This window comes from Solanum verrucosum, unplaced genomic scaffold (assembly GCF_900185275.1).
Source record: "Solanum verrucosum unplaced genomic scaffold, falcon-dt-bn FXZP01000554.1, whole genome shotgun sequence".
Classification (NCBI taxonomy): domain Eukaryota; kingdom Viridiplantae; phylum Streptophyta; class Magnoliopsida; order Solanales; family Solanaceae; genus Solanum; species Solanum verrucosum.
Genome location: NW_026020229.1, coordinates 23,259 through 95,347, shown reverse-complemented (window position 1 = coordinate 95,347; position 72,089 = coordinate 23,259). Strand labels below are relative to the sequence as shown.

The following is a 72,089-nucleotide window of genomic DNA, read 5'->3' as shown; positions in this document are numbered from 1 at the left end:
TTGAAATTCATCTTGAAAGGGCCTCTTGGGAAAGGAATCCCAAGAGTGATAAGCGACCATACCTTATTGACAAATTAACCACGAAAATCCAAGTTGAAACCTTGGAGAGTTGGTCTCCTTCTTGAAGCTCCAATCTTCTTCAATGGAGTTCTTGAGGGGAGAGAGAGAGTAGAGAGAAGGAGGAACTTTAGGTTTTGATCTTTGGGGTTTTGTATTTGAGTGATAAAAGTGAGGTAAATTGACTTAAAAATCATTATATGCATGTCCCCTAAAGTACCCTAAATACCCTCACTTAGGTGGACTCTTTAATGAAGTAAGAATCAATTTCTGCGTCGCAGAACAAGTCCGCGACGCGGAGCTGTTCCCTGAAGATATTTTCAATTAAATTTTGAGACAGTAGAGTCCGCGACACGACCGCGTCATGAATTAACTTTTTGCTCCTTGGGGGAGTTAGTCCGCGACGCAGAGCTATTCCCTCCAAGTGCAATTTGCAAGCTGCCTTTGCAGCTTGCTTGGCCAAGGTTTGGGTCCTCCTCGGGTCCCTTAGGGTGGCCCCGGGGAGTCGTATTCGAACGTTTTGACCCGAAAAACATATATTTACCTAATTTAAACCTTTTTACAAGATTATACCATCATACGACACTCCCAAACCTGCCCAAAATCTAAGGACACACTAGAACACATTCTTCTCTAGTTTCTGGACGTCGTGGTTGTTTCTTGACGTTTAGACTTTTACTCTTCCAAACCAAGTCAATTGCATTAATTTAGGTTTAGAAACATCATTTTTACTATTTTTAAGTCATTATTCAAAAGGTGAGGCTCTAACTTAAGTCATAGAATTTCCGGGGTGTTACATATACTTAAGAAATACTAGCTTATTTATAAAAAATCTAAATTAAAAGAAAAAATATATCTTTTGTAAAATTTTCTCTTTTTTTTGTGTAGTTTTCAAATCTTTTAAAATAAACCTACTAAAATAAGATAAAAATTAAAATATTTAATTAAAATCTAAAATAAATATTTAAGCTCTAAAAATGGTGTAAAACCTCAGATTCAGTCAAAAATTACGTGTTTGCAGTAATAAAACAGGATATGATGTTGCTTCAGGTTACCGTGGAAATGATCTTGGATAAGATGGTATGGATGACACGTATTAGGGTAGAAAGTTAGTAGGTGGTGTTTTGTATTATTGTACTTAGTTATTATTGTTTTACATAGTCTCACATAGTTTGTTGTTTAGTAAGTGTAAACTATCACATTATTGTTTTGTTGTTTTTGGCTTCTTTTTAGTAGACTTTGCATTGTTACCTTATTATTTGTTATATTTTTTTTATTGTCTTCTTTTTTGTACATGAACTTATTGTACTTGAGCTGAGGATCTTTCAAAAACAGTCTCTCTACCTCCCCGAGGTAATAATAAGATATGCGTACATTCTATCATTTCCAAATTTTACTTAGACTTTCTTTAGATATATTGTAATTGTTGTTGTTTTCCAGAGCAATGGACATCCACAATTAGTTTTATAACATCAAACAAAGTTATTCATCATTTTTTAAAACCCGGATGCTCTCATGTTTCTCCCCCTTCCATAAACAGTTGACTATTCTTTAAAGGCACATGATCATTTAGATTTGACAGGTTGTTCATATATTTGAAAGAAAATAAAATAATGCGTTATCTATCTTTTTTCAATTACATCTAACTAGGCATAATCTTAATTTAATTGTTATTTTTATATGATACTTTATTTCATTTTATTCTTGATATTAATAAGATTAGTTAAAAGTGTTGTTATTGAAAAACGTACAAATTTCGGTGGGACAAGTCACACAAAAAATATTTTAAAGGGATTAAGATGTACATCATAATTTTGTTAATTTCAAATTCTCCAATGTCTCTTTCTCTAAAATGTTGACTATTCTATCAAAATCACATTGATAAATTTGATTTAACTATTGGCCACATGTAAATTTTTGACTAGTAGTGGCAATAAAATTATTGATGCTTTGATTTCCACAAACCCCTATATAATCAATCCATCATAAAGTTGTTCTTGGTGCATCACAAACTTTTGACTAAGCCAAATTAAAGAGAAACAAAAAAAAGAAAAAAATGGAACCAATGATGAAACAAGGAAAACATTTTGTTTTGGTACATGGTGCATGCCATGGAGGTTGGAGTTGGCACAAATTAAAACCGTTGCTGGAGGGTGCAGGCCATAAGGTCACTGCCCTTGACTTAGCAGCCTCTGGGATTGATTTGAGAAAAATACAACAACTTCACACACTTCATGATTACACTTTGCCATTGATGGAGTTGATGGAATCTCTTCCACAAGAGGAGAAAGTCATACTAGTTGGACATAGTCTTGGTGGTATGAATTTGGGACTTGCTATGGAAAAATACCCTAAAAAGATTTATGTTGCTGTTTTCCTTGCTGCCTTCATGCCTGATTCTATTCACATGTCGTCCTATGTCTTGAATCAGGTGAGTATAATATGTATACTTTGTCATATTAAGATCATTTTTGTGATTCTTATTCACTTACTTGTTAATTTAGAATTCTTTTTATACATATATATAGTGGTCTTGCTTGTTTTTCTAAGTCTAATAATTTTTTTTGCATAATTTATTAACCCTAAATTTTTTTGTAATTCTTTTGTATTATTCAATTTGTTTGGCATTTTAAGACTTTTTTTTTTGCTTTATCTGGTCATCACCTAATACTACTCCCAGAAAATCTATGTGAGTGTTACATAATTCCATTTTTTTTTTACTTATTATTATTTCATTATATACAAAAAAAAAAAATGTAAGAACTGTTTGTACATGTCCTAAGTGTTCTCTCATATCTCTCTAAAAAATTGAAGATTTAATTGTGATATATCAAGATATATTAATAATATTTGAATTATACAATGATTATTACTAAATTAAAGGACTATAAGTTATTTTGAACATGAAAAAGATTCATGGCATAATCAACATAAGAACTACAAATGAAACTAGATTACGAGCTAAGAGTGTAACATATTAATATGATTTAAAATAAGTCAAATATATTTATGTGACTATAAATTATTTTATTAAGAGCAAAATATATACTATAAATAAATTGATACTAAATATAAAAAGATGTCAGTATTTTAAAATTAACTTGAAAAATAAAAGTGACATACATCGAAATGGGGAGAATATTTATAAAAACTAGGATCAATATAGAATCAATTGGTACACTTTTAATTCCAAATAACAGTTCCAATAAAACTACATTCAAAATTACTTGTAGAACACATTTTAGATTATATTTTAAGTAGACTTCATAAAATCACATTAAAAAAATCAGATTTCTATAGTAGCTTTTGGAGAGTGGTTTTAATAGTATAATTTTTCATATTTACAATTTATTTAATGAACTCATATGAGTTATATAAATATAATTTCTCATTTATTCGTTGCTTTTATTACATATAAAAAATAGAATTATGAGATTCACTATATCTATATGTCAAAAATATATTTATTAATTATACTACAGTTCAATGAAGAATTTCAACATGTAAACTTTCAAAGTTAGTTAATTATGGTCTCCTAGATAGGAATCAAACGAAGGAAGCCTAGGTTGTAACCGGCGTTTTGATTCAATGTGCGTGTATATATATATTAAGGTCAAGAATTGAATCCTCACCAATAAAGTGAAAGTTCGGATAGCCAATCAGCTAACCAACTAAGCTACTATGTTTTCTTATTTTTTTTATTCAAAACATAGAACTAACTCCCCATCACTTTTACTTGACCCATGTTAATTTGACATAACTCTTAATTTTTTTTATCAGAAGTCTTTTTTATTAAATTAATTTTTATGAATAATGTGTTGGCATTCTAAATCTGAATACCATTATCTTATGTAGTTATTTAATGCTAAGTATATCATATAAAAATAGTAATAAAATTCTCTTTATAATTGCTATATGAACATATATATATATATATATATATATATATATATTTATTATTTTTAATATAGAGGTCAAATAAAATGAAATGGAGGAAGTAGTATTTATTTTTGGTTGAAAGACATTTTCAAAACTTATAAAAACCCAAATATAAATTTCATGATTAACTACTTCTTCTGTTTTAAATTATTTATTATTATTATTTCTTTCGTACGCCTTTTAGAAAAAAATAGTTAGGATATTTGTTTTTACTATTTTACTTTATTTATGTCTGAAACATAATTTCTCTTGATTAATTATTATTCTATTGTATGTTATCTCTTCATAATTGATATGTTTGTAATTTATAAAAATTATTATTATTAAAAGTCAAATCACAAAATTAAATTTCATACACTTTTAAAACTAATAAATAATTTGAGATATCAATATTTAGAAATGACAATAATAATTTGAGACGGAGGAAAGTAACATAAAGTAACAATTATGTGCTGTTGAGTAAATAAGAGGCAAGTAGCGAATGAGGAAGTCAGAATTGTTGGGATAAGATGTACACCAAACTCATTTACTTAATTCTCTCCAATTACATTTCACTTTTTTCTCTATGAATTATTAATTTTCTTTTGTTTGGTATGTATGTATATGATTTTGCTAATCTTACCATAATAACGATGGATGAACAAATGAATTTAATTTAAAATATATGTTGAGGAAGTCATATATTATTATTAATAGTAAAACAATACATAATTTTAGTATATATATTTGCTCGTTGTGAATATATTGTTTTACTTATAAATTCAATTTTAATGTGATTTTATCAAGTACTATGAACGGACGCCAGCAGAAAATTGGTTAGACACTCAATTTTTACCATATGGTACACTTGAAGAGCCACTCACATCCATGTTTTTTGGCCCCAAATTTTTGGCTCACAAGCTCTACCAGTTATGCTCTCCTGAGGTAACCTTTACTCTTTAACTATATACCTTATTCAATTTATTTATTTTTGAGTTAAGGGTCAAAAATATATTTAAATTATATATCCATCGTATTAAGTTTCATTTATGAACTATTGAGAGTGTGAGTTTATTACTTGAACTATTACCCAATGGTTAGTGAAACATGCACACCTACACGTTGAGTAGACCAAATGTTTGTTTAGAAATGCTTCTAGGCACGTTTGTCCATAAAATCTTCATCCACATGACATATATAACAGCTCTATTTGCTGACACATTATATTTTTAATTGATTTCTTTAAATTCCTAAACACCCCCCCCCCCCTTCTGGTTGGATATATCGATGTCACAATAGAAACGAGACCATGGCTAAGAAGGTAGATGTCATGATTGGAATAAATTAATTTCTCCGGTAATAGTTTTAACCTTTTATCTTAACTTTTAACCTAATATTACTTTTATTTAGATTTTGCCTAGGTGGAACTTTTTTTTCACTTGGAATGCCAGGTGATAGAATTTTTAAAGAAAAGAGAGAATCTATACACGCTATAAGAAATTAGTGGATGTGTATTCTACTAACTATTGGATGATAGTTCAGAAAGGAAATTCACACTCGATTAAGTAATGTGTTTTTGACCCATACCATAACTCTATTTCTTTTTTTCTTTTTGGAAATAAAAGCAACCTTACATGATTTGAATGATGCAATTAATTTGGTAGGATGTTGCATTAGCATCATCATTGGTGAGACCAAGCTCTTTGTTTCTGGAAGATTTATCAAAGGAAAAGTATTTGAGTGATGAAGGATATGGATCAGTGAAGAGAGTTTATATAGTATGCACTGAGGACAAAGGCATACCACAAGAATTTCAACAATGGCAAATTGACAACATTGGTGTTACAGAAGCAATGGAGATTGAAGGTGCTGATCATATGGCAATGCTATGTATGCCTAAACAACTTTGTGGCACTCTCTTGGAGATTGCCCATAAATACAATTAATCTTAACTCATTACTTATTTTGGTGTTTACATAATTGATTTCAATAATTACTTGTTCTTGCTTTCAACTGAAAAAATATGTTGTGTTTCTATGTACGTATTGAAGAGTGTGGTGAGATAACTAAAGAATAATGACATTTTTTTGGTCTACTATACCAAAAGTATTTCGTGTTTAATACTTCTACTCTGTTTAATTAAACTATAATTACAGAATTATCATAAATATAATATTTCATATATATTTACTTCATTAACCCCATCCCCCCACCCCTCGTGTTGGAGTATGAGGATCCAGAATGTCCAACAAAGCTCGGAGATATATGATCGGCGAGCAACTCATCTCAGACATAGCAATAATCCGCTTCAATATGTTTGGCTCGTTCATGAAATACCAAATTCTTTGTTACACATTAATCAGACTCTCATGTTCCACACGCCCAGAATGTTCAAAATACCTTCCAACCATTTTAGTTCAGAAACGACATAGCCATTGACCAGTATTATGTTTCCGTCGAAGATTGAGAGATCACGAGTTTCTCTTTGGTCATCCATATCATCGGTGAATCACCAAGTGTAATAAGCCATCCGGTAAGAGATCTCTAAGTCAATGTATCGCAGTGTATTGGTAGGATCAAACTATCAGTTCCAAACTATGAATGTAAACAGACAACCACAACATAGTAAACACAGGCAACACATAGCAACAATCACAAATAAATAGACTCTCAGTCACAATATCATGAATCAACCAATATCTGGAACATGTCTCACATGATCACAATTACAAGAATCTTGTTCTCTCATGGAACCTTAATTACACACACTTGGTCCTCTCATGGAATCCACACACAAACTGTTAGTGTACCGGTGTGGTACCCAAGCCAATCGGCGTTAATTATCATACCATTCATGGTATTCAAGTCAACCATTGGTATTCATGTATTGGCATGATACCCGAGAAAACCAACAATATATCACAAACAACATGCACAATCACAATCGCAATAAACAATAACACTTGAAATCACAAGTACAGTAAACAGGCTCATTGCATGAGATTATCAACATGATGTGGTTTCATATTAACCCTATGTTTTCCCCAACATGCACGAGTGTTACTACAAAGCAATAGACATGCATGCATACATGCATAAATTAGAAAGCATACAAGCCTCTTGAAAATTCTACAGAATCCGAATTTTCCCCTTATTCAATACTGGCTTGTTCTTGGTCTAAAACAATATATAAACGCAATAATCAATCACAAATGGCCTAACAATACTCGTATTATAACCAAAACCTAACCTCGGACCAATTCATGATCATTCTACACAATCCAGGACTTGTCCACCATTAAAACAAGTCAGGTCCCTCCCCCTAGGGTAATATCCTAGATTTTAAGGCTTAAAAATCAAATTACAAGATAGGGGAGTACTGAACTTACCTTTACCAACAAATTTGGTGGAAAATTGAGTTAAAATTGTCATAATTCACTCCTCTCAATCTCAAGAACAATTATGCAGAAAATAGGAGGTTTTGAGATTTTTTCTGCATAAAATTTTGATTTATCCTCATATAGCGGCTCGATCCTCTATAGTGACCACACTATAGCAGTTGTCTCCCTGTTATAGCGCTTGCACACGCCCGTTATAGCGGCCCACTGCCTACTATAGTGGATTGCATCAGAGGCTCAAAAATTCATGAAAAGTCCCCTTTTTATAGCATACCTTCTCCATGATGTCTCAAACTAATACCTTCACGCCAAGATTGATTTCAAGAATTTTACTCATCCGAATTCAATTATGTAAAGTCCTATGATCCTTAATTATTTATTTATTGAATGATCTGAATCTATCTATCTATTGAGATTGTTTGAAGGAGCAGCAGGGATTGATGGGCCTTTTTTTTCAGCTGAACTAAGTTATTAACTAGTGGTGGAATACTAAGTGTGCAGATAAACTAAAATCATTGTTTAAGGCTACCCCATCACTCGTTATTTGACTGATTTGAAAAAGAAAAAAAATGTCCTTAAATATGGAGATCGTATGTCCAGACATGCTATGGTCATGAAAATATATAGAAACATTTATATGTTCACTAATTTTAGGCACCCTTGGCTTTCAGAATAGTTCTATTTTCTTTTTCCTACATATAATTACCTATCCTGCAAGAATTCTCGAGTAAGAAAATCTGAAATAGAGTTTGAGTGATATACTCTATATCAAAATAAAAAATAGACAAAACAGATTTTCATCTAACGAATATATGTTTAGAAACAAGGATTTGAACATCTTTTTGCAAAGCATATTTTGCATCTTTACAATTAATGCTAGTAAAAAATTTTGATTGAAATTTTGAAATGCATAAAACTATTGCCAAAATTTTCTTTTTTATATTAGGATAATTTTGGTGGGCCTTATTCCAATGCTTGGATGCAAATGCAATGATATGCTATTTTTATTTTTCTTTTTCTTTGTTTTATGATATCACCATAATCAATGTATGATGCATTTCTTTCAACTATTTTGAATGTAGAGGAATCAAGAAGGGACATGCAAAGAAGATCTTTTTAACTTTCAGTTTTATCTCTTTAACGAAATTGGTGTGGATGTTGGTCCACGGAGGAGGAGGTTTCTTCAGCCTATCATGAAAAGACATCAGTAAATTTCTAAGGCCTGAAATAAAGTCTGTTATGTAATTGGCACACCCCAAGATAATCTTTGGAGATGGGTTTTGTCAAGAATTTGATCAAGAAATTTATAAGCAATTGGATGGATTGTTGGATAGGAATAATAGTGCCTTGTTAGATATTATGCCCAACGAATTGTATATTAATTTGAAAAAAACTATACTTAATTTTGGACAAAACTAAGCCATTATATTTGATGATATTAAAGAAAACTCTCATATGTTTGAAATGTTGGTCAATGCTAGTAGAAAATACTAGAACATCTTCTATGTAAACTCTAATTAATTTTGAAAAAGGATTAAAAATATCATTCATTATTTTTTAAAATTTTGGGGGAGCATTTTCTAGTCCAAAAGGCATAACATACCAGTCATATTGTCCAAAACGTACTGTAAAAGTTATTTTAACGATCTCTCGGATCAATTTGAATTTGCCAAAAACCAGACTTGAGGTCAAATTTTGAGAAAATTGTAACATAAAGCCGATGGAGAAGATCTTTATTGTTCAGAATAGGGTACGTAATCCAACGAAGAGCAGAGTTTAAAGGTTTATAATTGATAACTAATCAAGGAACTCCCCGTTAAATTTCATAGCTTTTGTTTAAATAGAAGACAACACAATTCCAAGGGGATTTGTTTGGAGAGATGATTTGTTTTTTGAGAAGGTCATTTATTTCTTCTTGAAAGTGGATTGTGAGCTCATGATTCATTTGGATAGGACGAGCTATTGTGGGGATAGTTTTCTCATCAAAGGTCAGAAATATATATATATATATAGGGGTACAAAATTGAATTTAAAATCGAACCAAATCGCAAATCAAAAAAAAAATTCAACTAATGGTTTGGTTTGACTTGGTTTGGTATTGGAAAAAAAAACCCGACTATATTTGGGTTGGTTTGGTTTTAGCTAAAAACAACCAACCCGAGACCAAACCAACCCGACATTATATATGTAATTTTAAAATTTATTTTATACATAAAAATATTTGTTTTGATATAATTTTAAAATATTTCTTATACTATTTCATAGTTTTTATCTTTTAATATATTATTTCAAGTTTAAATCTTAGAATTCGGAATGGTCCAATAAAGATTATAGTTCATAAATGTTGATAATTATAATAAAACTTAAATCAAAATAAAATTAATACTAATGCAAAAAGAAAATCAATTCAACCTTAAGAATGACAGTAATATTGAATATTTATTCTTTAGTTTTACATTGGTTTAGACAAATAAAATACATAATCTAATTTTCATTTTTCTTAAATATTTAGTAATGTAACTAATACTTATTAAACTTATTTTAGCATGATTTAGTACTTTTAAATTATGATCATTTTCATTATGACTTTGCAATATTTATTTTATATGATGATTTCATTATTATTTTTTATTGAATATTTTAGTGTGATCAGTACCCATCTTATATTTTGTGTTATTTTCTTAAGAAATACCTTAGATAATTGTATTTTGGTTGGACTAAAGAAATATTTGGAGCACAAGTTAATTATATGTTTGTATGCAAACTTTACCGAAAAAATCTAAAAAAATCTGAGGTTTATTAGTTTGGTTTGATTTATAAATTTAAAAATTCAACACAATGGTTTGGTTTGGTATTTGAAAAACCCGAACCAACCTGAGGTTGAAAAACCCAAAATAAATCCGAATTTTATTAGTTTGGTTTGGTTTATAAATTTAAATTTTTACACAAATGGTTTGGTTTGATATTTGAAAAACCCGAACCAATCCGGTCATGTACACCCCTATATATATATATATATATATATATATATATATATATATATATATATATATATATATATATATATATAAATATAATGATGGTATCATTCAGCTTTTGTACAACTTGTCCTAAATGCCTAGTTGTTCCTTAATGATATCATAATAGTAAGACATATACTATTATGATTCATTGAGGATTCAAAAAGTTTCACATAAGGAATGATGATTGATTTGTGAAATTGTGATGGTAGGCGATCACCAGTGGATATGAAGTAATTTCAGACTTCTTCTTCAATTCAATGTAGACTTTCACGCTCATATATTAGATATTTTCACTGGTGGAAATTCATATGCAATTGCATATTTGATCTCGATATTTTCAAAAATAATAATTTGATTTGAAATTAGAGTGACTAGAATTTTGTAATTGAAAGTAGATTCTATTATTGTTGCCTCAACATCAGATGTTATGTTACTCTAAATTTCAACTTCCATGATTTGTAGGAGAATCACAATTTTCTCCATTGATAGAATGTTGTGGAATTAAGTGTTGATTTGAATTGAAGAAGAAGAAAAATTGGGGAAGAAGAAGACTTGGAGAAGAAGGAGAATTGGAAAAGGACAACTGGAGAAAAAGAAGAATTGAGGAAGAAGGAGAATTGGGAATAGGAAAATTTGGGAAGGGATTCTAATTGTAGAGAAGATCCCTTTCCTTTTCTTTTTTATCACCCGAGAAGATCCCTTTCCCAATAGATAGTTTTGGGGTACTAATTGTAGAAGAATTTTCGCAAGTAGCCACTATAATAACTTAATTATGCTCCATAGTTATAGTTTGTATATTTACGGGTTGTAGCTACAGTTTAAATTGTCTCGTTTGTATAATTCGCGGGTACATTTGTATAATTGAGTTATTTTTGTATAAACACGAAATAAGAATTTATACAAACACAAATATCTGAACTTTAAACAATTATACAAATTATATTATACAAAATTATATTATTCAAGAGTTATACAAATTATATCATACAAATTCCGAATTTTACAAACATGCAAATTATACAAACATGAAAATTCAGCCCACATAATTATCACTAAATGTTGGTCGCAAGTGGTAATTTACTAAAACTATAGCTATGATGACTAATTAACTAGTATGTGTTTGTTTAACCATGTAATTTCCCCTAAATTGTAAAGGGGTATTTACCTATAATTATTTTTGGCCTATTTACATAATAATATACCCTTATTCATGAATTATAACATATCTTTTACTTTTACACAAATTAGCCTTATTTTTCTTACCAAAAATAGCTAAATACATATTTAATACTCTCTCTTCTTCTCTTTTTTTTAGCGTCTCTCTCCCCCTCCTTTCTTCCTTTTTTTTCTGTCTCCCTCTCTTTCTCTTTCTCTTTCTCTTTCTCTTTCTCTCTCTCTCTTTTTCTTTGTCTTTCCCTTTCTCTCTCCCTTTTTTTTTAATAAAAAAAATCCATTATTTTAATTTAAGACTTGATTTTGAATTGGTATTATTATAAATAATTTTAAAAAATTGAAATTTATATCTTAATATTTAAGGTTGTTTTGTGAAGACTAAAATTTATTTTTGAAGATAGTAAAATATGAAGATTATTTTTGCCGTCATTAATAAAATAAATAAATATAAATTATACTTGTAATACATTTTGAATTCAATACATTATACATATTATAGGCATTTTTCATGCACATGGTGAATATATAATTAATATACTTGTAATACAATACTAATACATTTTAACATTGTTAACAAGAGAAAAAAAGATAAAATAATTATAATACATGTTGAATTCAATATATAATGCATATTATAGGCATGTTTCAATGCACGTATAACTAAAACATTTTAATATAATAACATATTTTAGTACTGTTAATAAGAGAAAAAATAAACAACAATTATAGTACATTTTGAATTCAACATATTATACATATTATAGGCATGTTTTAATGCATGTGGTGAATATATAAATGAAATATTTTAAATAAAAATATTATAAGTATTACATGTGAATTTCAAACATTCCAATACTATTTAAATTAGTTTACGTTGTTAGAAATGTATTATATTTGTTTAGGAATAATAACTATCAAATTTATAGTAATGTATGATATCGAATTCAAATTGTATTATAAATATCATTTATATTTTATACAATTTTAATACAGATTTTCAGAACTTCACCTTCTTTTTTTTTTGTAATCACCATCACCAGACCACCGATTGTTTATATTTAAAATAGTTTTGACACAACTTTAATACAATTTTTAAAACTTCAACTAATATACAATTTTAATACAACTTTAATATATGTTTATATCAAATGGTTATTAAAGCTAAAATATGTCATATATGGTAATAAAAATAAAGCAACATTTAAAAGGGTAATTAAGCAAATATAGTATATTATTTATGTAAAAAAAACCCATCATTTTATTTTTATGGGACATGGACTTAATTTTCCCATTTGTAATAGCTTAAAATTTGTAAAAATTATGCAAAGTGTAAGACACAAATTACCTCATATCCCTACTCTTTCACAAATTACAAAAATTCCATCTTTTTAGTAACTTTCGGATACATCAATTATGTCGTGTGATACATTATATTTGATGCAGGATTATCAGTTTGTTGCATGATGTAAGGGATTAGAAACTGAAAATTTAATTTCATCCCCCCAAATACGCTAACATTAAACAGTCCCCCAAAATACGCCTTAATTTATTTATTTCAAACATTCAGTTTCAGTTCATATGAAACACTAAAATAATTAGAAAATAAAATTTTTGAATTGTTTATCCCTATTCGTCCAAAAAAATCTTTAGAAACGTGGTTCATAATTTTATTTGAAGGTGATTTTGTGAAGATTCGTAATGAATATTTTGATCTTGTTAAGGCATTCAGGAATATGGGAGAGTGAGGTTAGATACAAGCAATACAAAAGTGATGGGATAGTGGTTGGAGAAAATATTTCATATGTGAATCTTATTTCAGCCATTGCAATTGAATTGAATATTGATGAATTGAAAAAAAATGTTGAGATCTGATATATTGTAGAAGGTAATTCATCTCCGATGATAATTAGGAATGATATGGGAGTGAAATTGTACGTAGAAATAAAGAAGCAGGAGGTTGGATTCAATATGTATCCACTATGCGTTGATACGTCTGATAAAAGTGAAGAAGAGGCACAAGGTTTCGATTCAAACAGTGGTGCAATCGTGTGTATTGAAGGTGGAAAAAGGAACGCTAATGCTCTAAGCATTGTTGAATCGAAAATTGGTGTTCCTATTACATACCAGAGATGGAGATAGCAAATTATATATCAGATACAAATATCACAAAGGTGGAGAGGAAACAATTGTACAAGGATAAAGCAACTTTTGTGGTTGTAATGACAAAATACAAAATAAAGAATAGCTTCAATTTTAGAGTTAAACGGTCTGATACGAAAAGGAATGTGAATAGATCTGTTATATTTATTTCATTTTAAAAATTTGTTTGTACTAAAATGTTGTTCATAATACAATGTTGTTTACACACTTTACATAATATAATGTTGCATCATGTTCAATAAGTGTTGAATTATTTTCCGTGATGAGTTTATGTATTTGTGTGAATTAATTACAAAGGATCATGTATCATTGAAGAGGGATTGATAATTGTGACACAACTGTTTGTTTTGTATCATTTTGTTGATTTGTGTGTGAAAGCTGTAAAACTCAGTGGACATTGATATGAATGATAAAGTACGATTGTTTGACATTAAGGTATATAAGGTGTTTATGTAAATGATACATACCTTTACAAACATTGTTTTAAGCTATAATAATGTATCATGTCTTTTTTTTTTATTGAAAGTCTACATCAGAAGCTAACAACTAATTAATGTATATCGTATAATTGCAGCTATGTTTTAGTGTGTTATTCTGAGGATTGTTGTTGGAAATTAGAGGCGTTTGTTAGGAAAAATACAGATATATTCAAAGTAAGATACTTTAACAGTGAACAAACATGTTCATTGAGGGATAGGGTATTAAGTAAGGTACAAGCTACTGTTGGGTTTATTGGTGGTGTGACAGCTTCAAAACTGGTAAATCACAAAAGAAAACATACTCCAAATGATATAATTGATGATATTAGGGAGATGCATGGTGTTGAGATTTCTTACCAACAAGCATGGTGTGCTAAAGAACGTGCACTAGAGTTGATAAGGGGTAATCCTGCAGATGCATATAGACATATGCCAAGATACATATATATGTTGGAAACTGTAAATTCATATATACGAATGCAAAAATAAAAAAAATAAAAAAATTATGTATCTACTCATTGCATTAAGGCCATTGATGAGAGGGTTTGAGTTCTGTAAGCCTGTTGTTGTTGTTGATGGTTCACATCTTAGTGGAGCTTACAAAGGGACGTTTGTATTCGCAAGTACACTGGATGGGGCAGGTATGTCATGTTGTTGATTAATTTAATTTTTTTAAATAGTAATTATAAAATTATGCCACAATTATGTATCAAGTATCGTAATATTGTGTGTTGCCTGTGTCAAGGTTGCATATTACCGTTAGCTTATGAAATTGTAGACACGAAAAATGATTGTTCATGGACATGGTTCTTCACACAGTTCAAAAATGCATTTGGTGAGAAAGAAAAAATGTGTGTTGTTTCTAAGAAATGAAAGCATAATGAAGAGTGTAAGTATAGTTTATCCAAATGTTCCTCATTTTGCATTCATATGACACATGTGGAAAAATGTTTGTACATACTTCAAGAGAAGTAGAAACACACTAAGTGATCTGTTTTATTCGATGGCCAAGGCTTATCGAAAAAAGGATTTTGAAAAATTGATGGCTAAAGTGGAAAAAGTAAATGTCAGAGTTAAGAAGTATCTTGAAGAGGCTGGGTATGAAAGGTGGTCTAGATCTCATGCAACCGTGAACAGGGGAAGAATGATGACTTCTAACATTGCGGAATGTATTAATGGTTGCCTTGTTGAGGCACGACAACTACCTGTTTTGAACTTTTTGGAAGAAGCTAGAATTCTATTTGGTTCTTGGAACTGCAGAAATAGAGAATAGCATCTTATACAAAGGAAACATTAGGGAGGAAATTTGAAGAGATATTGATTATAAACGCGTCAAAATGTGTGAAAATGAAGGTACTTATACATATATCAATTATTATGTATCTTGCTTAAATTTTCTTTAGATTGTTGTGTATCATGTTATGTATCAATAACTTGTAAATTATTGCAGGTTGTTGCATCTTCTGAATTTATTTTTTCAGTTTATGAAGGTGGGATAAGATGCATTGTTTGCCTTGAGAGAAAGAATTGTTTTTGTGGTAGATTGCGCACGCAATGGCTATTTTCAAGAAGAAGAATATTAAAGATGTACACCCCTACTGCTCTGATTACTATAAACCTGATGCATTAGCAAACACATATGCAGTTCCAATGGAACCAATGCCAGACAAAAGTGATTGGAAGAATTTGTCTTGCCACCAAGATACAAAAAAATTCCTGGTAGACCAAGGAAAAAAATGAAGAAAAATGCAGATGAAAAGCTAACTGCAAACACGAATTGTTGTGGACAATGTGGACAAGAAGGTCACAATAGAAGAGCATGCACTTTCTTCCCAAAAGTTTCTTGATGATTATTTTTCCGGTGTACTTTGATATTTCATGTTTAATAATTCTCAAGTGTAGCATTTGTTTCTACTGTTACATACAGATTCTGATGCAATAAGTTGAATTGAAACGTTTATCAATGGGTTCTATAATTTTTGTTTGTTAAACTCTGTCAAAGTTAATTTTGTATATATATATATATATATATATATATATATATATATATATATATATATATATATAAATTATGAATCTGATACATAAATTTTTGAAACTTTTGCATCGAAAATTCAATTAGTATCAATTGCTGAGATTTGTACCCAAAGGTATAAGAAATAACATGTAAAATTTACTAAATATGCTGAAATTGTGAAATTATATTTAATTGTATCAAGTTTAGCAATATTGTATCATATGTTTAGATACTTAATAAATTTTCTTATTATGATACATAATTATTGTGTGTAATATATATAAATTTCTTCTTGATAAATCATATTACTTAATAATATAGTATCAAGTGCTATGATTTGTACAAAATGTTGTACGAATCGTCATGTAATAAGATATTTAATTTTTTTAAAATTAACTGGCATGCATCACGTGTAAAATATAGTATCACGATTTGTGATACAAACAAGTTTGTTATTTTGTAAGCATTTTGTATCATGTACATAATAATTATTTTAAAAAATTCTAATGATATGTCATAATTTTCAGTCACAAAATTATCAGATACATTAATGTCATATTTTTCAGTCTCAAAATTTCATTAATGTAATTATTATCATACTTATCAAATACAATAATGTCATTATTATCACACTTATCGGATACATAATTTTCTGAAGTCCTAACTAAACTGAACAAAAAATTAAAAGAAAAAACAATTTTAAACCTCAAAACTCTTCCAAATTTAAAACTATATTATTAAAAGGGTAGTAAATACTCCAAAACACTAATTAATATATCTTAAAAAACAAATAAGTATCAACATGTGCTTGTGAACAGGAACATAGAAAACTAACTAGCCTACATTAACAAGTTCATTTTCTGCTGCTGGATTTAAGACGCTCTTCAGCCTTGGAGGGTCATCATTGTCACTAACATATCCCGCCTTGGCCTTGTCGAGACCATACTTCCATAACAGCGTTGCATATCTTTTGCGAAGATAGTCACTTTCAAAACTATCATATGACATGTTGATTTCGTCACTCAAGAATTTAGCAAATGCAGCTACGAACATTCCGCAATCACTAAAAAAATAAGAAGATTAATTATAAGAATGAATTAGATACAAAAATTAGAGAAAGCATGATACAATACTGACAGACTATCGCTTTCTTGTTGCATGATGTCTTGAGCAAACTCCACATCAAATGAATGTTATGGACCCAAAAGTTCTCCGATTTTCTTCTCTTTATATGTGTCCAATGCTGCCCAATCAGTTCTCTCGGTCTTTTCAAAGAACCCATTATCATGAAGGTAGGTTGGAAGGATTTGAGACAACTTCTTTATGTTTCCAGAATGAACTTTTTTCCTTGGTCCCGAATTTGAGTCATACACCCTTATTAGCCTTTTTCTTAGAACCACCACAGCCAACCCCCAATGAAATTCTTCATCACAGTTTACTGGAATGTAAACCTCATCTACTAAATGCCATGGTAAAGCAGTAGGGATCGAAAATTCATTAATGACGTTAATGATAGATCTTTCATGAACAAATACGGCATCACCACGAGCAATGTGTTCCTGTGTACTAATAATATCATCTGCAGGACTATTATAATACCTTGTGTGTGCATTGTTGATATGAGACTTAAACAAGTAATTGACTATAGTGTATCTGTACTGATCCATGCTTCTTTGTTTAGACTTGTTGCGTAGATAGTAAAAGATTACATCTATATGCTGCAAAATATAGAAGACAACATAATACATAAAATCAGCACAATATGATAAAAAGTATATGATACATGGAAAAAAAATACTAAAACTAATTTGAGATTGTAACTGATACATATCCAATGAGTATCATATACATAATTATAAGAAGTCTAATTTAATTTATCAAAATAATGTATATGATACCTCATCAGTCCAACATTTTTTCGGCTGTGACATAGTATAAAACCAGTTCTTATCCAGAGAAAATGCGACAACAAAATTAATATGATCAACACCAAACAGAGCAGATTTTACTTTATATTTGTCCTCAAATGGTTTCTTATACATGGAAAGAATGTTTATAATCAAAAGAAGAAGAAATTTATACAACACAAAAGTAGCAAGATATATTATAAAAACTTACTTATTCGCGTGTGATTTTAGGAGTCCCTTTTCAATCCACTGGGAGAACTCATCCATCAAACCTGACGACATTTGATAAAGAATGCTACATCCTTCAAATGGATGGAGTTGGCGAACATCGTCATCTATTTTTGTCTTGCCTTTATCGCTGGATCCAAAAGAAGTCAAATACGGAGACCGTACAATTCTTGAAGGCATCCTATTGTGTGGAGCTGGAGTCTTTGTATCAGGATTATGTGCAGATTCCTTTATTGGAAGTTAGGTAGGTAGTTGACTGTCAGATAACCAATCAGCACTGCCAGTTAGTTCGAGTTGACTAATCAAACTCAGTGGTTTGACATTAATTGGCTGGTTTGGAAATGCGCGCATATAAGTGCATCTACGACAACTTCAGTACCAGATGAAATTGAAGACGATGTGGTACAATCCTACATAATATTAGGTAATTATAAGAAAAAGGTTAAAATAAGAATAGACAACTTATCACATTTTTCAATAAACAGTTAAGAACCTTACAGATGTATCAACAAGAAATAGATTTGAAGCGTGCTTTACTAGGTTTTGTTGAAGTGTATCAACACTATGTTCATCCCCACTCAAAACCTTTGTGTCTGATTGGGGGGCTACATCTACTGCGTTATCCTAATAAATATGATATTGATTATATTATGATACATACAAAATAATAAATGTATAATGATCCAGAAAATTTATACTTACAACTTTTTTATTAAGAACAACTTCTTCAATCAAAACATGACTATGGTGTGTTGTGTATAACCTCTGTGGCATCCTCCATAACTTGTTCCTTAAATGATGTATCATCACTCTAAACATGTTTGAGGTTAAACAATAATACACTTAAAGTATCTTCAAATGTTAGAATGATAATAAACATGATTCAATAATATTTTTTTAATAAAAAGTCATTATTAATCTACCATGTACAGTTATTGATACACAATAACATCAAATTGTTTATTTATAATTTTAATGATTATATAAAGTATCAAGTATGTAAATAATACACTAGTAAGAAACTTAACTGATTTTACCAATGTGTCAAATTCTAATTTGTGTGACATTAACGTATTAGATACATTACTTTGCAACACAATTGGTATAAATAGCATATATAAGATATATAACATATCTTAGATAAAGTATATACAATAACAATAAAATATATTATTCAGAAACTATGGCAATGATACACTAATAGGATACCTAATTGAAATTACTAGTGTGTCATATTCACTATTCCAAATGGTAGATTGATATTAATGAATATAATGTGTTTATGTATCAGATGCATACATTTGCAACATTGATTTCAGTAACCTATTCTTCAACATCATCAGCAGATCCATCAATATCTTGATCATGAATTGAAAAATCCATGTGTATTGGTGAAATAGACTGTTGAAAGGACTGGTGAGAAGTGGATTGTGGATCAACTTTATCTTTCTCTACAGAATCATCCACCTTATATGGCATATAAATGCCATCAATATCCTTTAGGAATTAAAGAATCAGTATAACACAAAATGAAAAGGCAAACAAAAAAGGAAAAATAATACCTTTTCACTTTTGTTATCTTTCGCGCCAACAACTTTCATCAACTCAGAATGATTTTGTTTTATTAACTCCTCAAGATAGCCAATTTGTTGGTCAACCTATATTCAAATTACACATGTTTCAAGGAATTAAGAGTAAATAACCAAATGTATAAAACATATGATTGTAATACTTACATAACCCTTCAAGTATTGCTTCAGTCCCTCCTATTGTGAATTGTCGAAAATAACTTTCCGAATATCTGAATTATCAGGAACACCATATATATTGCCAGCTTCTGACGTTGGTAAATCCGGAGTTTGAAATGACTGATTTGGTTGCTCATCTGGTTGTGTGGCTTTGGGAACATTAGTTTTATGTGGATGTACAACCTTTTGTAACATCCGACAATTTAAAAATGAATATGAAGAAGCTTGAAATTTGGAAATAGTCTTTTTTTTGAAAAAATTTAAAATCTGGAAATTTGGCAGTCCAGAATCTGGAAAATTTGGCTAAGTTCAAAAATTTGGAAATTTGGCTAAGTGTGGAAATCAGTGAGTTTTTGGCCAACTTTGAGCAGTCATAACTCCTAGCTCAGGATGAGTTAGGAGTAGTTCCAGTTATGGTTTCGAAGCTTGTGGAACGATCTTTCCAACGCCACTGAGTTTGCTCAATTCCGAGTTCGTATGAGCGAGTTATGATCTTTGAAAGTGGGGCAGTTGGCAGGGATTCCGTTCCGGAAATTTAAGGGCGTTTTGGTCTTTTCACAAATAATTTCTTTTGAGCTTATATTGTTGTATTAGGCTGATATTTGGATCATTTTGTCCCATTTTGAAAGAGAAAGAGTTAGGGTTCAAGAGAAGAAGAAGAGAAGAAGGAGAAGAAGAAGAGAAGAAAGAGGAGATCAACAAGATTTGTCAAGATCATTGTGATTTTCGTCGGGGGTGATCCCTATCAAGGTATGTGAGTCTTTAGTGTGGGTTTATCCTTTCCCCCCACATACCAAGCTCGTTTTTATGATTTGAGAAGAGATTGGATTTGTTGTTGAAGTTGTTGAAGTTGTTAGTTGTTGTTGATGTTGTTAGTTGTGTTGTTGAAGTTATTGTTGGTTGTGGGACAGGATTGGGCTGTGTATTTGAGTTGTGACCTATTGTATATTGAGGGATTTTATGATCCTTAGTGTTGGTTGGTTCATACCCCCACACACCAACTCGTTTTTAATTCCAAGAGAAGATTTATTGGTTGTTGAAGTTGTAGTGGTGTTGTGTTGAAGTTCTTGCTGATTTAGTACAGATTTCTAGCTGTGATTTTTGAGTTGAATCTATTGTATAATAAGGGTCTTTATGGTTCTAAGTGTTGCTGCTGAAACCTTGAGGTTGAGAGGGTTTAGAATTGGAAAGAAACAAGGGGAAAAAGTCGGATTTTTGGGGAAAAAGGGGCTGGGCTGTTGCACCTCTCCTAGTGCCAAGGACACCAATCCTTCCCTTTCATTCACCATTTCTTTTTTTATACATGTTCCTAGGTATTATACCTATGTTTCCTAGTTGTTTCCAACACTCCAAGGTACTTCCAAAAGTCAAGTAAAACTACAAGTCAAGTGAAGTTAGTTTCCAAGTCAAGTGAAGTTAGTTTCCAAGTCAAGTGAAGTCAAGCTTAGAAGTAAGTAAGTCAAAGCAAGTCTTTAAGGTTTTCCAAGAGTCTTCATTGAGCGTTTTAACTTCATTCTAAGGCTCAAGTTCCAAGTTAAGTATTGAGTTTCAAGTCAAGTCAAAAGTTAAGAGTTTCATGTTAAGTTAAGAGTTTCACATCAAGCCAAGAGTTCAAGTAAAGTAAAGAGTTTAAAGTTGAGTTCTTTTCTCAAAGTTATTAGGGAACTATGTATTCCCAAAGAAGTTTTAAAGAAATGTTTTTACATTTAAACAAGGTTGGAAACTGAGATTTCCAAAAAGCCTTCGGGCTAGTTTTTGAGTAATTATCTCATATCAGCAGGAAGAAATATGTTTTAAAAACATAAGAGCCAGTACATTTTTGGGAGTAGTATCGAGCACCGAATTGGGGGAGCGTTCAAAGAACCCACAGCCCCCATAGAACCATGTTAGCCACCATGGGTAGAAAAGGATCATACTTTTTAGATGAATCCTTTTCAGATTAGACTAGTGGATCCATTAGGCAGTTCAGGTCTTATACCTTTGGCCGGGTATAAGATGCTCTGGCAGTGTGAGGTCGATCGCTGTATCATCACTATAGCTCTTATGTGATGGTTGTCGGTTAGAGAAACTCCCACAGCAGTTATTGTATTTTTCATACACAGAGATTATTGTATTTTTTATATACATCAGTTCATTGTATTTTTATACACATTTCAGGCTTATTGTATCCTTGTATACACACAGAGTTCATAGCATGTTTTAAGCAATCTTTCTTTATATCGCACTTGTTTTAAATTGCCTTATATTGAAAGAAGTCAGTCAGGTTGAGTTAAGTTGAGCCAGGTAAGCTATTCAGTTTCTTCCAGTTTTCCTTCTAGCCTTTGTTGCTTAGTTTTCCAGCTTGCATACTCGTACATTCCATGTACTGATGCCAGTTGGCCTGCATCGTTTGATGATGCAGATTCAGGTACCCCGGATCAGCATCCTGCACGTCGTTGATCTAGCTGAGCACTCCAGAGTCAGTGGTGAGCCTCTTTGCATTCCGGAGGACTCAATTATTTTATGTTCTTAGTTTTTGTTTTATTAGGATGTTGCGGGGTCTGTCCCAACATCCATCTCAGTATTTTAGAGGCTTCATAGACAGACAGTCAGTCAGTTAGTTTTGAGTCTCTCATCTATATATATATGTAAATATTCTATTTTGAGATTCGAGTTGCCTTTATGGCCATATTTTATAAGTTAAGTTGTTTTGTAATATTGCATTGCATTGAGTTATTCTGTTGAGGTTTCCGCTGAGTTAAGAAAGCCAGGCCAAGGGTTCGCTTGGGGCTAGAAATGGTCTCCGGGTGCCGGTCCCGCCCAGGGTGTAGGCTCGGGGCGTGACACCTTTCTTCTCTTCGGTGGTGGGGTAGATCCTGTGCTAGAGACTCGTATTGATCTCCTTAACAATTGATCTGGAGGTCTGGATGAAAAGTCTTCAAATCCGGGAACCTCTTGTGGTTGCCCAACCTCAGGATTAACATTTGACGGGGCAGGTTCAGTTGGAGATACGTGACTGATATGACGTAAATCAAGTGATGTGATTTCCTCAGCAGTTGGCTGAATATTAGCACAATTATTCTGTAAAAACAAAATGTTGAATCATGATTAGAAGCAACAAAAAATGTATCGAGAACTATAAAAAAAGAAAGTAAAAAGTTGTTGTTTATTAATTACCTCCGTAAAAATGCTTTCCATAAACATCTCAAATTTGGGCTTTTCAGCCACAACTTTCCAATTGCATATCCTTGGAATAACATTTCGTTCTTTAACAGCTATGTCATTATCTAGCACAGACGCACATTCATATACCCATATGTTAAGTGTGTATGGCATACCATTTAAGCGATACATTTGTTTCTCAGATTTGAACTCTTGTCTAAGTGAATTCATTAACCTTGTGAAGGCCCGTTGTCACCACGGAAACTGCTGATAACTGTCGTCTTCAACCATTAAGAAATCTTCAATTGGAATTGTTGCAGTACCAAGTTGAGATAATACAAAAGTATGAATGAAGTACATAATAGCCATCTGAAGGGCATCATCGATGTTATCCCAACCACCCATTATGAATCGATCTACCAGCCGTTGTTTGTTTACATTATAATTAGGCCCAGGAAATCTTTACTATTTCCTATACATTTCAAACCAATAATAATCGCAAATTCTTTTATACTAAAATTCAAGATATTTCCTTTAGCATGGCGAATATGAAGTTCTCCGGCTGGATTGTCCTGCTCCACCTCTAAAAGAAGTAAACTCTTGGTGATCTGACCTTGATAATTGCATTTAGGAATATTCACATATGGACCAAATATAATATCCTTGAATAATTGGATACCCTCATCCCCTATTGACAACACTAAGTCTCTTATGAAATTTGTATGGTAAGTAGAGCCAAACTTAAGGGAGTGTTTTGGAATCTGTTTAACTACATAATTAATATTCTGCAATTCAAAAAAATGATGTTGATACTTAATAGAAACAATAAGCTATAAGATGATACATAAAAATGTAAAATTATACTTAATACATAATTGTAACTACAGATTATAAATCAGTCAAATTGATACTTAATATGAACAATAAGCCAAATGATGGAACATTATGTTGTTCAGCAACATACATGTAATCCTCTAATATGAACTTTAAACTTTCATACACTTTTGACAACAAAAAAATGACCAATAATGCTTTATCTGGTAAAATGAATAAATGATACACAAAACCAACATTTGATACATTAATAATAAATATCAACAGTTCTATCTTATTATTTAAATTTTAACTTTTTGATACATGAGTCGTAATAAATAAACAAAATGTACCAAAAATTAGGATTTTGTGTCTCAAATGAAGATTTTAATCAATATACATAATAAATTTTAATTAACAATAATGTATCTACTATTACACAAAACTCATAACATGTGAATACAGAAAATTACAAAAAAAGAAAAATAAAATAAAATACATACCGTTGGTAGTGCAGATTTGGATATGGCAGGGGCAACCTTTCTACCCCTTTTCTTTGGTGTTTTTGCATGTGCCTCCATTTTAGCTTTTGACTTCTTGGAACTTTGCTTAGCCATTGTTAGAGGATCATGCAAGCTCTTAGACTTGTTTTCTGCCCAGTTAGGATCTTCATAATCAAAGATTCGATTAGAGTTTGGTGTGACTATTTGGGTAATCCCAATACTAAAAGACGGATGATCCATGAAGGATTAGAAAATATAAAAAAAATGAAAAAAAAAGTTGAAGATGAAGAGACTACCTATTTCAAACTCGGAAATTGGTTGAATGGAGACAAAATTAGTTTGAAATTCAAAATTGGAGTGATGAATCTGTTGAGAATATGGCAGAGATAATTTTGGAGTGGAAGTCGTGAGTTGTGGGTTCTTGAACAATAAAATTTGTGGAGAAATTAGAGGAGTAAATTTAGGGGTGGGAAACTAAGGGTTTGGACTTCTTCAAAATAATGTATCCGGTAGTTTAGTTTTGTGGGGAAAATAGGGATTTTTGTATTTTTTTTTTAAATAGTAGGGAAATATTGTGAATATGTTAACTAAGTGTCTGTATTCTAGTAATTTTTCCTTAAAATTTCTCTTTATTAAATGGGCTTTATGTCCGGTTAGTTAAAAAAAAAAAAAGCCATACTAGTTGACATCACTTTGGAGTAAGAAATAAAATCTCAAATAGACCTTAGTCTATTTGCATAACCATACTTTGTTGTAATTATTATTATTTTGTCAATAAACAACCATTTCTTGATTTGTACATATTATCCATGTATAGTAATCACATTAATTTTCTTTATATTGTTCCAATTTCATGGTATGTCCCTAACACTGAATATTAGGGAAACGACTTGTTTGAATAAGTCCCCTACCCCACCTTTGACACTTTCCACTCCACACAAGTCTTTTTTTTCTTGTATATAAAAACTCTTTCTCTTAGTCTCTCTCACCCCATTTATATGAAATTTCTCTTTCCTTTACTAAACTAAAACACTCTTAATTTTCACAAAATTCAATTCCATGGCCTCAACTTCACCTCCCTTGAAAGATGAACTAGACATTGTGATACCCACAATTAGAAATTTAGATATTTTAGAAATGTGGAGGCCCTTTTTTCAACCATATCATCTTATTATTGTACAAGATGGTGATCCGTCAAAGACCATCATGGTCCCTGAGGCATTGATTATGAGCTCTATAATCGCAATGACATAAACAAGATTTTGGGTCCTAAGGCATCTTGCATTTCTTTCAAGGACTCTGCTTGTCGTTGCTTTGGTTACATGATTTCCAAGAAGAAGTATATTTACACTATTGATGATGATTGCTTTGTGAGTACCCCATCCCTTCTTTTCTATTGTATCTATCTTTTTTAGCATACATGCATAATACATAAACATGTTTTTTTTAACTTGGCTTCAATTGGCATCTCTGTCATTTAACTTTGGGTGTGCCAAATAGACACTTGTATAAAATTGAACAAATAGACCCTTACATGGCAATTGTGTGTCCTATGTGGCGCCCACGTGTATAATGTCACTTAGGACGTGTGTGTCTACTTATTCAATTTCATACAAGTTTAAGCGTATACTTGCACACACCCAAAGTTGAAGGGCATAGATTTAGCCCTTTTTATGACTATGGTGTTTGGACCAACTTTCACGCACCTCGACTAATTCCACGGGATACATGCCACCTCCCACCAGCAACAAATACCAGGTAACTCTGTCTACCATGACTAGGACAGATGAGACGAATCAACTAGTGTTTTTGTCTCTGCTGGGATTTGAACTTGATATGTCAAACCACTTCATTGACCGGACCGGCTACTACACGACATCCTTGGGTGCGGGGTTCGGAGTACATAGGAGGATCAAATACTTGTTCATGAGTATTATAACAATAACTTGATTTATGAATATAGGTTGCAAAGGATCCGAGTGGAAAAGATATAAACGCATTGGAACAACACATAAAGAACCTTTTGTGCCCATCAACTCCCTTTTTCTTCAACACATTGTATGAACCATTCAGAGATGGAGCTGATTTTGTGCGTGGATACCCTTTCGGCCTTCGTGAAGGTGTGCCAACAGCAGCTTCCCATGGCCTATGGCTCAATATCCCTGATTATGATGCACCTACTCAGCTTGTTAAACCTCTTGAGAGGAACACTAGGTTTGTTACGAATTTTGTTTGTCCAGAAAGAAACATTCTCTTTTAAAACGAATTGAAAAAGGAAGTGTATAGAACTCAGAAATTGAACAGGTATGTTGATACGGTATTGACAATCCCAAAGGGTACCCTTTTCCCAATGTGTGGAATGAATCTTGCATTCGATCGTGATCTTATTGGACCAGCTACGTACTTTGGACTCATGGGAGATGGACAGCCTATTGGACGTTATGATGATATGTGGGCTGGTTGGTGCTGCAAGGTTTGTAGTTGTAATTGTATTTTTTATAGTTGGAAGCTGGAGTTGAATGATTGATTGCTAATTAAAGAATTTATATTACAGGTAATATGTGATCATTTGGGATTAGGAATCAAGACTGGATTACCCTACATCTATCACAGCAAAGCCAGCAATCCATTTGTTAACTTGAAGAAGGAATACAAAGGAATTTTCTGGCAAGAAGAGATCATTCCATTTTTCCAGACATTAACTCTTTCAAAGGAGTTTACTTCTGTGCAAAAATGCTATATTGAACTTTCTAGGCTTGTCAAAGAAAAACTTGGCACAATAGACCCCTATTTTCTGAAGCTTTCAGAGGCAATGGTCACTTGGATTGAAGCTTGGGATGAACTCAACCCTCCTACTAAACATTCTTCCAAATGAAAATCACACAACTAATTCTGCAATTTATATTCTTTAAATATCAAAAATCAATAAGGGGATGATACTCCTATATATATTGTTTTCTACTAGACTACTATTGGCCATATAGCTTTCTAGCTGTCTTAAACTTGTAATGAGAATGAGGCATATGCTTTTGCTTTGTTATAAAAGTTGAATGTTACAACAAGGAATTTGCTGCTTCATCCTCCCTATTATTCAATTGTCGTTGGGTGACTAGCAGATCATGAAAACAACCTCTTGCGTAAATACACGGTAAGATCTCTTAGTGAAATGTACTGCCCTTTTATAACAAGATCTCTTACACACTTCACTTCATTATTATCTACTCTATTTCCAGTCTTCATTACCCACCCACCTCTACCTACTCGAAATCCTCTTTCGTTTTGCTAGCAGAATGTTGATATTAGCGATCAAAATGCCAGAAGAAATTAACTAAATCTATACCCTGTAGAACTACTTGTAGCAGAAATTACATAGAGAAACCACAGAGAACAGTACAACGATAACTAAGTTATCAAGGTTTAACAAATGAAACAAGAATATTTGTTTCAATTTATCTACATTGGGAGAAGGAAGGTGTAAGAAGTTTATTTCAATTTTATCAACATTGAAAATCTTGAGCTGTAATTGCAGACTTCAAATCCCACTAATGACTAACCAAACAAGATGCAGTAAGAGAAACTTCAGTCCGTAATCTTCCTTCTCTCTTTTGTCAGAAACAACACTTAGTGAACCTTAACAACTGAAAAATGGATCAAGTCATAACAACTATTGCCAGTACGACACTAGGTTAGGCTATTTTACATGGTAGTACTTTTTCTTGAGAAAACGAATGGAGAGGAAGAACAAAATTTTACACAGAAATTGGTAACTAGGACTAATATAAAAAAATAAACAAAAGCTAATAAAGGGGAATAGAAAGAAGAGATAGTCAGTCTACCTCCTTTAAGATTCAAAAAACTGACACAGATAAAATATCTACCTCCCAATTCCTACAAGCATTTTCAGAATCCTCTCTGCAAGGAAATGCAGAAGAAGAAACAGATTATGAGAAGATAAAAATTGGCTCCAGGGTAGTTTTGATAAGACATAAGGCCAAAACATAATTTATGAATCAGCATCTTCAGTCTTCTTACGCTTGCCTACAGGCCAGTGTTGTGAAAGGCGATCGCCTCGTCACCAATGGCGAGAGGCGAGATGACCCTTCATTGCCTATTTGCTTTGTGAAAAGGCAACACCATGGCGACAATGGCCAGAAAGGCTTCACCTTTTGTATTTTCTTAACAAAAAGGCGACCAATTCAGGGTTATAAAAGTTAAAAGGTAATTTTAGGGTTCTCTTTGCAAATTTGCACAGTTGCACTCTTAGACTGCGACTCCAACCAGTCAACTCAACTAGACTTCTCCGGCAACCAGACAGACTTTTCAGCGACTCCAGAGACTAACCAATACACATTTCTTCTTTTCTTCTTCATACTTCTTTTTCCTTCTTCTTCTTCAGACTTTAGAGTACTTCTACCTCTGTTTTTTTCCTCACTGTTTTGACTTTTGTTCTGTTTTTTTTCTCATTCAAGTTCTAAACTTTTAGTATGTACCATCTATTTTCAGTTTTTGAATTGAAATATTTGCTAATATGTTATTGCTATTGAGATTTTGATTATTTATATATGCAATTAAATACATTAATTTTTTGGTATTAATTGGCGCCGCACTTCAAAAAGGTGAGCGCTTTGTGGCAAGGCAGACCCTTGTTGCCTTTCGCCGTCTAAACACGGCTGCAGAGTTATCACTATCCTCAGGGTTGCTAAATATATTTACTTCTTTGGTACCCAAAAGAGACACATGCTTACCAGTAATCTGGCGACCTGCCCTGAGTTTTGGGCCCCAATGCCTTTCGGGATTAGGAAGGAAACGAGCAACCTTCTTGTCCTTTCCCTTGTTAGGGGATTCAACAGCCCGAGCAAAATTAGCCTGAAATGAAAATGATGCTGAGATGCAACTTCCAGAAACGAGACTGGTAAGCATATTACAATAGAAATCAGCTGTGTCGTCCCCAAGAATCAAAATATAATGTTCTTGAATTAAAGAACAAGTGAGCTACAACACAAGTTGACACATGTAAATTGGTGTACGTATATCCATGGAGGTTGCTAAGTTGCTCACAGCACAGGCACAGGTTGTTATTCACCTGAAAATCCTCCTTTTGGCCACACTTAAGGGGTAAATGATGGCGAGATTGTCATCAAAGAAAATCAAAATTTGAATCATGGTAACTTCGTAACAAGTATGGAAAATTGAGGTAGCAATTCTCGTAATGCTGCACTCAGATGATGGCCTGACATTGAATTCTGGGGAAGCAAAAGTCTCAGGAGATTTGAGCAAGAGTCAAGAAATTGGAATGTCTCAATCCATTAACCAGCCATTGCTGCAAATGTTGGAGCTTAAGAATATACAAAGCTAGACATTATCTATACTCCTAGCTAGCTTTAGAATAGTAAGGTCAAAGCTCACCTGCAGAACAGGTTCCTTGGAAAGAATCACAGTTCCAGGATGGTGAGATGGTTGAGCTTTCACAGGATGATTTTTGACCTGCACAAAGAATTTTAGTACTTGTTTCATTCACACAGAATACAAAAACTATTCACATGAAAACAAGCAAATGATTATTCATAATTATGAGATTAGGCTCTACAACAGAAACAACCTGACAGAAGTCAATTTTTTGTACAGAAACTTCAAGTTGCAATGAAATGTTACGAGTTACTTTTCCTTTATTCTTCATGGCTACTTTTTCTTTAGGGTTTTTCCTTTCTTTTCTTCTTTCATTTTCAAGGCCAACAAAACAAGAGCTGACAGAACAAGGAACAGTTACCCAGCAACGCATGATATCCCAAATGGTATGCATAGGAGCATCTGTTTTCAATCCCAAAGGATTCACATGAGTCCCTGATGTACGATATCCTGCATTGATTACAGCAGAGCGAAACATAACTGCTGAGGGAGAAGTGCATTTCAGTGTTGCAGAGATATTGTGCAAACTAAGAAATAGAGGAATATCAGGTAATTCCTGCAAATAAGTACACTTCATCAGTTACACATCCAATAAGAAGTCCAGCAGATCAGAAGTTCCCCACCCCAGCTTTCCTTAAAGTTTTGTGCAATGAGCATGACAGCAAAAGATTGATGGCCTAGTGGTTTCAAAAATGGGGGAAAAAAAGGGAGTGGGGGTTCATGATTGATTATCAAGATGTTAAACACAGTGAACTAAAAACAATTTACCAAAGGTTTACAAGAAGCTCTTTCATCAGCTTTAAGTTAAACAGCTTATGAAAACAGAAATAGAAATGTTATGAACAGAAATGAAATGAGAAAATCAACTATTAACCACACCTCTGAAACTGCTGTCAACATAGCACAGATTCGATCATACGCTGGATACTGTTCCTTCATAGATTTCACATCAGCAAGTATGGCAGCTACCCATTCTTGATCATGGATGGGTGCAGACCATATGGGTCCACCCATATTGAATTTTTTACCACAATCACTGCAATCTTGAGAAATAGCAGGGCCAAATCCAGGGTGGTATCTGAGGGTGTTACTCTAAAAAAGCAGAAAAGATTCAATAAAGATGTGGCTATCCACTTAAATGCGCGTTGAAACAATGTTTAGTGAGGATTAATTGTTACCAAATTCTACCAATGGAACCCATGATCTAAAGGAAAAAGGAGATGCCTTCTACACTGCACACATACAACAGCTACAGGTTTCCTACATCTTTCTTGCAATAAATAGATGAACTATCATTCTGACAACCAATCATTTCTTATCGTCCACAATAGACCAAGAAACCTAGAAGATAGCAGAATTAGAACATTTCCAACTAGAGAAGTTGCAGATTATACTGCCTACATAGGTTTTTCCATTTTCCAATATCATTGTCATTAACTTTGAATTTCCCATTTTAATCTTAATGAGATGATCTATAGTCACACAAATCTCTTTGGTTTATTTTAGACCACAAGTATCAATAGTCTTTTTTTCATTCTTAGCAAACACCTTCACATAAATTGGAACAGACAAGTTAAGAATGAAGAATATTATGAACATCTTTTGGAACTTCTTTACACTAAATTACCTACATATCTAGGCCATTCGGAGAGAATGAGCAGCTCAGTCCAGCAGAACCAGTTGTACAATGAAGAACAGAGATTTGGATAGGACACAAACCTTTGAGATAGTCCTCCCGACTGGCTGAAGATGGAAAGAATCGCACCCGTTACACTGATACACATATGAGAGCTTCAGAGGAGTATTCCTCATAGCACTTGCTGAACTATAGACAAATATTGAAATCTTTAACTTGACTATCAGAAGAGTACAACAATAACCTAAGCAAGACTGGGCTAACAGTTTAAGTCTAAAATAGAAACACTTACCTATAGATACGAACAAAAACACGGACATAGAAGTCCATATGAACAGATAATACTGGAACAATATATCTTTTGTACCGATTTGCATGGCTCTGGAATAAAAATAGAAACAACAATGAATATAAAAATTAAATGTGATGAATTGACAATTATGAAGGCCAAAAATTGCTGTTCAGTTTTAGAATATACGGAAAAGGGCCAAAAATACCTCTGGACTATCGGAAAAGGTTTAGATATATCCCTCATACATCTATTTGGCTAAAAATACCCCTCTATTCGAAAAGGTTTGTACTGATTTGCATGGTTCTGAAATAAAAAACAGAAATAACAATGGATATAAAAATTAAAGGAGTATTTTTAGCCAAATAAATGAATGGTATATTTAAACCTTTTCGGATAGTCCAGGGATATTTTTTTCCCTTTTCCGTAGAATATAGGAAATTAAAAATGAGAGTACTCCTAATTTAGTACATGAAATTTTCAAGTGTCAGGTCTTCCCTCTCTCTCTGTTAGAGTAACTTCAACATCCTACGGTACGTTATCTTGAACACTATACATAATGATAGAAATCACAGAGAGACACCAGATATCATGACATCCAACTTCATAACAGACACAAAATTTCCACAAAGCACGTACCTCAATGCAGGCAAGAAGGATCCGCAAAGCCATTTCATGGCAATATTTCCCTCTCAATGGATACGAGCCATATCTAGTTGCGCATGACATCAAGTAAGACATGTTCCATGATGAATAAAATTAGATAATTCCAGAAGCAAGAGAATATGAATTTACTTGGAATAGCATACTTCTCCATTTCCCCCGCATAACACTGCCAAATCAGTAGCAGTACACATCAATATCCCCCCATCTACAACTGATTGAACAGCAGAATCCAAGAACACAGATGGCGATCCATAAGGATCAAGATCAACCTGCAACAACAGTAAGCAGAAATATAAGAATGGTAGTTCATTTCTGAAGATAAATTAGACAAGCTAACTAAGAAACTTGAAACTAACTATACTGCATTAATTTTCCATGTTTATCAGTACCCAACAAAGGTTTTACTTGTTATAGGCCATTACTAGATGCACCTCTGCAAAAGGTCATTTCCATTGAAGAATGTTAAAATATGATAGTTAAGGGTATAATCCTACCACATCAAATTCTTTGGGATGGGTAAGCATATAAACTCGAGCATCAGCAAGGTGGGATTCCAGCTTTGAGCATGCCACAGAACCATTGAATCTTATGTTTCTCCTGCAAGATTCAACAGAGACTGCACAGAGAAGAAATACTCTAATGACAAACATGACAAAGTCAAATGGTGATAGAACAACCTTTATGTCTGTTCAAAATTTTAACTCTTGAGATTTTAGTTTGATACACATATCATCTTGCGGACAAGTCTAAAAGGATCTATCATTTAATGACTACATAAGATGCTTTCAATACTTCTAAATTCACAAATAGTGATCTTCTCATAAATATTAAAACTTTACAGGATCCACTTTGTTGTATCCACCAAGATTAGCTTTTCTAGGATTTAGAACTAAATGAGGAAATTTAAGCATGTTTCTGAAAACATAATACACATGTATTCCAGTCAGACGCTCACAATTAAGCTAGACATTGTGAAACTATTCATTGAAACATTTTTATTTCTGTATCACAATCTCTTCAATCCTATGCTACAATTGCTTCTCGCTTTTCCTCTTATTTTCTCTCCTTTGGTTAAGGAATGTGGGCAGGGCACAATGAGATTTTCTAATTCTAATTGCACCACATAAACGGAGTTGGAATCACCTTTGTCATTGTCAAGGGCCACAACTTGACCAATTCCTTCTACTTCACGTGCATATCTTAAAGCCCTCAATCCAGAAGCTGAAAGAGCCTGTTAAATAAATTGAAAGACAAATGTTGATCAATCAGTGCAAACTTCTACAGTGTATGTCTTCCAGAAGACATATTCAATAACCAGAAAGACTAACAATCAACATGAAATGACAAAGAAACCTCAAGAACTCGTGCTGGCTTTAGTTCTAGGTCTTTTCGCCTTAGGTTTCTGGTTTGCACATCTGAAATACTACATTGTTCATCTTGGGACATCTCTTCCAAGAGTTTACACCCATCACTGGACATTCCATTATGCTGGGAAGAATCAGCTGGAGGTTCCATTTCAGAAACTGATTCATCTGGTACCTTAGGGCAAGCCTTAGCTTGTCTGGCCAACATTGCTTTGTGCTCTAGCTTGCGTTGTGATATAAAGGTCCTCAAAACAGCAATAGACATATCTCTGTTGTTCACCTGGTGTTGATAAATTTTAACTGTCAGATCATGGTAACCCAAAGTGAAAAAGATGAGCTCCATTGTGGTGGCTACAACAACCCTTGAAGGTTATAGCACAAATCTTCCTTAAAATGTAATAGCATATCAAGAAGATACAAAAACAGAAAAGCAATTACACACATAGTTTTTTATTACTATATAAATACCGCAACTTACGCAAAAAAATCATTTAATGCCCAAGGAGATGGTTGAGTGACATAGGTATAGGAGAAGTAACCACCTGATATCTCAAGTTCAAATACCTGGTGCACACTCAACGTGAGTCCATCTGCTCCAACCATAACAAGACAGGTTTTCCCTACATCTGAGCTTGTATATTGGCAAGCTGACTGGTGGATTCGTGAAGGTGCCCACAAAAGTGCCATACCACCATCATTAGAAAGTATCTAAAAAACACTATAAAAACTCAACCAAGGTGTTCTTGCTTCTGACCACAAAAACAACACTTACCAGTTTGTGTCCTAACAAAATGATTGTAAGATTTGCCATCTCCATGTCTATTTCTCCCAATTTCTTACTCTCTCACACATGTTACACCAGAAGATCAGTGATTCAATGTCATAGATGTTCCATACATTATATCCCTCACTTGAGAGTTGAGACTTCCCAATATACAAAAAGTTGCTCATATGAGAGTGCTTTCAAACTTTGTCCTCATCCCTCTCCCTCCGAGTTTATTTGTAACACCTCATAACTCAAAGCTAAGGTGCGACTAATTCGGCGTTGATAAATCTAATTGAACTCTGGCGAATAAGGTAGTATCTAAGCCAAAAGACCAAGAAATACAGTGTACTATTGTGTTGGACCAAGACATAAGGCTCAAAATGATTCAAGATTCCAAAGTGCAACATTGACAAAAAGAGATTGACAAAAAGAAATAATGTTTTCATCTGCCAAGAGAAGCTACGGACTAGCACCACATCATATAGTCATGATAATACGTTTACTAAGCTTGTTGGAAGTGATTTAAGGTCTAAAGAGAGATCTAGCACTAACTCGAGTTGAAAGTCACACTACGAACAATTGTTCTGAATGAGTTCACACAAAGTCCAACTTCAAATAAGTATATCTCCCAAGATATAAAGAGTCAAGTGTTGACTTATCTATCAAATTAAAGTTTTTTGAGACTAGTTTCAATGAAACAAACTGCTCGTCAATCTGACCTCAGTACAAAAGGTTATGCGCATTTGACTATAGACCTATGCAGCACCCAAATGCATGCGATGGAGCATGCAATGCACTGACAAATGCATGTGGTGCATTGAAGATTTAAGTTAGTCAGAGTTTGTTTTATAAGCTATAACATTGGGAATTCATTTTTTTTTAATTTATTTTGATGACAAGGGAAATCCGCAGCCGCTACCCTTTGGGTGCGCACAAGGTAAAACCCCCGCTCCTATGCAATAGCTCGCAAACCACATAGGAGAGGTAACCCGCACTAGGCAAGCCTGGTGCGACGAGCTCGACCCAGAAGGCAAACCCCTTGCTTTCGCTGGCAAGGGGTTTCGAACTTGAGACCTCCAACATGGAAGTCCCAAACTCAAACCACTGGGCCACCCCGAAGGGTAACATTGGGAATTCATTTGGGGTGTTCTTGGAAGATCTTAGCAGATGTTTCTCCCAAATTCTCTCCTCCTTCCACTCTCCAAAGCCGAAGGAAAGTAATTGAACTTGGAAGTTAGCTCAATCTTCCATTCTAGCCAGGAAATTCACACAATCCATTCTTGGACTCTATGAACAAGCTCTCTCCTGGGAGAATTCAAGTAAAGAAGTTGTTATCTTCATCAACCAAGGTATTGTTCTTCTCATACTCTCGTATATGAACTGTATTGGCGTTTTAAAGTATGTTTTACGGTAAGGAGTTGCAGGACGGTGATCAGAAGCCGTAAGCCCAAGTTTTGCTATTTGTTTGAGATGGTTAGGGGTTGTTTTATGTGCTGTAAGGTGCGGGAGGTACTTGGTTGGCCTCATAAAGTTTTGTTGTGTTGTTGTGAGCTAGGTGTAAAGATATGGCACCTGGCCTAACTCAAAAAGCTAGCTCATGAGGGGAGGATTGCCCAAGCCACTCAAAACAAGGCCACAATCTCACAGCTATGGAACCCTCAGGGTTGGAATCTCATATTCAGGAGAGCTTTCAATGATTGGGAAATCGAGAGGGTCATTAATCTGTTTCAGATCCTCAATGCTTTCCCAGGCACCTCCAGTGAACCTGATAAGCCTATTTGGAGATGGCAAAGCAAAGGTGTGTTTACAGTAAAGTCATGTTACTACAGATACAATATTGGCCAAACACAGATCAGAAACTGGCCATGGAAGTTAATATGGAAGATAAAAATACCATTGAAGATCTCATGTTTTGCTTGGTTAGTGTGCAAAAGGGCCTGCTTAACACATGAAGTGCTTCAAAAGAAAGGCAAACAATTATGCTCAAGATGCTTTATGTGTGATCAAGATGCAGAAGTTAATAGTCACTTATTCCTTCATTGCAAAGTAGCTACAAGCTTGTGGAACATGTTTCTTGGTCTTCTTGGTGTATGCTGGGCAATTCCAAAGTCCACTAAGGACTTGTTCTACAGCTGGAAGGAGATAGGAAGAAGAGAGTCAAATGAAGATTGGAGGGAGTTAATCCCAGCCTGCATCTGGTGGTCCCTATGGAAAGAAAGGAACGGAAGATGCTTTGTGGATATGAGAAACAACATCCAGAAAATTAGAATGAATTGTCTTAGTCTTTTGTACTTTTGGTGTAAACAAGATATGATGGGGGATATAGAACTTTTTGCTGACTTTATAGGTAATTTGTAATCTCCCATAGGGTAGTTTGATATGCTCTGATGAGATTGTAAGTGACCTATGCTCATCATTTATTTGATGATGAGCCTTTTGTGAATACACAGCTACCTTTATCTCAAAAAAAAAACAAAGTCCATATAAGGAGACCACCAGTTCATTCCCCAACCAATGTGAGAATTTTACCCACTTTAACACCCCCTTTCACACCCAGGCCCAATTGGAGCGTGGACCGGGAGCCCAAACAGGGATGAATCTGTAAAGATATGGCACCTAGGCGTAACTCAACCCCAAAAACTAGCTCATGAGGGGAGGATTGCCCAAGTCCATTTAAGGAGACCATCAATCCATTCCTCAACCAATGTGGGACTTTTACCCACTCTAACACTAGGAAAGAAGAAGAGTGGTAAAACACTATTGTGAAGGGACTTTGGAGCTTTACGCTCGTCAAGTGTTCATCAAAATGCCTAAATGGCTTAAGCATATGTTTAGTTGTTAACATAAGTTCCTTATCATTATTGTTATAGATTAAAGCCGCGAGAAGTGTTTTGATCGTCTTAATACGCGATGGATTGGAATCGAGCTATGTAATGCTAAATCCTTTTTCCACTGTTATGGCATGACCTCTCAATTAAATGTTTCTCTTATATGAGTTTGTGAGGTCCTAAATGATGAACAACATGAGTGACCATGCTATATGCTTCATGCTTACACACACCATTCCGGTATTGTCGCTCCTATTGAGTCAAGCTTTTATGATCACTCTATATGGTCTATAATTTCTCTATTCGAGACATTCATTCTCCTCTATTATGAGATGTTTAAGTTCCTCTACTTAAGAGGTTAATGTTCCTCTATTATGAGATGTCTTAGTCCTTCTACTTGAGAGGTTCACGTTCCTCTATTATGAGATGCTTAAGTTCCTCCATTTGAGACGTTCACGTTCCTCTATTACGAGATGTCTAAGTTCCTCTATTTGAGATGTTCATGTTCCTCTGCTATGAGATGTATAAGTTCCTCTAATTGAGATAATAGTGTTCAACTATGTGAGATGTAGATATTCCTCTAAATGAGATGTCAGTATTACTCTGCATGAGATGTATAATGACTCTGAACGAGATGATAGTACTCCTCTACATGTGATGTATATATTTCTCTAAATGACATGTCAGTATTCCTCTACACATGAAATGTATAATTCTTTTGAATGGGATATCAATTTTCCTTTACGTGGATGTATATATTCCTCTAAATGCGATGCCAGAATTCCTCTACAGGAGATGTATAATTCTTGTAAATGAGATGTCAGTATTCATATAAGTCAGATGTATATTCTTGTAAATGAGATGTTAGTATTCCTCTACATGAGATGTTTATGTCTCTCTACGTAGATGTCCATAATTCCTCTATTTGAAATGTCCATGGTTCCTCTAAATGAGATGTCCATAGTCCCTCTGAATGAGAAGTCCACGGTTCTTCTACTTGAGATGTTTGTGTCATGAATGTCAAGTGAATCACTTACAATGTATGATAAACATAACAAAAGAATGTAATTTTATTGATTGACAAGCATGCCTAATTTTAAGAGCGCCTTCCATAATGTGAAAGGTGAAGTCTAAGTGTGGTTATGCATTAGATTGTCTTCTAGGCCCCCATTGATTAGCTAATTGATGAAATAATGATGCCTCTCTTAAATGTCTTATGTGGTTTATACTTTCATGCCATGATGCTATGTACAAAGAAGATTATGACTGAAACAACTTAAAAATCTGATAAGATACAAATGAGTATGGGCCATGAGTGCCATCTGAATTTCAACTTTGTATGCATATGATATTTGCCTATAAATGGTAGCAAAGACAGACCCCTAGAGTGACCATAGTGTATTTGATATCGTGTCAAGTCACGAGGCTCCAGAGTGGCCACAGTATATTTGATGTTGTGTAAAGTCACGAGGCCCCCATAGTTCCACAACATATTTAATGTCGTGCAAAGTCATGAGGCCCCAGAGTGGCCATAGTGTACATAATATCGTGTGAAGTCACGTGGCCCCAGAAAGGCCACAATATGTTTGATATTGTGCATTGCACAAAGCCCCCAGTGTGGCTATAGTATATTTGAATACTACACCTAGAGACTAAAGAAACAGTTAAAGTATAAAGATCCAAAATAAGTTAATGTATACATACCCAAGAAGAACTAAGTATAAAGACCCAGAATATGTTACAGTATAGAGATCTATAAGATGTTCCTCACACCTAGATGCTACAGGATGCTATATTTTATGCTTCATAATATGTTTTTTTTTTTTTTTTTTTTTGATTTGCACCGGGTGTCCGAGTCTCTTTGAGCCCCGACTAATCCCGGGGGTGCACAGGCCCTCGGCAAGGAGTTTCCCGCAAGTGCACCACGGTTAATTCAGGTTTTTACCCAGTCCGATGGCCCTCAGAAATTGTTTGCACCTGGTGGGTTTCGAACTTGAGACTTTGAAAGGGAGCAAACCCCAAGGCTCAAGTCAATTGCCAGCAGGCCAACCCCTGAGGGTTATGTTTCATAATATGTTACCACAAGATGATTCTTATTGCATTTAATTTTGTGCCAAGAATATAACAAATCACAATTATGTCGGTCTTGGATTATCTATGTTAAAGTGAAGTTATGTGTGAATCATTGCATTTTATTTTATTTTTGGTAACTGTGGAACATGTCAATCATTATATTTGACTAGCAGAGTATTGTTGAAACAGTATGTTAGCATATCCTCTACTTAATAGTAGGAGAATAATTGCTTACCTTATTGTACTGGATTAAGACTTCTATATACAGATTACAGACCCTATACTGTAATGTCAATGATCAATACTGCAAAACATATCTTCTTCTCGTTTATCTCAATGATCAATTCTTCAAAACATATCTTCTTCTCTTTATTTCTTACACAACATAATATTGGTATAGACTCAAATAGCTTCTACCTACTAACCCAGAGAACTTACACTGCCTACCAGGTGAACGGCTTCTTCTTCCTTTTTTCTTGTTGTCAATGATAGGTGCTACTCTTCTTTCGAGTGTCCAATGCCGCTCCTCTTTTCAATCAATGTTGATCCTACTTTCTTGTTTTCTCTCATTTTTCACATGGAATCAGAGCCTCTGTGATCTTGGTAAAGATAAGAAACTTTTGTCAACCGGTGTATATCAAGCCTTATGTCACCACTTCCGAGCCAAAGATTTATTTCCTTCATAATTATAGTGTTACTTCTTCTTTCCATTGGCCGTCCGGGAACACCCTCCATCTCCGGCGATTGTCCAATATCATGCTTTTTTCTTTTCTTTTTTTACTTTTCTTTTTTGATGACCGTAGTGTTTGGGCCAGTTTACGCGCACCTCAACTAATTCCACGAGATACTTGTCACCTCCCACTAGCAGCAGGTACCATGTAACTCTGTCCACTAAGGCTAGAACAGTTGAAAATAATCACCTAGTGTTTTTGGTCTCCACTGAGTTTTGAACATGAGACCTCAGGATTCTCAACCACATCATTGACCACTAGGCCACAACTACCATTTTCTAGTAAACCAATTTAGCCCCAACTATCATTTTTTTTCATCAATTTTTTGTGGTGACTCTCAAGAACAATATTTTCCAAATTTCTTCTCTTCTATATTCTTCACGGTACCAGAGTATGTTTATTGAGTCATAGTTGAGGGATGATTTTAGCCAAAAACTCGTTCTATATAAAGTGATTGTTTGGCTGATTCTGGCAGTTTGAATTCAGAGTGTACTCAATGCCAGGCATTTTAATTCAATGAAAATCTTTGAAGTTGAGCAATATCTTACAGCTTAACTCAAGGCAATGAGAGTAAGATAATCGGAAGATACCAAAATAGCAATAAAAGGGCCTAGTTTTGCACATAACGAAATCTTTTTTTAATCTAAAATTACCTACATTTCAATACGAGCAGAGAAGTTACTTAAAATGTTGAATGGAAAGCAAAAAAGAAGACCTGAGTTTTGTTGTAAAAGACTTGATTTGTAGCATGCATGAGAATCTCAGCTTCTCCTTCTTTAATAATGGTGTAATCTTTGAGATCAAAGGAAGTGTTTTTCAGCTGCTTCTCTTCATCCCCAATTTCCTCTTCACTGGACATACTGTGTTCCATTAAAATGGCGATGGCGAAGGCAAATGTTGTGCCAAATTGGCAGTGACTAGACCGGAGGCAGTTGTTGTGGCAAAAGGGGCAGTGACGAGAGAGAGTAGTTTACTTAATTCTTCTCATTGTATTGATTGATAGGGATACCACTGGCCTTCAACAACCAAACACCCTACTTCCACAATTTCATTCATATTATTTAGGGAAAAGGGTCAAAAATATCCCAAACTTTGATCTATTGTTTGACTTTACCCTTGCCGTTAAAATAAAGTTAATTTTACCTTTTTCGTTACTAATTTCACCAAAACTACCCCTCATTAGACGGAATTCCCAAAATTGACCCAAATTACCCGAATTTAAAAAAAAAAACCATATTCCCTATTTTTAACCCAATGACCCGACCCCTCTAGGATAACCCGATTAACCCAATTAACCCAATGCCATGTTACCCATTCCCACAACAACAACCCTTATTCCCACAACTTGCTCCCAATTCGACATGAAAATCGCCCAACAATTCAAAATCCATCTCCGATTTCCCGTTCCACGATGATTCTCACCTCTTGGCTAAATCGTCGCCGCTTTCGGCGCTACTTTTGTCTCTTTCTCTGCTCTCCTTTTCTTCTTCCTTTGTTTTGTGCTACTTTTCCTTTCATTTATGCTGCTGAAATCTGCTACCGTCTGTGTTATCGCCGCCGCAGTTGATCGTCGTGGAAATCGGAGGAGAGATTCGACGGCGAAAGCAGCGATGGGCGAGGACGACGTGAGGGAGTGGAAGGTAGTATAGATGGAAGTCAAGAGACAATGTTGTTGCGGAGGTATCTGGATGATCAACTGCTTCTAGTAATTGAATCTGTGTACAATTGGGGAGATGAAGAAGATGAAGATATGGAAGTTACAGATCGTAGAAGCCTTCTTCTGCAATGATAGAAGAAATCCAGAGGTCTTTGGTTTATCTCTTTTCCCCTATGGTTAGAATGGGTAAATGGGAATGGGCAACAGGGCATTGGGTTAACCGGGTTATCCTAGAGGGGTCAGGTCATTGGGTTAAAAATAGGGAATAGGTTTTAAAAAAAAAATAATTGGGTAATTTGGGTCAATTTTGGGGATTCCGTCTAATGAGGGGTAATTTTGGTGAAATTAATAACGGGAGGGGTAAAATTAACTTCATTTTAATGGCGAAGGTAAAGTCAAACAATAAACCAAAGTTGAGGGGTATTTTTGACCCTTTTCCCTATTATTTAAAAATTTGTTCGTGTTTCGCGTTATAACAATAATTTAAAATAAACCTTTTATAAATATAAAAGACCTATTCATGAAATATAACACTTGCAATACTTCAAGTTCATATGATTTTTTTTTCCAAAATTCTTAAATTCATAAGTTATAATAGTCTAGTGATAATCGAAAATAAGAATGAAAATAATATTTTTAATATATGATGTTAGAAAAATAGAAAATTAATGAATCAGAATAATTTAACAATCTAAAAGTGATTACTTTTAAATCTATAATACAATATGAATAAAGCTTGAATTTTGTAGGTTATCAACTTTTATTGAAAAATAAAATAAAAAACTAAAAGTATAATAATGCTATGAATGACCTAGTATGGACTAATTATTAATTTGCTTACCAACATCAAATTAATTGATTTGTTGTTTCATATATCTTTTTTCTGACATTCATTTAATCTAATTTCAAGGTCACTTTTTTTAATCTAATATTGTACATATCACCAACTGTAAATAAAGTTTTCATTTCAAAATTTTGATAGGCTAATAAATCAAGATTATTTTTTTTAAAAAAATGTGTTGTATAAATAGAAAAAAAAAACTTGCACAATAATATAATATTCATAAAAAGGACCATCCAACAAAATCACAAAATAATAATTAATTAGCGAAAATAGAAAACTTAATAGCAAATAACCTAAAAGATCATACTGATAAGAGGTAGTATTTAGGCATATAAGAGGTTGATAGAACTCACCATTTATACATGTGAAAGAAGTTGAAAATGAATATTATGACAAAAGTGAAGGGTTTTCACGTTTGCAATTTCAAAATAACTTTTTTTTTTAGACTCTACTCTAATGAAAATAAAACAAATAATTAAAAACTGAAACATTTCATGCATACTTTATTACTCTTAAATGAGTTTTTTTCTCTTTTTAATTGAGCAATGAATGCAAATAATTATCATAATTTGATAAATTAACTTCATTTTTAAGCAATTAGTTTAAGAAAAATATAAGAGAAAATATCAAAAATAAAATTGATACAAATTAATAAATATGTGGACTAAGAAGGATGTCACACCACCTCTTATACATTTAGCTGTATTATAACATATAGTTATCGATCTTTAGTAGAAGAAATAATCTAAGAATTCAAAAAAATGACCAATCAAATTCTATTTATATATTAAAAAAATACATTTTTTATAAATTTAATGACAATTAAATTTTTGAAATAAATAAAGAAATAAAAAAGTAAAAGAAAAAAGAAAGGAAAAGAAATGATTTAAGGAAATTACACTGTAACGATCGATTTCCGTCGTTATAGAAAAGCCAACGGGGAAAAATTTTGGACCGAAAAACTTTTTGGTAGTATCTTGAAATTCCCCAACCTAGTCCAAATTTGGACGAAATCGGAGTCAGTGAGGTCTAGGGAAATCTGGTAACAAACGGGAGATCAAATTATGAATTTGATCATATGAGTAGATAGCTAAGACATTAAGGAACCCATACGACTTTACGGAATCAAATTCGGGCGAGTAGAACTTTCGAAAATGATCTTAGCGTGAATGAGTATTTTCTGAATTTCATGGGATGAAGGTGTGTGGTGAAATGGGGGTTTGGAACCTTTTAATTTAGCTCTCTGTTTCCGTGCAAAATCTGAACTAATGTGCGACTATCATTAGTTCATATTTGTTTAACAACGATAACTAAATTATCAAGGTTTAACAAATGAAACAACAAGAATATTTGTTTCAATTTATCTACATTGGGAGAAGGAAGGTGTAAGAAGTTTGTTCAATTTTATCAACATTGAAAATCTTGAGCTGTAATTGCAGACTTCAAAACCCACTAATCAAACAAGATGCAGTAAGAGAAACTTCAGTCCATAATCTTCCTTCTCTCTTTTATCAGAAACAACACTTAGTAAAGCTTAACAACTGAAAAGTGGATCAAGTCATAACAACTATTGCCAATACGACAATAGGTTAGGCTATTTTACATGGTAGTACTTTTTCTTGAGAAAACAAATGCAGAGGAAGACCAAAATTTTACACAGAAATCGGTAACTAGGACTAATATAAAAAAATAAACAAAAGCTAAAAGAGATAGTCAGTCTACCTCCTTTAAGATTCAAAAAACTGACACAAATGAAATATCTACCTTCCAATTCCTACAAGTGTCCCTTTTGTTGGATATGATTGATGAAAGAAATCATGGACAATGAAAATTGACAAATCCGATTTTGGCCGAACACATGAACTTCATATAAATGTGTGGCGAATGTGATGGAAGTCGATCCTGGACTTGCTTCCAAAAGGTTCTACATTGTGTTGCCTCCTTGTTGAAGCAGTCTGCACATGTTGCTCAATTGAGAATGCATCCTCTTGGATGCTCTTGAAATGACAAAGATAAAACTCATTACTGGAGACAAAATTAAAGAAAAAGATAGCATCTCTTACGATACGACGAATGAAGATGATCCATCGATAGGATATAAATGTATGTCCATCGGTAGGATGAATGAAAAATGATCCATCAATAGGATATGAATGTATGTTCATCGGTAGGATGAATGAAAATGATCCATCGGTAGCACGAATGAATAGATAGGGTGCACATCCTTCACCTCCAAATAGACGCAACTTAAATACAAATATCTTTCAACACAAGTTTCCTCCGACTTAAACGTGGAATAGATAAGGTGCACATCCTTCACCTCCAAATAAATGCGACTTAAATGCAAATATCTTTCAACGCAAGTTTCCTCCGACTTAAATGTGGAATAGATAGGGTGATCATTCACATCCGAATAGATGCGACTTAAATGCAAATATCTTTCAACGCAAGTCTTCTCCGACTGGAACATGGAATAGATAGAGTGCACATCCTTCACCTCCGAATAGATGCGACTTAAATGCAAATATCTTTCAATGCAAGTCTCCTCCGACTTGAATGTGGAATAGATAAAGTGCACATCCTTCACCTTCGAATAGATGCGATATAAATGCAAATATCTTTCAACGCAAGTCTCCTCCGACTTGAACGTGGAATAGATAAGGTGCACATCCTTCACCTCCGAATAGATGCGACTTAAATGCAAATATCTTCAACGCAAGTTTTCTCTGACTTGAAAGTGGAATAGATAAGGTGCACATCCTTTACCTCCGAATAAATGCGACTTAAATGCAAATATCTTTCAACGCAAGTTTCCTCCGACTTGAATGTGGAATAGATAAGGTGCACATCCTTCACCTCTGAATATATGTGACTTAAATGCAAATATCTTTCAACGCAAGTTTCCTCCGACTTAAACGTGGAAAAGATAAGGTGCACATCCTTTACCTCCAAATAGATGTGACTTAAATGCAAATATCTTTCAACGCAAGTTTCCTCCGACTTGAACGATGAATAGATAAGGTGCACATCCTTCACCTCCGAATAAATGCGACTTAAATGCAAATATCTTTTAACGCAAGTTTCCTCCGACTTGAACGTGGAAAAGATAAGATGCATATCCTTCACCTCCGAATTTATGCGACTGAAATGCAAATATCTATCAACGCAAGTTTACTTCGACTTGAACGTGGAATAGATAAGGTGTGCATCCTTCACCTCCAAATAGATGTGACTTAAATATCTATCAACGCAAGTTTCCTCCGACTTGAATGTAGAATAGATAGGGTGCGCATCCTTCACCTCCAAATAGACGCAACTTAAATGCAAATATCTTTCAACATAAGTTTCCTCCGACTTAAACGTGAAATAGATAAGGTGCACATCCTTCACCTCCAAATAGATGCAACTTAAATGCAAATATCTTTCAACGCAAGTTTCCTTTGACTTGAACGTGGAATAGATTTGGTGCACATCATTCACCTCCGAATAGATGCGACTTAAATGCAAATATCTTTCAACGCAAGTTTCCCCTGACTTGAACGTGGAATAGATAGGGTGCACATCTTTCACCTCCGAATAGATACGACTTAAATGCAATGGCCTTTTCGGCGAATGAAAATGCAATGACCCTCTTGGCAAATGAAAAATGCAATGACCTTCTCGGGAAATGAAAAATGCAATGGCCCTCTTGGCAAATGAAAAATGCAATGACCCTCTCGGGAAATGAAAAATGCAATGGCCCTCTTGGCAAATGAAAAATGCAATGACCCTTTTGGCAAATGAAAAATTCAATGACCCTCTCGGCAAATGAAAAATGCAATGACCCTCTCGGCAAATGAAAAATGCAATGAAAAATTCAAATGATAGATGACCCAATGATTTTCCACTGTAACGAGGTGGATGGCTCGATGATTTTTCACTGTAACGAGGTGGATGACTCGTGATTTTCCATTGTAACGAGGTGGATGACTCGATGATTGTCCAACTGTAACGAGGTGGATGGCTCGATGATTGTCCATTGTAACACGGTGAATGGCTCGATTATTGTCTACTGTAACGAGGTGGATGACTCGATGATTGTCCATTGTAATGAGGTAGATGGCTCGATGATTGTCCACTGTAATGACGTGGATTGCTCGATGATTGTCTAACTGTAACGAGGTGGATGGATCGATGATTGTCCAATGTAGAGAGGTGGATGGCTTGTGTGTCTTGAAAATGTCATCATATTGATGCTTTCATCTGTCCCTGTATTAAAAAAGGAACGATTAGTAGAAAAAATGTTGCTTTAGCTAGTAACTTGATCAAGGAACTTTAAGGAAAGATTCACAAGAGAATGTGTACAAAGTGCTTGATCACTTTGGCACAAGTGATCAATCATCATTTTCTCTTGAATACTTTGTGTTCATTGTAACTCATGTCTTATTGGGGATTTGTACGAGGAGCTCCTGACTCGCATTCGAAATTTATTTTTGCTCCATTATGACAATACTGAAGGTTTTGAAGTCCACTTTGAACTTCAAGCGAACCTGGAGATCATTTGAAGTTGACTATCAAACTTCTGACAGTATTTGTTGGGATTTTTGAGGTCTTCCTCAAAAATTCTATCATAGTTAGAACTCTTGGCAAATTTCAAAATGATCTCCAATCTTGACTTGCTGGAGAAGCATATTTATTGTGAATTTTTGAGATCTTAGATCTCAAAAATTCTGTCCCAGTGTTTATTTCAAGGAGAGAAGAAAATCACACTGAGTATATGACCGAGCCGTCGTGGCACCTACATATTGTGTTGAGCCAGGAATCATGTCAAATGTAGTTCCAATCCTGTAAATGATGAATGCTGCAAAGAATCTGAGACAAGATCATCATTAGAAAATGTACAATATGAACATGATGAAATAGGAAAATGATATTCCTTGTGATATTCAAAGTCTAGAGACAAAAGACATGTCACATTTTTGGGACGGACAACCCAATGAAGTAAAATAGGCGTCTCACACTTACGAGGTTAGCCTAATGTCACGTTTTACAATGGACAACCCAAATTATTTTTTTTAATGGAAAGAATCTAAAAAAATGCTTTGAAAAATATTAAAGAGTGGGTGCTTGCTCACCCTTTTTTTTTTTTTTTTTTTTTTTGAAGAATAAAGAAAGTGACGAGACAGTCAAATCTTGACTACAATTGGTACCAATAGTTAGGATTGCAGGTAAATCTGTCTTTCTCTTTCTCTTTCTTTTTCTTTTTTTCTCTTTATCTAACTAAGATTGAATGCAAGGTAATTCTACAGCTTCAAGTGGTACCTCAAACATACTTCAGGATCAACAAGATTTGTTCATCTTACTTCAAACAAAGGTCTTGAATTTTACCAGTCCTTAGATTTCAAGTGCCCTCACAACAAAGACAAGTCATATTTCACACATATTTGAAACGTTTGATTTGAGGACATTTTCCAAATTGCACTCACACTCACAAGAATGTTCAATGCATGCAATTGTGATAACATATGCTTGGCCCTTATGTAAATCTCCACTAATGTGAGAACATTTGGAATGAGATCATGTAGGGCTTGTCATTGGCTTGTAATGTAGGCTTAGGGACGTGTAGGATATATATATATATATATATTTAAGATAAGAGTAACTTAATTCCTCCTTGAGCATCACACTGAATTTGTACTTTTGACGATTGATACACCTTTGGCGTCAGATCCTCTTCATTGTCCTCCCTTTTTTCGACTTCTTTTGAATTCTCATTTATTGGAATTTTTCCTTTTTTTTCACCCCTTTGTTTCGACATCTTTTGAGTCCTTATTTCTAGGAGCTTTTCTTTTATTTCACCCATTTATTTTGAATTTTTCTCCTATTTTGTTAGAGTATTTTTCTTCTCTTCTTTTACTGACCTTGTAGGGGTGTTTTTGTCTTTCTTTATTTCTTTCAACCTTCTTTCTTTCTTTCTTTTTTGTTCTTTCTCTAGAAGTCGTTTTTGCTTCCTTGACTTTGGGAAACTTAATATCTTTTGTCTTTGGCAACTTCAAACATGGATCTTCTCTTACATCTTTTGTGTGTTCAAGAAGGTTGGGTCAAGGGAGGGATAATGCACATACGCACTCAGAAGAGAAATGACTAAGATGTGTTATCCAAAGAAAAGGCTTCAGGCTCAAAGTGGGAAAACTAGGGATTAATGTCATTTGGTAGGCTTTGAAAGGCACAATCGGATCAAAGAAGGCCTACAATCTTTTCCCAAACCAAACATTACTCAGAATTTCACCTCGATAACATTCAAACCAAGTTCTAGATCAACAGTGCGATGTGATTAAATCTTAATCTAAAAGCTCACCACACAATTTACATGAAACCATGAGGTTGATTTTATTCATATCTTGAATGCATGTAAGAGAATTTTCAAGCATCACAAAAGTACCAATGAGAAGTACCAAAATAATCTATGGTTTACCACAAAGTCAGTCCTCTCCATCATATCAAATATTTTTTCATGCTCCTAACTACATTGGTACCAACTAAGTTGAAGACATGACTCTTACGATATATACACAATATTTTTTTTGAAAGAATGAATATCGAACCCAAGATCGGCTGCCTACGTATCTCATTGAGATGAAAATCAGATGTGCGTAGTTTATGCAAATATGCCTTTGAAAATATGCACACAATATTATTTTATTTTTTGACCTCTTTTTTTTTGAAAAATGAATACTGAACCCAGGAAGGGCTTTCTACGTATCTCAGCAAGATGAGAATTAGGTTTGTGTAGTTCATGCAAATATACATTTGAAAATATGCACAAACTATTCTACTTTATTTTTTATTTTAAAAGAATGAATATTGAACCCAAGAAGGGATGCCTACATATTTCACCAAGATGAGAATCAGGTTTGCATAGTTCGTTCAGATAAGACTTTGAAAATATGCACACAATATTATTATTATTTTTTTACTTTTGAAAAAAATGGATACCGAACCCAAGAAGATTTGCATATGTATCTCATTGAGATGAGAATCAGGTACGCGTAGTTCGTGCAAATATTTCTTTGAAAATATGCACAAACTATTTGAATTTTTTTTTAATCTAAAAGAATGAATATCAAACCCAAGAAGGGCTGCCTACGTATCTCACCAAGATGAGAATCAGGTCCGCGTAGTTCGTGCAGATATACCTTTGAAAATATGCACAAACTTTTTTTTTTTGCTTTTGGAAAAAATAATACCGAACCCAAGAAGGGTTGCCTACGTATCTCACCAAGATGAGAATCAAGTTCTCGTAGTTCGTTCAGATATGGTATGAAATAATTTCAAAATTTAGATAAATTCAGAGCGATTGATTGTATCCTCTTAACTGTCGACCTTTGTACTGCCTGTTGCATGTGGCCTCCAATATTTTTTTTTTTTACAGTAATCACTTGTTCTATTCTTTTTTAGATGTCTCTTGAAAATGTGTCTTCTCCGAATTATCCACGAAAACCACAAATTGATATGACCATCCCCGACTGTCGTTGAGGACGAATTTCGTGAAAAATATGAGACATATGTGAGAGCAGGATATCATACAAAATAATAAAAAATAAATGAGTGCGACCTCATAGTCAAATACTCCCCTGATTTATCTTTTTGACTTGATATTAATCTCTTGTGAAATACAAAGACTCGATCTTTGTGAATCCTCTTGTCCCTTGCAACTTTGGACGAACAATGACTTCTAAATTCTGACATAGATCAACCTCTCGCTTAAAAAGGAGAAAAACTCAAAGATAAAAATGTTAATTCGTGATCATAACGGATAATACAAAATATCACACAGAATAAATTAAACACATAAGCAGTGCTTTGATTGAAAACAAACTAAATTATATCACATAACATACAAATAGTTACTGCACGTCCTATACAAATATGTGACCCTTTTGTGGAAAGGGTAGTCCTATCGATCTGAAGGATGTATTACACCATTTGACAACATTGTCCCATAACCTGAATTTATACAAACTTTATGAATAAAAATGGATGAGGATACATAATAGGGAAAATGGGATACAACTAATCAGTCCCACATAGGGGTACCATCCTAAGTTATGCCTCCATGGACGGTCCTTCTGTTTGATTTCTTGTCATCTCCAGATGTCCACGCTTTTGCATGAAATGGTAACTTGATCCTTCTTTGACTCGAACGAACTATTAAGCTCCCTACCCCATGGGACATTGTTTTGCCAAATGACGTATACATTATTCTAATTTAAACACATACACATGATTGTCTTTTATTGACCAATGGGCCAAATAGACACAAGGTGGGCTTTTAATGGCCCAACACGCATTGGGGGTTGAGTCAACTTAGTTCAAAATGCGCTAAATTTGGGATTTGATTTCGCTCTACGCTAGTTGACTAAGAGTGTTTTATGAAAGATCGGGAACCCAAGAAGACAACTTAAGTTAGAATTCACGACAACCATTGGATGCCTGACGTACCAATAAATTGTCGATCATTCCAAAAAGTGGTCGAGTATAAAAAGTCTGATTGCGATTATGCAAAAACCATTCTTAATATACTATACATACAAGTTGGAAAATGCCATGAATGCAATGACAATATACATATAATAAAATAAATAATGAATAAACAACAAGTACAATATACAAATAATCAATAAAATATACAAAATACAAGGTTAGCACAATAAAAGAAATGCTTATCAATTTGAAAAAAATAAATTCATATTGGTTAGAACCTCTGTATCCCCAGCGAAATCGCCATTCTATTTATATCCCTACTTTATTCAAATAGGGCGAAACATCGTGGTGACTCAAGAAATAATCAATTAATCAAATTTTAAAAGAATTTTAAGAATAAATGAATTTTAAAAGGAGCTGCCACCTAATTTTAGGAAAAACTAGGAAACCAATTAAATGATCTACGAAACCATTAGATTCTAGATAAGGGGTTCAAGTTATTTCGAAGGGAAGGGGTTAGACACCGTTCGAAATCCACATATGTGGGTCCCCATTTAATTTATTTTTTCAAATTGAGGAGATAACAATAATATACAAGTATAATAAATATGCAATATACACAATATTAAAATAAAACAATAATATAAGAAACGACCTAAGGTTTGCCTAACATCGATATATAAAAGATAATGAATAAAGAACATAATTTGAACTTCATTCGAATAACTTCAATGGGAAGCACCTCCGGGTACCTATAAAGACACTTAATAAAAGTGTTAGTAATGAATAAATATGAGTAAAAATGAATAAATCAAATAATAACTTAAAAACTAAAAACTCGTCTTATTAACATGGGAGACGTTGGAAATCGACGATAATTTCTTCATCGGCCATTTTAACATACAAAATATATGAACTTAAACTAAATTTCCGTCTTTTAACATTGGGGAGGCCTCAAAAACCGACTGAGAGATTTTTCCATTGGCCAATTTTAATATATTGTATTTCCTAACGCGAGATCATATCAAACAAATAGAAAATAATATAAAATGGTGTGAAATAATAATAAAACACTAACTAAATACTAACGAGATAGTTTGCTGGAAAAACTTTACAAAATATGTAGACTTAATCTAAACAAATTATGAATAATAATTTATTAACAAAAGTAAAGCAATCTATATATAATTAAAAACAAGAAAGTCTAGCCTATAATTATGCCAAGTGACAGCGCAGTAGAAAGACAAGTGGCAGTTTATGACAAAATTAGTTTATTAGGTAATAATTAGTTATTGTTTTTTAACAGCTTTTTAAAAAATCGAATTGCAAAGAAACATTTAAAATCAAATAGTATATTAAAAATTAATTAAAACTATTTATTTAAAAATAATATGATCATTTTTAAAATTGGGAAGTTAGCAAGCCAAATTAAACTTTCACGTTTCCACCAAAAAATGTAGTTTTAAAACTGATAGTTACATAGTATATTAAAAATTAATTAAAATTATTTATTTAAAAATAATATGATCATTTTTAAAATTGAGAAGTTAGCAAGCCAAATAAAACTCACTTTCACGTTTCCACCAAAAAATGCAGTTTTAAAACTGATAGTTATATTTTGTTACAGTTTTATAATTTCAAATTCTGATAGTAAATCATTGTGATGAAATGATGATTATCCTTATAAATTATGATCACGATGACTACATCCCCATGTTTGACAATATTGTGGACAATACATACATGTTTAAATTGGAATTACAGAGCTCCGATGGTCAAGGTCAAGATGAAGTCTTTACAGTTGTTACGTTTACTGATGACGAACATATTATAGAAAAATACAGGCCTCCACCACGTGGAGAGACATTCAAGGTATTATTTTATATTCAAATATATATGAAGTTTGATTGCTATGATTGAACTAAATTATAATTTTTTTATACATTTTTTAGAATCCAAATTTCAATGATAACCAAGTCAGTCTTGACGATCGTGAATTCATGGTTATTTTACAATATATTATTAATATTTGTTTATATTGTCATTTATTTAATGATTATAAATGCAATAGTCCTTCAAAACTGACATTATAATCTTTACTTTTATATATATATATATAGGATTCTACTGAAGATACTGAGTTGATCAATGTCTCATAGACGCCTAACAAGATAAAGAAAATTGATGCCATAACAGTTGATGAAGAAGATCCTAACTCACAGTTATCATGAAATAAGATCAAGAGAGTCTTTAAGAAGAAGAAGACAACCCAAAACATTACTAAAAGGAAAAAACTATTGGAGAACTGAAGAAATGTATAATTAGTTAGTTTAGTAATTAATAGAAAGGTGTTCAATCAAGGTTAAAGCAGTACCTAGAGGATTATCTTTTCTGGGCCCTTGCTTCTCTACGGTTAATATTGTGCTTTATGTTATTCCAAGATATGTAGATTGCAAGTAAGATGTCAAAATTTACAGTTATGAAAAAAAGAGATTTCATGAACATTGAAATGAAATAGAGATCATTATTTGTAAAAACTTGTATATATAAGAAGGCAGTGGATGAGATTAATGCACGAAATATAACTAAACTGTCCATTCTTTGCTATTTGAAATCAAATGCAAGACTAGATGATACACAATACCAACGAAAAATAAAAACATGCTTGACTCATCAGCAGGTGTACACAGAATACATATATACACACCATTTGAATCAAGAGAAATATCAAAATCTTTGTCAAGATTAAGTTACACTACAATACTATAGCCAGATAAACAGCACGTATCTGCAATCTTATAAGTAAAAAATTACACTACTACTGATCCGCCAACAATGGCTTCTCCAATATTGAATAGTTTTGTTAAGTCTTAAGCCTAGCCTATATTAATTTTTCTTTTTTCTATTTAGAGTTTAGTCATGAATATAAAAAAAAATAGCAGACACTGCTTTGGTCATGTTAAAGTAGTAATTATTCATTGGTAATCAATAAAACCTTTTAGTAACCAAAAAAATGTAGAAGTGTATTAGTTCATTATTAATTTCACTAAACTAGTTGCAAGATATTTTATTACATTCTTATGTAGTTAATTGTAAAGTTAGTTGTACCTGTTTTTAATTAATCAATTTTTAAACAGGTCAAATATTAAAATTAGTGCACATGAAACAACATTATGTTCCAATACCATTTAATCGGTGGTGTCTTAAATACCAGTGTTAAATTCATGTTTGTCAACTATTTCATTTAACCTCTGAATATCGTTAAATTTTTAGAGATTAACAGTCAAGTGTCTATATGTTATATAGTCAAATATTTTGGTATTATGAATATTTTCATTTGTTTTTAACGTTTTTATTATAAATATCCAAATAACTGCCACTTACACAGTAAAAAACTATTTTGCTCTTTTCAAAATCTGTTGAACTTGTCTTAAACTACTCATTCCTCTGTCAAAATTATCAACTCACTTCATCTTCCTAACAATTTTCTTAAGAATGACATATTAAATCCAGATTCTGAATACTTCTCCATGGAAAATTAAAAAAAAACAGTTTCCACGCTGAACAGATGCAGTACACAGATTCAGAGAAGGCGTAAAGAAGACACAGTTATCAAAGATATGATGTCTCATTAGCACCTATATCTTAGATAAACACTTTCAATATATTTTTCTTTTGCAATTTAATAACTAACAAGATAATTATGCTAATTTTGTAGTATATGATCTACTATATCTATAAATGAGGTAAGAAGATAATTTATATCATAATTATGGCATATAAAATTAAGATACAGTTGAAACAGTAATTGTAGTAGATCTATGATAAAAGAGTGTAAAGGCATTCAAGATAAGTGTAGTTGTTAAGAAAAACTTGATCAAATCAAGTTGCTTGAAGAAGTTTCAAAATAATAGAGCTTCTTAATTCCACGTCACATAAATTTTTAAAGTGTAAAAAAGAGAGTATAAATATAGTGTTAGGTTGACGATATTAGAGTAGTGAGACTAATTTTAGATGTTTGTTTTATTATTAAAATTATAGGTAAAATCAATAACTCCTTTGATCTCTATAACAATATCTGTTGATGTTCTAAATACTGATTTAAAATGGCTTGAAACACTTTTTTAGACAACGTTGAACCATCAAAGTACAGAAACACTTCTTTTCAAGGTGAAGAAAGAGTTCCAACTTTCGTTGACATAACAAATGGTGAGCGACAATATCCTTGATTTTTATATATTCGCATTTGTGTTTTTTTAACTTAAATTGTCATACTTCTATAATTTTTTTATTATATTATTGAATTGTTATACAACTTATGATACATATGCAATATTATGCAGATATGATAACACAATCTCTTCTCCCTAATTTAAACTCAAATTCTGTATCACGAGGTTAGTATTTCAATTGGTAATCTTTATTTAAGATCATTTTTTTGACGTACTTTGTTCTTTTATATTACCTACAAATTTTAAACAATATCATCACAGATATACATTGTGATAACATATTGTCTGATTTAAATGATAATACTTTGCGTGAAGGTACTATAAGTTTTAGTACTATTAATATTTCAAGCGAAAGATCATAAGTTAAATAAATTATTTTTTTAAGAAAATTTTGTATTTCATAATAAATATTGCAATTTCTTTGTAGATGTGCAGAATCATAATCTTCTGCCTGATTTAAATTATACTCCAATATTGGAAGGTAATTATTTCAAATTCTCATTTTTTATTAGTTATAAATAAAATGCAATGTTAAGAATAACGATAATTAATTAATGTGTTCTATTACTAGAAATCGAGGCAACAATTAACAATACTTTCATACAAGGTATGTTCCTGGTGATTATTTGTTTATCTAAAAAATGACATTACACTAAAAAAAATAAAATTCTGAGTAGACAATTTTTAATTTAACAAAAAAATTATTACACTTACATCATTTGTTCGCTCACTAATTATACACATAACAGAACAATTTCAAGACAACACAAGTTGAAGATGAAGATTATCCAGGTATGACAATCATACTTTGTTCACTTCTATTATTATTAGAGACGAATCTACCTTGACAAATATAGATGTAAGTATTAAAAATTCTAATCTATTAATTGATTAACTGACTATTTTCTATAGACGTGACAGTTGAATGTGGCGAAATTTGCATGGAAGGTAATTGTGAGAAAATCTTTATTCATATAAAATAGTTTGATAGTGAATCAAATTTTTAATCTTTAACTAGATATATATAGTAATGCAATTACAGATTATTGGGATATATGAGATCCTACATATGAGTGTGAAAAGTGTGGGGCTCTCTTTTTTTATGAAGAAAGAATAAACAAGCATTACAAATCAAATCCAATTTTCACAATGTGCTGTCAGAAAGGATAAGTAAAATTTCCAGAACATAAGAAGCCTCCTCAAGTTTTGGAACAACTGTTGTTTGGTTCAGGTTAGAAGAAAAAATAGATTTGATGACAACATATTCATATGTATACTTCTATTAAAACTCATCTGCAATGATTTTATTATAGGTCCTAAGAGTAGTCATTTTCGAGAAAAAATAAGGAGTTATAACTCTATGTTCTCATTCACATCAATGGGTGGAAAGGTTGACGTATCTATCAATCAAACACGAGGGCCAAGAACTTTCAGATTATTTGGACAAAATTACCATAAGATCGGAAGCTTACTACCACCTGAAGGATCTACTCCAAAGTTTGCACAATTATATATTTACGATAAGAAAATGAAGTTGCAAATAGAATTAGCGCTGTCAGGTTATAGTATTCTATCTTTATTGTATTATACTAGGTAAATAAAAATTTAATTAAATGACTTTATAAAAAAAAATTCAGTTGTGGACAAGATGTTAATAAACTACATGCTGAGATTGTTGCTAATCTCAAACAAATGCTTGATGACAATAATGTCTTGGCAAAGACTTTTAGAATGGTCAGAGATAGATTTCAAGAAAATAACAACTCCAATGTGAAGCTTAAACTAATAGGGAAAAGAGGTACTGATGGCAGAAGATACAACTTACCAACAATACCAGAAGTAGCTGCTTTGGTGGTTGGTGACTTTGACATTTCTGGATGTGATCGCGATATCGTCATAGAAACACAATCTGGACAGTTACAAAGGATAAATGAATTAAATGCTGCATATTTAGCTCTACAATATCCTTTACTTTTTCCTTATGGTGAAGATGGATACAGAGAGGACATTCTTTTAAGTACATGTGATGAGTCATTGGGAAAAAGGCAATACCTTAGTATGTGAGAATTCTTTACTTACAAAATTCAAGAAAGAAAAGGCGAAGCTCCTACCATTGTGTCTTCTAAATGATTATTTCAACAATTTTTAGTTGATGGCTATACAATGATAGAATCTTCTCGGCTGATGTTTATCAGGACTCATCAAAAGCAATTAAGAGTTGATTTATATAACGTCCTAACAGATGCTATTTTACTTGGAGACACTGATCCTTCTTCACAAGGTAGAAGAGTAATTCTACCAGCAAGCTTTACCGGAGGTGCACGATATATGCTTCAGAATTATCAAGATGCTATGGTAATATGCAAATGGGCTGGATATCCCAATCTTTTTATCACATTTACTTGCAATCCTAAGTGGCCAGAGATTACTAGATTTGTAGAAAGCAGAAGCTTGAATCCTGAAGATCGTCCTGACATTTTAAGTAGGGTGTTCAAAATCAAATTGGACCACTTAATTAAGGATCTGAAAGACAATCAAGTTTTTGGACAAGTAAAAGCAGGTATATAATATTTACAATTAATTTTAATATATTTGATGTATATAATATATTTTATATATGAATCTAACAAACTATTTTTTCTAATAGCCTGACTTGATTTTTAATGCAGTCATATATACTATTGAGTTCCAGAAACGAGGATTGCCGCATGCTCATATTTTGCTATTTCTTCATGAACATAATAAGTTTCCTTGTGTATCAGATATTGATAGAATAATTTCGACAGAAATACCAAATGAAGTTGATGATCCTCATTATTACAATGATGTGAAAGATATGATGATGCATGGCCCATGTGGTTCTACTAGGAAATCTTTTCCTTTCATGCAGAATGGTAAATGTACAAAGCAATTTCCTAAAATTTATTGAAGCAACAACAGTAGATGAAGAATGGTATCCTGTTTATAGAAGAAGGGATAATGGTAGAACAATTCTGAAAAATGGTATTCATTTGGATAACAGATATGTGGTTCCACACAATTGGAGATTATTGTTAAAATATGGAGCACATATAAATGTGGAATGGTGCAATCAATCAAGATCAATTAAATATTTATTTAAATATGTTAATAAAGGACATGATCATGCAACCACTACTTTTTCACAAAGTAATCATGCAGAAGGTTCATCAACTATTGATGAAATCAACATGTATTATGATTGTCGCTACATATCACCATGTGAAACTGCTTGGAGAATATTTAAATTTCCAATTCATCATAGAGAATCGTCAGTTGAAAGACTATCATTCCATCTTCCAAATGAACAAAGTATCTTTTTCTCAGATGATGATCCAATTGAAATTGTTGCTAATAGACCAACAGTTAGGGAATCAATGTTTTTAAGTTGGTTTGAGGCTAACAAAAATTATCCAGAAGCAAGAGATTTGACTTATCCAGAGTTCCCTCTCAAATTTTGGTGGAATAAAAAATCAAAAAAATGGAAAAGGAGAAAAGATTCTGCATTTTCTATTGGGAGGATCTTCTGTGTTACACCAGGAAGTGGAGAGATATATTATCTCAGGTTGTTATTGAATGTAATCAAAGGACCAACTTTCTATGAAGAACATAGAAGAATCAACAATTATGACCATCCTACTTTTAGAGATGCATGTTATGCACTTGGTTTGTTGGATGACGACAAAGAGTATATCGAAGCTATAAAGGAGGCAAGTACTTGGGGAATGACATCTTATCTTCGACAATTATTTGTCATGTTATTTTTATCAAATACAATGTCACGACCAGAATTTATTTGGGAAGCATCTTGGCTGTTATTGTCAGAAGATATTCTTAGTGAAGAAAGAACATTATTGGATAATCTAGGTATAAAATGTAATTTCTATAATTATAATATTATTTTTTAAGTAAAGCTGTTAAATTTACATAATTTTTATTGATATCAAGAATAACCAATAAATAAATGGTAATATTTGATAACAACTTTATGTTCTTCTTTCTTGAATTTGGAAGTTACTTTCTTTTTCACTGTTAACAGAGTATTGTGAATTTAAGAGGTTTTAAAAGCTTAAAATAGTTTCATCCTAGATTCAAATTATTAGAAAGATCAATCAGTTAGTCATGATTTTTGAAGAAATCGTGAGAAATTATCAGCAACAAGACACAAGTAACGCACAATAACTATTGCTCCATCAACCTGCTTTCACTTTCAACTTCTTACACACAACATAAATCCACACATAATTCAATTTCTATCTCTAAACGTAATTAAAAGTTTGAACTAGATGAAGATGAATAATTTGCTAATATATTATCTATTTATATATGTCATGTGGTCAAGCTTTAATAAATATTGTAGTTTTGAGTTGTGACTGGTTTTGATTCTGCCCAAATTAAAGATTATTTTTCAATGTTGTCATATGATATGACATATTCTGATTGATTAATTTCTTGATTGAGTTATATATATAAAGTTACTACAATGTATTTTAAACAGTAAACATTTTTATGTCTTTCAGAATTAGATCTAACAGAAGATGAATTGAAAAATCGCTGCTTGCAAAAGCTGGACAAGATTTTAAAAGGCTATGGAAAAGGTTTTAATGATTATCCAAGCCGAGACCATACTACAGTGAGGAAGAAGTTGATGGTACCAATAGACTCATCAATGAAGAATTGCGTTATAATAGACATACTTTGACACATGAACATCAACAGTTATTAATGCAATTAACATTTGAACAGAAGTCTGTATATGATAAAATCATGGACGCAGTGAATCAAGACAAAGGGTTTTTTTTATTTTTTATATGGTCATGGAGGAACAGGGAAAACATTTATCTGGAAAAAAATATCGGCAGCCATACGGTCTAAAGGTGATATAGTGATAAATGTAGCATCAAGTGGTATTGCCTCTCTTTTATTACCAGGAGGTCAAACTGCTCATTCGAGGTTTGCAATTCCTTTAAATCCAGCGTACGGTCTAAAGGTGATATAGTGATAAATGTAGCATCAAGTGGTATTGCCTCTCTTTTATTACCAGGAGGTCGAACTGCTCATTCGGGGTTTGCAATTCCTTTAAATCCAGCGGAAGATTCAACATGCAATATAAAACAAGGTAGTCCTTTAGCAAAGTTGATTGTTAAAGCAAAGTTGATCATTTGGGATGAGGCACCTATGATGCATAAATATTGTTTTGAGGCTCTTGATCAAACTCTTAGAGATATTCTAAGATTTAAAGATCCATCAAATTTAGAACGACCATTTGGAGGAAAAACTGTTGTTCTTGGAGGGGACTTCAGACAAATCTTGCCAGTAGTTACAAAAGGTACTAGGCAAGAGATTGTCAATGCAACTATAAATTCTTCTTATTTGTGGACTCACTGTCAGATTTTAAAGCTAACAAAGAATATGAGATTGCAAGTAGGCAGATCTGGTGAAGATTTGGATGAGCTAAAACAGTTTTCTGATTGGATTTTGGCAATAGGTGATGGAAAGACGGAACATTTCACTGATGGCATTGAAGAAGTAAAAATACCTGATGATCTTCTCATACATAATTGTGATGATCCAATATCCGGAATTGTAGAAAGTACATATTCCAATTACTTGACACATTCTACAGATATGAAATACCTTCAAGAAAGAGCAATTCTTGCACCTACTCTTCAGATGGAAAAATCAGTGAATGATTACATGGTTTCTCTAAATTACAGTCTGGATAAGTCATATCTAAGTTCGGATAAAATTTGTATGTCTGATCATGCATTTACATCTTTGGAACATGTGCATACACCTGAATTTCTTAATAGTATTAAGTGTTCAGGTATTCCAAATCACTCTATCACTTTGAAGGTAGGTGTTCCTGTGATGTTGTTAAGAAATATAGATCAATCGTCGGGATTGTGTAATGGTACAAGATTAATCATCACAAGACTTGGAATTCGGGTGATTGAAGCAAAAGTATTATCAGGAAAGAAGGCTGGAGACAAAGTTTTTATCCCCAGAATGTCACTAACTCCATCTGATGCAAGAATTCCTTTTAAGTTCCAAAGAAGACAGTTTCCAATAATTGTATCTTTTGCCATGACCATCAATAAAAGTCAAGGTCAATCATTATGTAATGTGGGATTATATTTGAAGAAGCCTGTATTTACTCATGGACAACTATATGTTGCGCTTTCACGAGTAACAACTAGAAAAGGATTGAAGATCTTATGTTAATGATGAGGATGATGAGATAACAAATGAAGCTACAAATGTAGTGTATAAAGAAGTGTTCTCAAATTTAGATGATAAAAGTTTTTAAGGGTTTGGTATACATGAGCAACAACATGATGTATTTACGCATCCCCAAGATAAATTTAAAGTTGCTTGAGGTAACCTTTCTTCTGCATTTAATCTACATTAAAGTAATATGTTGCAGTATAAATTATTTACAGTATTAGTATATTGATCTTACTTGCTATAATTGTTGTAGGTATTTAATTGGATGAATAAGTATTGAAGTACTATAATGAAGGAATTATGTTGCCTAATTGTGTGGCAGAATGGTTTATTGAGGTATGAATCGATTCTTTTACCATTTAAGTTATATGTCATATAGTTATGAAGTTATATTATTCTTATATGTTGTGCTTTAAACGTCTTCTTCAAGATTAGTGCTTTACCATACATGAGAAAATTTCTAATGCTATACGAAAGCATTTGTTAATCAAATCTAACAACATATGTGATCAATTGCTAAGCTACTTACATACAGATGGCATGATTTCAAATAAGGATATCAGATGAAAATTTGTACCAGCAAATATTTGATGGACAATGTGAAAAGAAATCAACAACAGGAGTTTTGAAAATGTGTGGAACAACTACTAGAAGATCAAAATGAATTGTTTAGCTCTTTTTCATATTTGATAGAAACAAGATATATTATTTCAGACAGAAGACATCTTGGATGTGCTAATTGTTTATACTCAACATTTTATATTAAATTTGTTTTCTATGTAAGCTGTAATACTTTTTAAGGAGAACTACACTTCTATTATAAAAATTGACTAAACCTAACACTTTTTTTAAAAAGTTTAAAATTATAAACATGTATGGCAAAAACGGAACTGATTGAGTTTTCAACATAAAGCAAGAACATTAGAGGTTATACTAAGGTTGATCATATAAGAAACTTATATTAGATCAAGCCTGATACCAAAGCTAGAAACATATGTAATCAAGTTGGACTCCTACGAAGCATTATGAGATGTAGTATAAGTGAGCTATAGATGTAAAGATAAAGTCGGGGAATTGGTTGAATTTTTGACCTGTTTACTTTTCTTTCGTCGCAACTTTAAGAATTTTGATCACTTGAGTTATAATGAATTGCATCCTTTTAATAGAAATGAGTTTAATTAACTAAGAATTAGTATAATATAATACTGAATCCTACCCTACAAGATAAAGATGGAGGCAGACTTTGATAAGAGGTTTGGATGATATGCATAGTGTTAGTTCGAAAAAATTTAAGAGATTAATGAACTTAGATTGAGGAGACATGATAAATAAATATAAATCATAATTCGTTTAACTTTTCAGTGCCAAACAAAGGACCAACAATGTTAAACAACTACAGGACAAGAATTTGATGTTCATAACAATTTACCTGGATTACACTTTCAAGCCAGCACCATTATATATTATATTGGTAGATGCAATCTAACATGTAATTCCTTCGGTACGGTACATGTAATTCTACGTGATAAATTATTTTTTCATATCACATTATCTTCAAAATCAGGTCAACTAACAATATTGCTTTCATAAATTTTGTTTATTATTAAAGTACAATACAATAATCGTAAAGTTGAGCTATATCTTATTCGCTTATATGACCGATGAACTATAAATATACATATAAAATCCTAGCATCGCGCGGGTACTATACTAGTAACCATTAAAAGAAACAAACATAAAACTTATAGTCATCATAGAACCTAAAATAAATACTAACATGGTATGACATCTGAAATGGTTAATCACTAACAACAAACTAAAATAAGGTAAGAATCATAAAAAGGTAAAAATAAAAAATAAGAAGAAGAGCTGCCACAAATATGCATCCACAATAAAATAATACGTAAAATCATTAGTCAATTTTTATGGCTTTTCAAAATCAATTGAGAACAAATAAAATATAAAACATTCAAAGCAACAAAAGAAAAAAAGAAACAATGATAATAATGATCAATAGAAACATCAACAAATATAATAAAACAAAATTATAGCTAAACATCGTCTATAAAAATAAAATAATATTATATAGTAAACAAAGTGAGTATGATAAATATTTCAACAATAACAAGCACGAAAATATAGATACTTATAAAAATAACTTCCTTAATTAAGTATTTAGCCAACAAAAAATGGAATTATAACAAAATCTTAACCAACAAAACATATAATGGAGTTCACTGAAATATGGCATTTTCCGGCCAGATCTAAAAATAATACTAGCAACAATAAACCATTCAACACCAAATAACAAGAAATCAAAGATAATTACGATCTAAAAATGCAAGCCAAAGAAAGAAAAAATCATTAAGCTTTGAACTATTTAACAGTAATATATTAAAAAGAAAAATGGGAAAGAGAGTACAGTAACAATACACTGTTCATGGTGTTTTGGTGGTTTAGAGCTTGCTGCTCGCCAGAATTTGCCGAAAACGTGGACCCGATTAGATCTGGTCGCCCTCATAGCGCTCACTGATTGTTCGCTGTCGGAGCTTGGTATTACAACGATATGGGTTTGGTTGTAACTAAGGAGACGAAGGGATTTTGGGTTATTTTTCGCCGGTGAGGTTTTGGCGAAGAGAAGAGGAACAACTGGGTTTGATGGGTTTGTTTGGAGTGTGGTTTCGCCGGAGCTATTTCACCAAGCTTGAGCTCGTTTCATGGAAGAAAGGAGTTGGGTTCTTCTGGTAGTTGGAGCTTGCTGCTCGTGGAGAAGAACGATGGTGGTTTGGGTTGTTTGGAGGTCATTTGTGAGGAAGAGGATGGGGGTTTTGGTTTGTGAGTTCGGGGGTTGTTTGTGGCTGGTTTTCACCGAAAAGAAGAGGTGAACAGAGGTGGTTAGTTGCTGTTTTCTACTGCAGTTGCAGCTGCGTTGAGGTGGTTTTCGGTAGAAGAATGGAGGTGGAGGAACGATGGTTGTTTGTTGTTTGTTGTTGGTTCACTGGTTGTGTGGGTGGGGGAATGTTTGGCCAGAAACAATGGAGAAAAGGGGAGAGATGAGATGGGTTTCTCCAAAAAAGGGAAAATGAGTTTTTGGTTGCTGGAACTTCGCTGGATTCTGGGGTGGTTTGGTGGCAATGGGTCTTTGGGGTGGTAATGTTTCGCCGGATTCTAGCATGTTCATCAAAAAAAAATATAGACCCTTTCTATTAAAAGTCTGAAAATTATTCTCCCTAAAAAATTCCACCACCCCTAACTTAATCACTAAGAAATAGTTTATATAGAAAAATCGAAAATCATCTATAGTGCAATACCACTATCTTAAACCCTGGGCCAAAATCACTAGCTAAATAAAATATATGTATATGAAATTTTATCTATATTTGAATGAATTTCTAGACTGTGCAAAATATCAAAATAAATGTTAACAAATATAAAGAATATTAAAAAATGTAATAAACGTAACTAATGACATGTAAAGAATGCAATTTAACAGAAATAGTGATTTAATCACAATGAACAAATATTTGAACATAATCAACTGATTGTGACAAATAATGTAATTAAAATTAACTGATAAATAATCCTAAATTTTGACAAATAAGAATAGTTATCGATAAACTTATTTAAAATTATAAAAAAATGTATTTTGACTATTGAATAAATAGAACTTAAAAGTTACGAATTTTAAAATGTTAGACCAAAATTGGATGTCAACAACAAGCATTTTCAGAATCCTATCTGCAAGGAAATGCAGAAGAAGAAACAGATTATGAGAAGATAAAAATTGGCTCCAGGTAGTGGTGGAAAATGGGTGGGTTGGGTCAAATTTGGGTGGGTTGAAAATGGGTCAACATAAAATGAGTAATAATTCAACTCGCCCATATTTGATATGGGTAAAATATTAGTGTACCCATATTTTCATGAGTATATAGTACCCTACTTAAGAATTCAACATGGAGAAAATGTTTGTCTTTTTTTGGATGAAAAATGTTGAAAATACTTCATTTATTTTTATTTTATCATAAAAGTAAAAAAAAAATCCTATAACTTTTTAATATAAAATACAATTATGTAATGACAAGGGAAAAATATTTTTAATTTCAAAGTAAATGAATATTTGCATTTTAGGACTAAAACATGCTTAATGCACTTTAAGCAATGTCAAGACTAATACATGATTTGCTTATTTTACACTATTATTTATTATCCAATATAAAATTAAACAAATAAAAAAAATATAATTATAAGTAACAAAAGATATGTACATTTAAAATATATATTTTTGGAGGGACAAAGACTTCACCTTTTCAATTATAGTGAAAAATGATTAGTTCTAAAGAAGAACATAAAAAGCAAAAGAAATTACAATATTTTTAGTGATATCATGGATTTTTAGTGAATAAAAGTTAGAAGCTTAACCCATTTGACTAATCCATACTTTACCCATTTTTTACCCATGTAAAAAATCACTCACTCAACCCATTAAAATATGGACGGGTTATCAAAATATGAGCTCATTTTGCCGGCACTAGCTCCAGGGTAGTTTTGATAAGACATAAGACCAAAACATAATTTATGAATCAACATCTTCAGTTTTCTTACGCTTGCCTACAGGCAAGTGTTGTGAAAGGCGATCGCCTCGTCACCAATGGCGAGAGGCAAGGCGACCCTTCATCGCCTATTTGCTTTGTGGAAAGGTGCCACTATGGCGACAATGGCCAGAAAGGCTTCACCTTTTGTATTTTCTTAACAAAAAGGCAACCAATTTAGGGTTATAAAAGTTAAAAGGTAATTTTAGGGTTCTCTTTGCAAATTTGTACAGTTGCACTCTTAGACTGCGACTACGAGTCCAACCACTCAACTCAACTAGACTTCTGTGGCAACCAGACAGACTTTTCCGGTGACTCCAAAGTCTAACCAATACATATTTCTTATTTTCTTCTTCTAATTTCTTCTTCATATTTCTTTTTCCTTCTTCTTCTTCTTCTTTACACTTTAGAGTACTTCCACCTCTGTTTTTTTCCTCTCTGTTTTTACTTTTGTTTTTTTTTTCTCATCCAAGTTCTAAACTTTTAGTATGTACCATATATTTTCAGTTTTTGAGTTGAAATATTTGCTAATATGTTATTGCTATTGAGATTTTGATTATTTATATATGCAATTAAATATATTAATTTTTTGGTATTAATTGGCGTTGCACTTCAAAAATGTGAGCGCCTTGTGGGAAGGCAGACCCTTGTTGCCTTTCACCGTCTAAAACACTGCCTGCAGAGATATCACTATCCTCAGAGTTGCTAATATATTTACTGCTTTGGTACCCAAAAGGGACACATGCCTACCAGTAATTGTCACGACCCAGGGGTAACCCCTAGATACGACACGACGTACAAGACTTCGAAAAGTCTCAGACAAGCCTCATAGCATTCTTGAACATAAGAACATAGGAAAACAATGCAGAATTTAAAACTTTTCTTTTACAATCGAAGTCATTTTTCATAAAAAGCAAGCGGAAGACTTTCTATACTTTGTCTCAAACCATCTCCAATACTTTGAATAAACTTTGGGACTAAGCCCATACAAAAACTCTAAACATAAATAACAGACATAAAAGAACTAGTAGGTTTGTCCTTGAACTATGAGGACTCACCATATCTTCAACTCCATGCTCCTTAGAAACCTATCTTCCAAGTATAGGACATCACATCTCCAAACAATCGAAGTCATTTTTCATAAAAAGCAAGCGGAAGACTTTCTATACTTTGTCTCAAACCATCTATAATACTTTGAATAAACTTTGGGACTAAGCCCATACAAAAGCTCTAAACATAAATAAAAGACATAAAGGAACTAGTAGGTTTGTCCTCGAACTATGAGGACTCACTATATCTTCAACTCCATGCTCCTTAGAAACCCATCTTCTAAGTATAGGACATCATATCTACAAACATCTACATAAAGTACTAAGTATGATAGCCATGCAAAAACCATGCTTAAAAAGGACATTTTCTTTGGAAATCATGCTTTATGCCATTTTTGAGAAAACTTCATGAACTTAAGTATAAGAGGCATAATATACACACATAACCAACATACAAGTCATTTCATCACATTAGGACATCATCACATATAAGCTATTTCATCACATTGGAACATAATCACATATAATTCATTTCATCACATTAAGCTTTCACCATAATAACCACAAGCTATACCTTGTGCAATGTATGAATAGAGTCCCATACCACCATCCACACTAGGCACCACATTAAGGCCACCAAAATTGAACTCACCATTCATCTTTCCCATCTTTACACAATACTCATACATAAGAGACATAAACATTTCATAAGTCAAATCAACACATTAGGGCCATCATCTAGGGCAACCCTAAGTCATATTTGTGCAATGTATGAGTAACATCCTATACTACTACTCACACCAAGTACTCCTTTGGAGCCACCATAGAGAAGGCACCCATAAGTCATGACAAGGAAATAACTCATAATACAATCCAAGTATAGCATGCATCATCTCATTTAAGCATATAAGTCAACATTCTTCATTAAGAACATCTTCACTCATTAGACATTAAACCTACATTCTCATTAACATCATCATAAGAGCACATTCATTTCATTTAACATTATAAAGGAACACACCATGACTACGCTCAAAGCCTACTTGTGCCATGCATGGATGTCATCCCATGCTACCACCCACACTAAGTAGTGCATTCTGGAGAAGTCATAGTTCATTACCATTCTTTGTGGGGGTAAGCCTTAACAGACATAGACCATGTGAGAAATTCATGGAATCCCGGTGTCACCCTCACCGAATAAGGGATTCCTACTTGCCTAAGGTAGGACCATTACTTTTAGCTTAGGTGGATCCACTAGCTAGACCTATGTGGGCACATAGTTTATGGGATAAGGAGATTGCTACTAGACACCCCGCCTCAACTCACGTGAGGGCTTCTATCTCAATAGATTGCTACTAGAAACCCTGCCTCAACTCATGTGAGAGCTTCCATCTCAAATCACTATCCAGTCGGTGCTTAGCATTATTCCCCACAGAATATTTAACATTCATTACTTTAGTTCATTATGGGATAAAATATTGTTACTAGATACCCCACCTCAACTCACGGTTGAGTATCCATCTCAAACCCAACATTCGTTCATTGGATAACTCATAAATTCAAATATGAAAATAACCTTTCAACTAAGAATCCCATATTGTGAGAAAGTCCTTTCACAACATGTCATTATCATTGATTAGAGTACAATTGAGAATATCCTTTCAATAGATACTTCATCATTAACATAATCATAGAAACTTCATTCATTGGTCATTCATGAGTGAGTGTATGTGAGAATAACCTTTCGCATATAACCTCATCATTCATAGGTGTTAATTGAGAAATAACATTCAATCATAACACAATTACATTTTAAACATGATCATAACACTTTTATTGAGGTCACACATATATACTTCACATCATAATCATACATAGATCCTTCATGAACTTGCCTTCCTAGGCTATGAATCAACATCAACCCATAAATCCAAGATACTACAATAGATAAGGAAATTGACATGGTTCAATCACTAATTCAATATAAACATTAACAATTCAACATACTTCCATGATCAATTAATTCCCAATCGCAATTCACAACTTAAGAATTTGGGGGAAAACATGGGTTCATAGGAGAAATCATCTTAATTCATCATTAATCCAACATTCTATTCATAATTCATCATGTAAAAGCTTTTGAAATCATTTTCGAATTGAACCCATGCATAGATTGAAAACTAGAGTTTTTGGGGAACTTTGGAGACTTGAAATCATCTTTGAAATTGGCTCCTTGAAAGAAACTAAGTTAAGGATGAAGACTACCATACCTTAAAGGAGTTTTCCCATGAATTTGAGAAGAAATATCTTGATTCCTCAAGCCCTAGCTTCCATTTCTTCTTCTTTTTCTTTGGAAATTCTAGAGAGAGAAATAATTTGGGGAAGAAGAACTTTGGGGTTTTCTTTTCTTTTGATTCTAGCGACAATGAATTAGTTTTTGGAATTTTGAGTCTAAAAATCTTATATACTTTACTAGGGAAAGAATAAAACAATAGGATATCAATTTAGGGAAAATAATTCAAGACCCCTAAGGTTTTAACTCAAAAACTGTAGAACTGCACGCTGAAGCTCGTCAAGAGCACTTGGTGACTCACCAACTGTGCCCTCAGCTTGCCTAATTTTATAGTGAGTCGACTTGGGGGATAAGTCGACTTAGGTGATGGGGGAGTTGACTTCAGCGACTTGCCGACTGGAATGGCGAACCCAACTTTGCTCGCCTAAATTACAGAATGCAGGACATCAGGAAATCATGCCAAAAGGCGAGGAGGCTCCACTTGGTGGATCGCCAAGTCGACTCAGTAGATCGCCTAGTCGACTTGGCAGATCGCCTAGTCGACTCGACGGATCGCCTGATCGACTAAGAGTGAATATTTTACCTTTTTAAATCGTGGGTGTTACATTAATCTGGCGACCTGCCCTGAGTTTTGGGCCCCAATGCCTTTCGGGATTAGAAAGGAAACGAGCAACCTTCTTGTCCTTTCCCTTTCTAGAAGATTCAACAGCCCGAGCAAAATTAGCTTGAAATGAAATAGTGAACAAGTACCGCGAGGGAAAGATGAAAATGACTTTGAAAAGAGAGTTAAAGAGTTCTTGAAATTGTCTGGAGGGAAGTGGATGGGGGCCGACGATGCGACCTAGTCTGATGTGGAACGGTGATGAGCCAGTCCCCCGATCGACTCGGGGCGTGGACCAGCGTGGATTTGGGAGGGGGCGGCCAAAGCTCGGGCCCTTGATACTCCCGTGGAACGTCGTCTCCTTAATTATGGTAGGCAGCGCATGCCTCTGGCATTTTTCGACATCTGCGCACTCCAGACACTAGCATGTGGGCTCCCCATTTGACTTGTCTTGAAACATGGACCAAGGAGTATGACATGTGTGCGACTCAACGATGTGTAAACCCATAAGGCATAAGGAAGCTGATTTGTTGGATCCCCCTAGGGGTGCACCGCCGACCGACCTTGATCTTCTGAGAAGGGTTCGAGTGAGACCATACCTGTCGGGACCCAAAATATGGTGAACTATAAATGAGCGGGGTGAAGCCAAAGGAAACTCTGGTGGAGGCCCACAACGATACTGATGTGAAAATCATTTGTCTGACTTGGGTATAAGGGTAAAAGACTAATCAAAGTGTCTAGTAGCTGGTTCCCTTCAAAGTTTCCTTAGGATAGATGGAGCTCGCGTGTGAGTTCTATCGGGTAAAGACAATGATTAGAGGCCTCGGGGGCGCAACACGCTCGACCTATTCTCAAACTTTAAATAGGTAGGACAACATGACTGCTTTGTTGAGCCGCGCCACATAATCAAGAGCTCTAAGTGGGCCATTTTTGGTAAGCAGAACTGGCGATGTGGGATGGATCGGAAGCCGGGACGGTGCCAAACTGTGCGCTAACCTAGATCTCACAACAGGTGTTGGTCGATTAAGACAGCAGAACGGTGGTCATGGAAGTCGAAATCTGCTAAGGAGTGTGTAACAACTCACCTGCTGAATCAACTAGCCCCGAAAATGGATGGCGCTTAAGCGCGCAACCTACACCCGACCGTTGGGGCAAGTTCCAGGCCCCGATGAGTAGGAGGGCGCGCGGTCATTGCAAAACCTTTAGTGTGAGCCTAGGCGGAGCGGCTGTCGGTGCAGATCTTGGTGGTAGTAATAAATATTCAAATGAGAACTTTGAAGGCCGAAGAGGAGAACAGTTCCAAGTGAACAACACTTGCACATGGGTTAGTCGATCCTTAGGGTCGGGGGAACCCTGATAGATTGTGCGTTTTGCACGTACTCAGAAAATGAATCAGGTTAAAATTCTTGAATCGGGACGTGGCGGTTGACGACAACATTAGGAAGTCCGAAGACATTAGCGGGAGCCTCGGGAAGAGTTATCTTTTCTATTTAATAGCCTGCCCACCCTGGAATCGGCTCAGCTGGAGGTAGGGTCCAACGGTTGGAAGAGCACCGCACGTCGCGTGGTGTTCGGTGTGCTCCCGGTGGCTCTTGAAAATTTGGATGACCAAATGCTTTCCACACCCGATCATACTCATAACCGCATCAGGTCTCCAAGGTGAACAACCTCTAGTCGATGGAATAATGTAGGCAAGGGAAGTCGGCGAAATAGATCCGTAACTTTGGGAAAATGATTGGCTTTGAGGGCTGGGCACGGGGTCCCAGTCCGGAACTCGTCGGTTGTCGGTGG

At 33.5% G+C, this 72,089-nt stretch overlaps 2 protein-coding genes and 5 pseudogenes across 2 annotated transcripts; 5 read left to right on the top strand and 2 right to left on the bottom strand.

Annotated features, from left to right (window-relative positions):
• The first annotated feature begins 2,056 nt into the window (after window positions 1-2,056).
• On the top strand, window positions 2,057-6,096 carry LOC125831923 (salicylic acid-binding protein 2). Its single transcript, XM_049511041.1, has 3 exons — window positions 2,057-2,488; window positions 4,783-4,920; window positions 5,640-6,096. Exons 1-3 carry the CDS (start codon window positions 2,114-2,116, stop codon window positions 5,919-5,921), a joined length of 795 nt encoding a protein of 264 aa, XP_049366998.1. The 5' UTR covers window positions 2,057-2,113; the 3' UTR covers window positions 5,922-6,096.
• Window positions 6,097-15,189: 9,093 nt separating this feature from the next.
• Window positions 15,190-15,838, top strand: LOC125831921 (uncharacterized; annotated as a pseudogene).
• Window positions 15,839-17,059: 1,221 nt separating this feature from the next.
• LOC125831920 (uncharacterized) lies at window positions 17,060-24,805 on the bottom strand (annotated as a pseudogene).
• Window positions 24,806-25,564: 759 nt separating this feature from the next.
• LOC125831922 (UDP-arabinopyranose mutase 1-like) lies at window positions 25,565-27,588 on the top strand (annotated as a pseudogene).
• An 825-nt stretch (window positions 27,589-28,413) lies between these two features.
• On the bottom strand, window positions 28,414-41,195 carry LOC125831919 (probable tRNA (guanine(26)-N(2))-dimethyltransferase 1). The gene is made up of 14 exons (XM_049511040.1): window positions 41,040-41,195; window positions 33,916-34,206; window positions 33,706-33,793; window positions 33,057-33,178; window positions 32,692-32,831; window positions 32,536-32,608; window positions 31,900-31,988; window positions 31,691-31,796; window positions 30,851-31,063; window positions 30,333-30,527; window positions 29,972-30,049; window positions 29,207-29,431; window positions 28,598-28,740; window positions 28,414-28,477 (listed from the first exon to the last, which is right to left on the bottom strand). The coding sequence occupies exons 1-14, from the start codon at window positions 41,193-41,195 to the stop codon at window positions 28,414-28,416; spliced, it is 1,983 nt and encodes a 660-aa protein (XP_049366997.1).
• Window positions 41,196-41,199: 4 nt separating this feature from the next.
• Window positions 41,200-42,113, top strand: LOC125831918 (uncharacterized; annotated as a pseudogene).
• Window positions 42,114-70,331: 28,218 nt separating this feature from the next.
• Window positions 70,332-72,089, top strand: part of LOC125831924 (28S ribosomal RNA) — a 3,139-nt pseudogene continuing 1,381 nt past the window's right edge.

Excerpts from the sequence above, each read along its gene's own strand:
- LOC125831923 (XM_049511041.1), top strand. The coding sequence starts at position 2,114 with ATGGAACCAATGATGAAACAAGGAAAACATTTTGTTTTGGTACATGGT. Across the intron at positions 2,489-4,782 it reads CGTCCTATGTCTTGAATCAG|TACTATGAACGGACGCCAGC; the intron begins GTGAGTATAATA and ends GATTTTATCAAG. Across the intron at positions 4,921-5,639 it reads ACCAGTTATGCTCTCCTGAG|GATGTTGCATTAGCATCATC; the intron begins GTAACCTTTACT and ends TTAATTTGGTAG.
- LOC125831919 (XM_049511040.1), bottom strand. The coding sequence starts at position 41,195 with ATGGAACACAGTATGTCCAGTGAAGAGGAAATTGGGGATGAAGAGAAG. Across the intron at positions 34,207-41,039 it reads TCTTTTACAACAAAACTCAG|GTGAACAACAGAGATATGTC; the intron begins GTCTTCTTTTTT and ends TATCAACACCAG. Across the intron at positions 30,528-30,850 it reads TGTTGACAGCAGTTTCAGAG|GAATTACCTGATATTCCTCT; the intron begins GTGTGGTTAATA and ends ACTTATTTGCAG.